Source organism: Lygodium microphyllum, chromosome 7 (genome assembly GCF_053477565.2).
Source record: "Lygodium microphyllum isolate KBCC chromosome 7, Lygodium_microphyllum_v1.1.10, whole genome shotgun sequence".
NCBI lineage: Eukaryota > Viridiplantae > Streptophyta > Polypodiopsida > Schizaeales > Lygodiaceae > Lygodium > Lygodium microphyllum.
Genome location: NC_141141.1, coordinates 118,623,160 through 118,695,248, shown reverse-complemented (window position 1 = coordinate 118,695,248; position 72,089 = coordinate 118,623,160). Strand labels below are relative to the sequence as shown.

The 72,089-nt window shown below is 40.4% G+C and overlaps 1 protein-coding gene across 2 annotated transcripts; it reads left to right on the top strand.

Annotated features, from left to right (window-relative positions):
• Positions 1–12,945: 12,945 nt before the first annotated feature.
• Positions 12,946–40,900, top strand: LOC148033874 (uncharacterized). Of its 2 annotated transcripts, none has more exons than XM_087681881.1 (6): positions 12,946–13,537; positions 13,638–13,852; positions 13,940–14,078; positions 14,283–14,368; positions 39,923–40,014; positions 40,094–40,900. In XM_087681881.1, exons 1-6 carry the CDS (start codon positions 13,154–13,156, stop codon positions 40,366–40,368), a joined length of 1,191 nt encoding a protein of 396 aa, XP_087538007.1. In that variant the 5' UTR covers positions 12,946–13,153; the 3' UTR covers positions 40,369–40,900. The 2 variants fall into 2 exon arrangements, with proteins under 2 accessions (XP_087538007.1, XP_087538006.1); XM_087681880.1 differs by having other exon boundaries at positions 12,948–13,537; positions 13,940–14,198; positions 40,094–40,893.
• The last annotated feature ends 31,189 nt before the right edge of the window (positions 40,901–72,089 follow it).

Below are 72,089 nucleotides of genomic sequence, written 5' to 3'. Positions count from 1 at the left end.
CTACATGTTTGTTGTTTAAGGACTCAAGAGCCACAGATCTGAAATAATGCTAATTTTCTTCTATTTTTAATGATAATAAATAAGAAAAATAGGGAAAACTACTTTTTAAAAGGGAAAAAAATAGGGAATAGATGAGAAAATTTATGGAAAATTATCGATGTGTCTGTGAGTGTATAATGAGGATAAAGCATGAGGGTTTGCCTTAGGTTATTCCCATTTATGTGTTTTTGTGAGTATTTTTAGCTTATTTCATGCGAATTACACATGAAATCACCTATGCAATGAGGCAAAACCTTAAAACGGTAAGGGAGGAGGAAAGTTTGAGTGCTAAAATATAATATAAAATCTAATGTATTTGTTGCATTATTCATATAGGATGACGTTTAGTTAAATAAAGGGAAGCACAACACGAGTGTAAGGCTTGCTGTCTTCTCTCATCGCAGCAATTACGCGTTAGTGTATGGAAACATGAAAAGAATGGATTTGCACAATGCACGATGCTATTTTTCAATTGTTTGAGCACTTAATCATAGACACATTTGCATCAAGCATCATTAAATGGTATCAATTACAAGCTCCTAGATGCATAGCACTTGGTTTCTCTAGGACTTGACCCAGGTAGAGAGAGTGAGCAACCTGGCTGTAGGTCTAGATGGTGGGTCAAAAGGGGATGGATAAGTGAGGATAAGTACATTCCTGGAATGTTAAATATATTGGCACTAAGAGGGAAGTTTGTTTTGAATGTGTCTATGTGTGGAAGCAGCGCATCGAGGGGCCAATCCCCAAGATGTAGGAGAGCTACAGTAGTAGAGCCACGGCAATTAGCCAGTGGGGTGCCCTGTGTCTGTGATATGTGGCATTTATTGCCGATATATGTATAATCTCCTTTGAGGAGATGAGGAAAGGGAATATCCGTTGGATTACAGACTATAAGCACACAGTGATTAGTGTTTAGGATAGTGTATCCCTTGACAGACACTCCTGGCCCGTGAGGCCATGTGGTGGGGTTGTCTGTTGAGTGCATGAGGTCCATCTAGTGCCTTAACCAGTGCCGGCCCATTTTAGGTCCCATCACAGTCCATTTGCATTTGTGAAACCATGTAACTCTAATGGTACACCTACACCATAAAATAAGACACAGTTCAATGTGGACTTAACATAGTGCAAAGTCTGTCAGGTTTGGCTTGATAATTGTCAAATAGATAAGGTTGTCTATAATCTTTTGATGTATAGTGACATCCTCAATCAAGTCACCCTCATGTGCACTAAGCTTAGCATTAACATCCAAAGGTATAGAAATAGGCTTGCAATAAACCATATCATACTTTTTTAAAATATCCAATGCATACTGTCTCTGTGACAATTATATACCCTCTTGAGTCCTGATTACCTCTATGCCAAGAAAGTAATGCAACTCTTCTAAATTCTCCATCTCAAATTCAGCCTTGCAAAGACCCTTTACATTAAGAGTCTCTGTCTTAGTATAACCCACAATGATAAAATCATCCACATATATAGTAATGGCCACAATATATATATCATTCTCCCATATATAGAATGAGTGATCAGCCTATGCTTTGTCAAATCCAATGCTGACAATGTATTCTACAATCCTATCATGCCATTTCCTAGGTGCTTACTTTAGCCCATGCAAGGTCTTACAAGGCCTACATACATAATTTAGATGATTCTCATTCACATAACCAGGTGGCTACTTCACATAAACTTTCTTTTGTAACTCTCCCTACAAGAAGGTATTCTTAATATCCATTTGATGTATGATCCAACCTTTTAATGTAGCAACTACTATGATAGCCCTTATAGTGGCCATTTTAGCCATTGGAGCAAAGGTTTCATCATAATCAATACCATGAGTCTATGCATACCCTTTGGGAACTAGTCGTGTCTTATAGTGCTCAATACATTTATTAGATTTATGCTTGAATATGTAAACCCATTTGCAACCAATAGATTTCTTGCCTTCAAGTAAGGGCACTAACTTCCATGTGTCATTATCCATAAGTGCAACCATTTCTTCATCCATAGTACGATCCCAATACTCATTACTCACTACATCCTCAAAACAAGTGGGTTTCACATCCTGCACAACCTTAGCCATGTATGCATAGTGATGAGCTACATAGCTATCATATGCCAATCGTTGTGTTGGCTTTCTCACTCCACCTACATGGACCTAGATCACTACTACCATGTGCTTTAGCATACGCTTGTGCCTCCTACACACCAGATGTTTTAATAGATGGAATCTCAAAATCCTCATCCAAGGTCCACTTAGAGCCATCTGAATCAACATCAACATGAGAGAAACTCGATGATACATCTATCACAATAGGTGAATCCCAACTTTCTCTTAACATTTTCTTAACATATGTGATATACTTGGTGGTGTACTTGTGACCTCAATCTACCACTCCAAGATCTATCCATAGAACCATGATTAAAAAACTCTTGTGGTCTGCTCAATGTCTATGATTGCTAACCTATTTTCTACACGGCCATACTATCATGCTCATCAACCCCAACTGCATTCTACACATTACTATACCAACTACTCATTTCATCAAAAACAACATTCTTGCTACCTCTCAACTCACATGTAATAGGGTTACAACATCTTTATCCCTTTTGCTCAAGAAAATATCCAACAATATACATTTTTCTGCTTTGGGATCCAATTTATTGTGCAACTCATCATGAATATGCACATAAGCAATACATCTAAATACTTTCAAATGGGATAGATTTGGCTTTCTATCCATAAACTTCTCTTCAAGTGTCATACCATGTATAACAGGAGTGGGTATCGTGTTTATAATATATACATAAGTGGAAACTGCTTCAACCCAATAGTAATGAAGTAAGTTCCTTTCTAACATTAATGCATGAGCCACCTCTGCAATATGCATGTTTTTCCACTCAACAACTCCATTTTGTTCGGAGCATATCTATATGTATATTATCTCTGTATACCATTTTTCTACAAAAAATCAAAAAACTCATTTGAGAGATATTCTCCCCCTCCATCCAATCTTAGGTATTTAATATGCAACCTTGTCTTCTTCTCAACCAAAGCCTAAAATCTTTTAAAGTGAGTGAGCACCTTACTTTTCTCATGCATAAAGTAAACCCATACTTTGGAAGTATGATCATCAATGAATGAAACATTATACTTGAAACCACTCAAAGTTGCAGTATTTGTAAGATCCCACACATAGGAATGTATCAATTCAAGTGGCTTCTTGCATACATGCTTTTCATGTGGAAACATGTGCCTTGCTTACTTTCCAAGTTGACATGCTTCGCATACTTTGTGCATCCCATCAACTTTGAATTTAGCCAAGCCATCCACAATTTGTTTTCACTATATATCTTTCAGGCAATGCACATTCACATGACCAATTCTCTTATACCAAATTTCAACATCAACCACAATACCCGAACCCTGTGCAAACATGGCAACATCCATTTTAGGCAAAGACTTACATTAAGAGTAAATAATTTTCCAGCATATTTCCTTTTTGTAATAAACCCGAAATCATTTTTTAGATCTTTCACATAATAGTCATCTTATGTGAATTGAACCTACAATCCCAGTTCTACTATCTAACCAATAGAAACTAAAATTTTTATAATATTTAGTACATGCAACACGTCGGCCAAGTACTTAGTTTTGCCATCTTGCATACTCAAAAGAACATTTTCAACATGAGTAATAGGGTGAGTTGTATCATCTCCTGTCTCCACATAGCCCAAAGACTCTGGATTGTGCATCTCTCTAAACCACTCTCCATGAGAAGTCATGTGATCAGAGGCACATGAATCTACATACCATACATCATTCTTTGATGAACCATTAGCAATTAGTATTCATAATGTGTTGCATGACAAACAACTATTCACTTCTGTCATCATTTTTCAACTACTTTTTTCTATTTCTAATATTAGCCTTCTTTTGGAAGAAATTTTTAAAAATGTGACCTTTTTGAACACAATGCCAGCACTCTCTATTATCACAAGAATTCTCTTGACTATTAGAATCTACAACTTGTCCTCTTTAACTCCCCCTTCCTTAAGACTGTCATTCTCTATTTTGATGTGCATTATAACCTTGACCACAACCACCACATTGGCCTCTGCCATGACCTCTACCTCTATTAGTAGAGTAAAATACATGTTCAGACTTGTTTTTACTTTGAGAAGAAAAGGAATCCAAGCCAAGGTTCTTCTCCTCAAGTATACCACACTTAGTTCAAAGAGGGCAAGAGATAAGGGAGAGTGTAACTCAACCCCTCTACCCATAAGATAAAAGCTCAAATCTAGCCCCCCTAAAACAATGTTAATCTTGATATTTGTCCTATTGAAAGTGGAGGGTCACGTACTAAGCAAGTCTATCTAGTGTTAAGAAAGCTACATGACTTATCAAGTCCACCCAACCCCAATCATTGAGACCAAAGTCTCTCACTTTTCCCCATGGTATTTATTTTAGTTATCTAATTAGCAGAGCATGCTACCACACTATTAGAATATATAAAAATAGCTTCCTTTTATTATCCCATTAAATAGGATTAGTTAACACAGCCTTTAGTGCATGATAAATACTTCAAAAAAAATACTTGATTTCATAAAATATGTGCAAAACCATTGGTCTGTAGAGTGATACAAAATCCATCTCTCCGCAAAGAAGTGAATTGTCTAGACATCCCAACGTCACAAGGTTGGGTTGTATGTGAGTGCACTCCTTTTGCACATAGAATAGGGAATTTATTAGCTTAAAATCCCACTAAGCTCCATAAGCCTCTAGAGCTATCCTATGTAATAGGGGCACTTTTCACTTGGCCCTTTTACCGTCTTAAGCGCTCGAGTGATCCATAAACACAAAAATGTATATCTCTCGAGAGAGAGTAGGACTCCCATCTATAGGTGAGTTTTTCAGCATTCCATAGAATGTTAATGAGTGTTGGGATAGACATGCCAATGTCTAGAACCACCATAATCTATAATCCATTTGGATGTTATAAGCACAAAATCATAAGATTCTATATTCCATTACATATCCAAAACCAAAAGCATTCATAACCAATGACCATATAATAATGTTTTAACATACTTTTACACATGACATGCATAAAAACTATCCCTTTTTTATCCCCTGATATCTTCCTAAAAGGAAAATTAACATTCTAAGTTGGTTTTAGCATTTCTCAACTTTAAGTAATGTATGCCAGGTGGCACCTACATGAGGGGATGAGAACCTTCAATGGTTCTCCTTTGTGTGCATGTTGATAAGATGAGCACCTTGAATGGTTCTCCATTAGCAAAGGGCACGTTTCTAAGAGTGAATTACTTTTTGTCTTGGGTGGAAGGTTGATGGGGATGCCTATCTTTTCCAGAGACTTGCACATGCAAAAACGCAAGTGAAGCCATACGTGGGTGATACCACAATATTCATATCTCAACTGCTAATGTCTATGTGATTTGATTATTTAATGGAATTCCAATGATTATTTGATTTATTATGGCTAGTTTCATTTGTTCAGTTGATTATTTTTCTAGCATGATTTTTTGCATTTTTGACACTGATGTGTAGAGCAAGACGAATTGGATACACATGGCAAGTGCAATTTATTCCATAGGATTCTTCATTTAATTATTTAAATAGACACACCACCATTTATTCTAAGGCATGCATACATCCTCTTTGTAAGTATTTATTAATACTTGAGATTTTAGGAGATATATTGAAGATGTTCTAGAAATATTTTATGACTCTTAGTAGTTGTTGTGAGTTGTACAACTAATTGCAACCATTTATTCATTGAACTCAAACTCTTTTATAAAGAGAGTGATTGTAAAGGGCCTATCTTTGAGCAAAGCAAGATTCATTTTAATATTATAAATACATCATGGAGGAGATGGCCACTCCATGTGCGGGGGGAGATTGCATCCAATAGTGTGTTGCTCAATTTCACTTTACTCTTCTTTAAGTCTATTTTGAGTTTTATTGGTCGTGCTTTTATTTTTATGAGTAAAAGAGAGCGAGGGAGAACTTCTTCTGCTCGCTACGCACAAGTCTTATATATGATCTGTGCAACAATGGTATCAGAGCTTAGCTTACATCTGGGGTTTCCAATCACCTATCCCCTTGTACAAAGGCTAGCTCTCTAGAGCAATTAGGCTCTATAGTTCAACCTCATGGCTAGATTCCTAGGGCTTCGAAACCCCAAACCCCTTATCTTTGCCCAAAAATTTCACAATCCTATCCAACATTAAAAAATCACAACCCCTACCATGGAGCCATCATTTTGGGAGTTTTGTGGCCAAAAGAAGGATTAGAAGAGCTTAATTAAGCTTTAAGAAGCTCAAAGCTTCCTTATCAATTTCATGGGGAGGAGGGGGGGAATTTTTGGCTGCCATGAGTAGGTCAATGACATTCTTTTGTCCCACAAATCAAGTTTTTTTCAAATTAACACATTTAAGCCTTGATTAATCATCTCCTACTTAATAAACTCCTTCCTCTCCTACACCAAGTCACTTGCGGACTTCATTGAGCTATCTAATTTACCATTGACTTCCAGTCTTCAAGAGGGGATTCCCACACAGTCACTCTAGGACTGTGAAACTTCATCAAAATACCATAAAAATTTTAAGTCTCTCTTGCCTATTATGTCTCCTAAATTCGTCAAGAAGCCAATCTTTGTTTTGGTGTCTACACACCAAAATTTTCTTGCCATGAGGGAAGTGTCTTTTTAATTATAAGACATCTTTATTATTTAGATATCTTGAAGACCTTGAAGTAATGCTTGATTATGATGAAGCCATGCTCATGGGAGAAAACTTTAATGACATTGACGAACTTGTTGGTAAAATTTCTATCCATGCTTTATTGAAAATGAGATACTATCATATTAGAGAATTTGGGGATTTTTCAAGTCCTATTTTTAAATAAATAATAAATGTTTGACAATGTGGCTAAATCTTGATCCATTTTTGAAAAGTGGGATTTGGAAAGGTAGATTATATAGTATTTAGGGTAGACTCCACCTTTAAGTAAGGTAACAAGATTCAACCATGTGATCAAATAATAAAGTATTGGGAGTTTCTAAAGTGCATGGAAATTTTCAAAATCCCTAATATAGTGTTAGATATAAAATCCATAATAATGAAGTGACTATATTGCATGATGATGGCAACATGCATGACTTTATTTCAAAAAAGATTGTTTGAAAATTGTAACTTGAAACTATTTCATCCACTTATAAAATTAAGGATGTATTTTTAGGGCAATAATAAGTACATGGAATAGAAATTTGCATTAGACCTTATAGAGAAAAATAAAAAATTTTAGTAGCACCATTACAATCTGTCGATGTAATTTTAGGTATGCCTTGGTGGCATCAATTTAATCCTAACATTGGTTATAACACACTTTTGATGCATATTCAACATGAAGGTAAAATTCATTTTCTTAAATTTATCGTATGTGCATAGACTACAAAGCTCTAAATAAAATTAATGTTAAAAATAAATATCCAATTCCTCGTGTGGATAATCTATTAGACAAATTGCAAGGCGCTACTGTGTTTAGCAAGATTGTGACCTTAAGTCCAGTTATCATCAAGTCCACATGGCTATTCCTGATATTTATAAAACTACCTTTAGGACCCAATTTGGCCATTATAAATTTTTAGTAATGCCCTTTGGTCTTACTAATTCACTTGCCACTTTTAGTAGAATGATGCATCAAATATTTCTAAATTTTCAGTATTGTGTTATTGTCTTTTTCAATGATATCCTTGTTTTGGTTAAATTGAAAGAGAACATGAAAACCATTTATCTTTAGTCTTTAGTTTACTAAAACAACATCCTCTTTTTACTAACCTAGAAAATAGTACTTTCCTTCAGATAGAAATTGAATATTAAGGTCATATTGTGTCTGCTAAAGGAATAAAAGTTAACCCACGCAAAATTGAGGCTATTAATACATGGCCTACATAAAAAAATGTGCATGAAGTCTACTCATTTTTAGGCCTAGTTAGTTTTTATTGTAAATTTGTTAGAAACTTTTCATTGCTTGCTTTGCCATTAACTTTGTTATTAAAGAAAAAATTTGTATTTTGTTGGGGCAACAACCAACAACAATCCCTTAATTTACTAAAGCATACATTAAGTCACGCACCTATTTTACAACTCCGTGATTTTAGTAGATTGTTCTTTCTAGTCGTTATTGATGCTAGTGGTTCTAGCATTGGTGTTGTATTGATGCAAGATGGCTATTCAATTGCGTACTTTAGTCCCACTTTAGTTGTAAATTGAAACCCTTTGAACTTAAGTTTAGTACATATGACAATGAGCTTTTAGTTATAATATATGCATTATGAAATGAAAACCTTATTTAATCGGCTCAGAATTTATGATTAAGATAGACCAACAAAGTATTAAACACCTTCTCTCTCAACCGCAAATTTTTGATAGACATATTCAATGGGTATCTTTCATTCATTCTTTCCATCCTTTAATCCAGTATCAACCTGATAAAGAAAATGTTATAGCTGATGCATTAAGTTGTAGACTGTCTATAAATAATATTTCTATGCTTTCTACATTTTTATTAAATGCTATGAAAAATACTTATTTGCATGACTTGGATTTCCAAGATGCTTGGTTGAATTTGTCTCAAAACCAATGGATTCATGTTAATAAATTTTCTATCTTTGATGGATTCCTCTTTTATGAGATACGTTTGTGTGTTACTCACCCCTTTTATCATTTTGTTCTCCAAGAAGCTTACAATTCACCTTGTATGGGTCACTGTGGCATCATTTCTACTCTTTGTAATTTACAAGAAGATTTTTATTGGCCTCACATGAATCAAAATGTTTCCACCTTTGTTTTTGAATGTCTTGTTTGCCAAAGAATTAAAAGACATCATGATAAGAAGCATGGCTTGTTAATGCCTTTACATATTCCTAACTCACCTTGGGAACAAATCTCAATGGATTTTATTATTGGTTTGCTAATGAATTCTTTGTAAAATAGTATGTTTTAGACTATTATGAATGGATTTAGAAAGAAAGCATATTTTATTCCATCCAAGAAAACTCTAATTGCTTCATAGGTTGCTAATCTTTTTCTTAAGCATATATTTGTACATCATGGCCTGCCGAACATTATTGTATCTGCTCATGATTCCCGTTTTTGCAATAATTTTTGGATAACTCTATTATCTAATCTTGATACCAAATTTGATTTTAGTTCAGCCTTTCACTTGAAACTGATGACAAAACTAAAGCCACTAATAGTACCATTCTTGATTTAATTTGTGTCTATACTATCTCTTCATCCTGCACATGGAATCAATCTTTACATCTTTTGCAATGTGCTTACATATAATACACCTCACTCTGTTATCTCTTCATCAAGCACATGGGATCAATCTTTATATCTTTTGCAATTTGCTTACATGTAATACACCTCACTTTGCTACAACCAAAGCACATTTTGAAATTATTTATGGTTGCAAAATGCCAATACCAACAATTCATTTAAGTCAAAAAGTGCCTTTTGTTGTGATGATCACATACTCATTCCACTATTTTTTGACACATTAAACAATTGATTGCCAAGGCCCAGTAATCTTATGTTAAGTAAGCTAATAAGAAAATACGAAGCTATGATTTTTAAAGAAAGTGATCATGTTTGGTTGCGCATTGGGAAACATAGATTGCATAGTGTTGAGAAGAATCCTAATGTTAAACTTGCACCTAGATTTTATAGCCCATTCAAAATTCTTCATTGTATCAATACTAATGCTTTTAAATTAGAATTGCATGCACATTGGAAAATTCATAATACCTTTCATGTTAGTCTTCTCCATCCATTTAAAGGCTCATTACCTGTCCATCTTGTGTATGATTCTAAATTGTTGCTTTTAAAATAATCATGAGCTTTTAATTCTTGAATCTATTGTTAATACTAATTATATGATCACCGGCACTAGCAATGCTTATCCTTGCTATCTTGTAAAATTTCAAAACCATCCTATTGAGAAAGCTCAATGGATGATTACATGTGATATGCATGGCTCTCCACATTTATTGACTCCAGATCCAGTCAATAGTAATTAAGGCCAATTGCTATTCCACTTCGGGGGTATGTTGCCAGGTGGTATCTACACGAGGGGACGAGTGCCTTTAATGGTTCTCCTTTGTGTGCATGTTGACATGTTAAGTGCCTTGAATGGTTCTCCATTAGCATGGGGCACGTTCTGAAGTGCAAATTACTTTTCATCTTGGGCGTAAGGTTGATAGGGACGCTTATCCTTTTTCCAGGGGTGAGACTTGCAGGTGTAAACACGAGTGAAGCCATATGTGGGTGATGCCACAATATTCATATCTCAAGTGCTAATGTCTACGTGATTTGATTATTTAATGGAATTCCAATGATTATTTGATTTATTATGGCTAGTTGCATTTGTTTTATTAATTATTTTTCTAACATGATTTTTTGAATATTTGATAGAGCTGATGTGCAGAGCAAGATGAATTGGATACATGCAACAAGTGCAATTTATTCCATAGACTTCTTCATCGAATTATTTAAATAGACACACTTCATTTATTCTAAGGCGTGCACACATTCACTTTGTAAATATTTATTAATACTTGAGATTTTAGGAGATATATTGAAGATATTATAGAAATAATTTGTGGCTCTCAACAGCTATGAGTTGTGCAACTGATTGCAGCCATTTATTTCGTGAACTCAAAGTCTTTTATAAAAAGAGTGATTATAAAGGGCTTATCTTGGGCAAAGCAAGATTCATTTTAATATTATAAAAATGTCATGGAAGAGATGTCCATTCCATGTACAAGGAGAGATTGCACCCAATAGTGTGTTGCTCAATTTTGCTCTACTCCTCTTTAAGTCTATTTTGAGATTTATGAGTTGTGCTTTCATTTTTATGAGTAAAAAAGAGTGAGGGAGAACTTCTTCTGCTTGTTATGCAGAAGTCTCATATCCGATCAGTGCAACATTAGAGCTAGTTTAAAGAAGTTATTTTTATACTTTGATATAGCCAAATTGCTTAAGTTTGAATCACTTGCAAAAATGTGTCTTCACATTTAAAGTTACTGAATCGATAAGTTGGAATTGGTTCATGATGGATGCATTCACATTGACAGAGATTGTACTAGCTGAAATTTGAACTAGTTCATAGGGAACCACTTTCACAGTATTGCAAAGCTTGAATTGGTTATAGAAATTATTTTCACATTCGTAAAGAGAAGAACTAATTATTTTACAAAACCGATTCACATCCTTAATGTTTAGATTGAAAAGAGATAAACTAGTCTTTTTGGAGGCACAAAGGGATGCTTTTATGTAGTTTTTGGAGGTAGTCTTTGTTGTGAAAAATTAGCCATAAAAATTAGACAAAAATAACATGTTCTAAGGAGTTTTTGGGCACTTTTCTGGCAATAAAAATTGCACACATGGCAACACTTTGAACATGTATTCAACCACATTTATATACTTGGTTTGGGTCACTTGAGCTCTATTTGGACTATCTATTAATAATTGTTGATGTGCATCGGATGCATCTTACTTGGACATGTTTTGTGGTGTAAACTTGGATACTCCATTGTATTTGTAGTGGAATATATTGATGAGATCATGTTCTCTGGATTGAGCATATTTATGTATGTACTTTGGAATCTTTATACCTTTACTTTTGAGGCATTACATTACATTCTCCTTTTTTGGGTTGAAAAACTAAACAACAAATTATGGGTGAGAAATTGACCAAGGATAAACTATAATATATGCTCATATAGGATGAAAAATTTATTGATGGGCATAGTCTATGATGGGAGAAGACCATCCAATATAGAGGACTGAGTACCTATCAAAATCAAAATACAACCATGATAAGAAAAGTATGGAAAGCTAGAGTAAAAGAGAGCTAATGGAAAGAACCTACATGCTTGAGTGAAGTAGTAGTAGAAGCAGAAAAGTGATTTGCAAGAGTAACAAGAGCCGTTATGCCCAACAATGGAGGTGGCAGGCACGAGCATAATGTTGGAGCAATGTAAGTAGAAAACTGACATTCTTGCTCACAATGGAGCATACACACTTTTTCTCCACGTCTCTCACATTCTTGCTTATTGCTTGGAGTATATACTCTCTCCATTTGCTGCGTGGAAAAAGAGGGACAATATATGTTTTGAGAAGTTTTCTTAGGTTCTTGGTGATTGGGAGGTCAAAGAGTTCTTATAGGATATTTATTTCCATAAAACTTTAGAAATTAGGTCCTTCTTGTTTGCATCTTGTTTCTTTCTATTAAATTTTCTCATTTGTTTGGTTCTCCTTTTCTCATGCTATGCCATGTAGGCCTAGGAGCAATATCCTTGCTCTGGGACAATCGGACATGAGTTGTTTTTAATAGACAGGAATATCATTGTCTTATTTGTTTGGTCCTCCTTTTCTCATGTTATGCCATGTAAGCCTAGGCCACGTAAATATCGTTTTCTTATTTGTTTGGTCCTCCTTTTCTCATGTTATGCCACGTAAGCCTAGGCCGGGGAGCAATATCCTTGCTCTGGGACAACCAAACCTAGCTTGTTTTTAAATTTTAATAGATAGAAATAGAAAAGATTCTCATGTTTTTGTGCCCCTTTTCTCATGTTATGCCATGTAGGCCCGGGAGCAAAGTCCATGCTCCAAGACAACTGAACCTAACCTGTTTTTAATAGATAGAAAATCTTTACTATTAGTTAAGGGGAGGTTGGGGGCGAGTGCCATGTGGCAGCCCCCAACCTCCCCACAAAGAAATGCAAGGGTGGGTGCCACGGGTCCAGCACCCGCCCTCGCCGTGAAAATCGCGCCCGTTAGGCGCGGAGCGCCTAATATAAGATTAAAGAGACGAAGATGGCTCCAGGAGGAGTAGGGTTGGTTAAAAATTGACAGAGGTGATCAAAGAGCTGTCTGGCTGAAATGATCAATGCCGTACGATCAATGAATGGGGGCCATGATTGATTAAAAGATTCCGCAGCAGGTGTCTTCTCTGCCGAGTCCTGCTCTTCGTGCTCTGACATTTTCATCTTTTGCTGCTTGTGAAATGCATGTTTGGTGAGAAATGGGAACTCTACCACCTGCGTATCTCGATGCAACTACATACGTGATACAATCCCTGGAGCCTCAGGTCATGGAGGAACAGGAGAAGGAAGAGGTTACGGAGGGAGAAGAGAAGGAGGACGAGAAACTCTCGGAGAAGAAGAAGAAGAAGAAGAAGAAGAAGAAGAAGAGGAAGAATAACAACAACTGGAAGATGAGCAAGAAAGACCCGCAGAACGCAGCAAGGGAGGAGCACGGGGATGGGTGCGCATCGTCGCCTGCACATGGTTCCAACCATAACAATTTGCAACTCCAGACCAAGAAGAAAGAGAAGCAATTCAACTGCAACTTAGACCGCTTCCTGGAGTCCACTTGCCCTGCTGTTCAGGCACAAACTCTCCCTAGGGTACATACACACGCGTGCACGCGACCTGTGCTGTAGCCATTAATTGCAAATTGCAGAGTGCCTTCCCTGTTGCTGTAGCTCACAGTTGACCTTGTTCCAGAGCTGTGCTTGGGAGTCCTGTCGGACACGGCAGCTGAACCGCAATGCTGATCCATTGCCGTTCTTTACACTAGAGGATTTATGGGACAGTTTCACGGAATGGAGCGCGTATGGTGTCGGTGTTCCTATTTCTCTCAAAGGCCATGAGGCCGTTGTACAGTACTATGTGCCATCCCTCTCTGCTCTTCAACTGTATACTCGCTCCAGAAGGTGCAGGTGAGCTTCCAGGACACGTATGCTTTTCGTATGTTTCCATTTGGAATTGAATATGTTTTGTTGGTTTGTTTGGGAGGGGGCCTGCAGCTCAGAGTGTGACAATGACATGGTGCCAGACTGTGCCGATTGCCAGTGTGGAAGTTCTTGTACTAACCATGATGTTACATCTCAAGCTATGGAAACCTGCTGCTGTAGCAAATTTCAGAAAATTCATGAGAGTGATCAGGTAGAGTTTCAGGAGCAGCCAGAGGCTGATAACCAGTGCACGCATGAGTGGCATCCTCTTCTCCTTTTTGAGTACTTTGAATCGTCTCCACCTTATTCAAGGATTCCATTGTCAGACAAGGTTGTTCAGGATCTTAAAGTTTAGCTCAACAGGTATGAAAGTCAACACTCAGAGTAATAATTATTTGCTATTTTGTGTTTGCAGATAGCACATCTTGCAGAAGAGTTTCCAGAATTGAGATCCTTGAGGAGTGTTGACCTTCTACCTGCTAGTTGGGTGTCAATTGCTTGGTAAATATGTGCAAAAGTCAATATTTATGCTAATTGAAGTTACAAGTTCATATTTTCTCTGATTGATGTATAGTCTCTCTCTTCCCCCTTCCTTTATTGACACTTGTACACATTTTTGGTGGAACCCAATATTTCATGTATGTTGTTTTACAAGGGGTGATGGTATCAAAAAGGTCCAGCACCACAAAAAAGGTATCAGCAACTTTGGGAAAACACAGACTAGAACACCTGGTTGACCTTCTACCTGCTAGTTGGGTGTCAATTGCTTAGTAAATATGTGCAAATTGCAAGTCAATATTTATGCTAATTCAAGTTACAAGTTCACATTGGCTCTGTTTGCTGTGTACTCTCTCTGTCTCTTCCCCTTCCTTTATTGACACTTTACACGTTTTTGGTGGAACCAATATTTCATGTATGTTGTTTTACAAGGGGTGATGCTATCAAATAGGTCAGCACCACCAAAAGGGTATCAGCAACTTTGGGAAAACACAGACTAGAACACATGGTTGTGTGATGTCCATATTGTTCATAGGACCAAAGTTTGGTTCCTGCAAAAAAGTTTAAGCCACAGAGAATGGCTGTCCCAACCCCTTGGGATGTGGAAAGACCATCCCTGACCCAAAAAGTTTGGGGGAGGGGGGCATCAAGATGAGGTCTTCCATTATCCCGTCCCTCACTTGGGGAAGGATGTGCTTCAAGATAGGGGGTCTTCCCATATCCTGTCCCTTACAACAATCTCCTGTAAAGAAATGCTAGGGCAAACAAAGAGAAATGCAAAATGTATGGCAGTGGCTGAATACAGCCTGTTGGATGCTCATATGTAAATGAATGAGTGTGATACAATTGGGGCCTCAAACCTCCGTGTCTCTGAGAGAGTGTCACACTCGAGACAGATCCTGAAACACATGAGCAGCAGTCTACTGATTAAGATGATTGTGGTAGCAGTGGAGGGAGCAAGTGTAGTCCTCAGGGCTGCAGGATATTTGAGTTGACTCCAGCCATAAAAAATGCAGGTATGCTGGCTGAGATGGCAGCTCCATGAACAGCAAGATGAGTAGGAATGATGTTGAGAGAGCCTGTCCATGACCAACACAGGCTGGAGATGATGCAACACAGATGGTAGCAGGTCATTTGGTGATGGCAGCAGCTGGATGTCCCCCAAATGATAAAAATGCAGATGTGAAAGGGTTGGCGACTGCTACAGACAGCGGGGCAAAGGCTGAAAACTGATGGCAACAGCTGGGAAGACTTCTGAGATGACTGGTGTCTGGAGGCTGGGCAACGGCTGGAGCAGGCCTTTGATGGGCTAGTGAATGACCTCTTGAGACGCGTGGAGATGGCTGGTTGAGGATTTTTGGTGTTTTGCCCTACTCTTCAAAATTATATTCTTTTGTTTTGGTAATTTGCGTTTTGCCTTTTGGGGCATTTTTAAGGAGAATAAAATAGACATTAATGCACGCCTTAATTACAGTAACTCAACATCTCCCCATTCTAGTTGTCCCCTACCTTGTCCCCCTTGTGAGGGACATGTGCAAGGATGTGTTTATTTTGAGAGTCCTTTTTTAGATTTAGATTGTTTTGGTTCCCAAAAGAATTGAATATGTCTGTAATCTTTATTTCTTCTCCCCTCTTGTGCACTCACGTGCACGTGTGCTTGTATATGTAGTGCTCTTACGAACAAACATCAGCCTTGTTAGATGGCCCTAGAGCCCAAACTACTCCTAACAAGTTAATTTTCTCTCCCTCCAGCAGTTGTTCACCTCCAGCATGTCTCCCCACAGCATCAGCCAGCCCCAAACAACCTATATCCAACTTTCATGGCAAGTTTATTCTCTAATTACCAAGTGGCACAGCCTCTAAAATGAAACTTGATCTCTAGACTTAATTTCAAGCAACTATTCAATAGCTGGAAATCAAAATTCTTATTGGTTTTGTGCATTACTTGGCCTTTGCTCATCCACATATAATGTGCTAGGCCCTTTGAAGTTGATTGTTTAAACTTTCACTTGGCCTTAATCTAGCATTAAATGTGTAATTTTTACCTAGCCCAAATGACACCACAAGCCATTTGTAGGGCTCATTTAGTGCCCTAGGCCACAACGGACACCAAGCACCTGCAAGTCAATGTTTGCATAACTTATCCCAACTTTTGCCACATGTCCCCAAAATGCATAATTTAGCTTTTGTATTTGTGACCGTGTCTTAAGTTTTAATTGACTTACACTTCACATATGCACTACTTAATAATACCAAAGCTAAGCATAAAAAATACATGTCCCCGTGACATACATATTTTCTTTTCTTTTTTATTATGCAGTCTTGTCTAAGTTCACTTGTTTTGGTTATGTTCGTACATTGTGTGATTTGTTTGTGCAAACCCTAGCATATCTTCATAGGGAATGACTAAGATGAGACGGTTACGGGAGACAAGATAACGGATATCCCCCTCGCATTTTCGTGCCCTCTCCAATAAAATTTTGGGAAATGCAAGGTGTTGGGACAATCCTCCCTTATATGGTGTGCATGTCATGTGGTGCATGGGTAATTGAGTAGGTGGTTTTTTCCTTTTGCTTTGAGGAGCTTTGAGGAGGGAGAGGGGGGCAAAATAAGCTCCTGTAGGTGCACATCATATATGATGTGGATGGTTTTTTACTACAATATTAATTTCTTTGTGCATGTATATGTTGGGTGTATATATGCATATAAAATTGTGTGATTTATGACTAGTGAGATGGGGTGTTGATTATTCAATTGAATTGGTTAAATATGCCCGTCCAATTTCAAAATTCCAATATAGACAAAGTGAATCACAAAACCAAGAAGTGGAACTTGAAAATTATAGATTGTTCAAATAAGGGGTTAATTAGTCCAATAACTTACTATGGCCATCACCATTTATTGGAAAATAAAAAAGATGGCTCTATGCAAATTTTTATTGATTATAATAAGAATCAAATAAGATTTGTAATATTTTCATGCAATAAAAGTTAGTGGGTTAGTTTGAAAGTTAGTTAGTCAATTAATAAGTTAGTAAGATTACTAACTAAAGACTAACTAAGGTAAAAATTAACTAACGTTAATAACTAGCAAATTTTATTTAATTAAAAAATATTTTATTTAAAAAAATTGAGATGTAAATCTGATATTTTCCTTGGATTAACAAGGACTGTAGCCACCTCATAGAAGTTATAATGTGAATGAGACTTATGAGCTATATTAATCACTAGTATTAATGTGCATAGTTTGGATAGTCCAAAGATATTAGATTTTGGGCAAAACTACTATATTTTAGATATTATACTAAAAAGATATGGAGATTTCTAAAACCGAATGTCATCTAAAAGAAAAGACAAGTGATGTTTTAGTTAGTTTTGGAGATTTTATAAAAAGAAAAAAATAAAGAGAGGCATTTGTGAAATCTCATGTGCCGCGATCGCAGTCTATAGATAGAAAACAACACTTCGAACAAAGAAAAAGAGTGAACTGAGAGCTTTCTAAGCAAGTGTCTTGGGGTTTTATCCCTCTTTCGGACTCAATGGAACAATCAGATTTTTGATCTGAGCATCAAATCACTGATCTTTCCAAGATTCTCCTCCGCAAAGAGCTTTACTTCTTAGCCACAAGCCCTCTTTTCTAATTCACTATAAATATAAGGGGTGGGGAGGCACAAGAAGCATAAGGAGACCTCGAGAGACTGTGAGAGAGAGGTAGAGAGAAGGATAACCCTCCAAGAGATTGTGAGAGAAAGCTTGAGAGAGAGAGAGAGAGAGAGAGAGAGAGAGAGAGAGAGAGTTATCTCAATTCCCTTGTCTCAATCCTCAACTAAGCCATATTCTCTTATGCTCTCTCATCTCGAATCTATTCCACCTTTCCTATTTCTCGAACCACTCGTGGACTATGGCTCCAAAGTGATGAGGTGGAAAAACGATAGGGATCAACGCAACCGGTCAAGCAATAGGTATTGCCAATGATACGGGAGTACCCGAGGTTGCCGGAGTTGTCATTTTACCAATGGAGCATCGGGTGCGGCTAATGCAAGCGCGAGTAAAGACGAAATTCCTTATGTCGTCATGCTGTTAAACCAGGTTATTCATTATTAGATTATTAGTTTGCTATATAAAATAATTACATAAAATATTAGCTTCCATATTTTTCACTTACACGAATTAATAACTTTATCTAGAAAGCATACTAGTACAAGCATAAACAATTAATCGTTATGAATTGCAGCTAGATTAATGAAGATTCTAAGTCATAGAATCTTGTTAGAATTGATTGCCAAAGGTTATTGTACATATGTCTTTATGTGCATTCAATATAGTTATGGCTAAATGCGGCAAGGCTAAGAGTTGACTAACGCTTGTTATAGAAACTGATTATCTATATAAGAGTCCTATAAGTCATCTTGTTGAGTTATCAACACAATATATTTCTTTAAGGAATTTTGCTTATGTTGGGTAAGATAGCCCAAACAGGAAATTCATACCTTGCTTAATATGTTACAAGAGATGTACTCAACACTTCCTTATGGTGAGGAGAATCCTCATTAGAATGTAAGGTTACCTTAGGATAAGGTCTACCTTGGCCATGTGAAGTTGTGAATTGCATGATGGTGTGATTATTATTGCATCATTTGATATACATTTGAAAGGACTATTTGTGTTTGCTAGAATCTAGATCTCTAATTGAAATTGTTGTCAAACAAAATAAAAGGAAGGATCATGCTAGGCTACCCCCAAGCTAGCGGTGAGACCCTACTCCCAAGGGGGTCACTGTTATCGCTATGAGAGGCTTGGACCGGCTCTGTAGGCGAATGGTCTGCTAGTAGGGATAGTCTCAGGCAGTAGAAAATGTGGGTGCCAGAGGGGGCTTTGGCTGTAAATCTTCATTGTTCCTAGAATCTGACGAGCCCTTTCATGACCTAGGATGGGATCCTAGAACCCTAGATTCTAGTTACAAGGGTGGAATCTTGGTGGGCAGAATACCCTCGTGGAATTTTGTGTATCTTTTGCTGGGTTGGAAAGATATGGAATTTGTGGTGCCATGTGATTTGGACCAAGTTACTTCTGTTGGACAGAAGGGATATATAATTTCTCCTGTATGGGCAGGAGACAAAGATTAACGTGAAGATAAGTTAAGGAATTTGTTTGAACTTGTTTTGCTTGCTCTGTTTTCATGTCTGTGCTGTAAGTTATGTGAACGAACCCTGTTCCCTAAAAGGCTTAATTAATGAAGCTAACTTTAAGTGTTACACATAAATGTGATAGGATCTAATTAGAAAACTAAAGCTATTGGGGGAAGCAGGTGGGTGAAACCCTCGACGGGTCCGTCCTACAGCAGGGTGGTTCCAAATAACTGGGAGGCTTCTTATAAGGTTTTACCGTCTTTGACCTTAGAAATTGTTAGGATAGAACCCCGATTCATGCCGTTTTAGGGGACTGGAATGAGACTATGCCATATGGGCAGAGAGGTCGAGCAGCGCATTCCTCTCCTTTCCCATTCTCTTTGAACCAAGTGCGGTATGGATTTGCTTCGGCTTGGGCATGTCTGCGTAAAGTAGGATTCCAAAACTTGACGCTAGAATGTTGTCAAGAGACCTTGAACCCTAGGAGCCCAGATTTCAGGTCGATCCTAGTGGGTTTGGTCACGAACGTTCCGTTGTGAGGCGGACTTGGAAAAACCTAGGTGACAAACCTTGGAACATTCCATGGGAGTGCCAGGCGGCGACGCTTAGATTTGTTTCTTGATAGATTGCCAAAAGCGTGCCTGGACAGTCGATGGGCGAGCACCTTACAAGATTATTGTAAAGAATAAGATCTTAAACCAAGGATTGAGGATCTAGTTGATCAATTGGCTCAACTCTTTACAAAAATAGGCTTGCCATCAAGTTAGAATCAAGGTTGAAGATGTTTCAGAGACAATATTTAAGACTAGGTATAGGCACCAAGAATTTTTGGTAATTTCTTTCGGTCTTACCAATGTACTAATCATTTTCATGAAGCTCATGAATAGTGTTTGCGACCTTACTTGGATCACTTTTTTGTAGTCTTTCTTGATAATATCCTGGTCTCTAGTTAAAGTAAGGAAGAACATGTAGAATATCTTAGAAAGGTACTCTAGTTGTTAAGAGAAAATTTCCTTTTTATCAAATCATCCAAATGTAAATTTTTTGTCAAGGAGGTCAAATATTTAAGGTATATTATGAGGGGGAGGAAATTGGGCAAGATAGAGGGACAGATCATGAGGAGGTGCTCAAGTCTATATAGACCATCTCCACTTTTATGTAAGAGCTGAGGATCTTCACAGGTTTATTTGGATTTAATTGATGATTCTTTTGAGACTATGCCAAGATAGCTATTACCATGAACGACCTGTTAAAAGGGAAGGAAAAGATAGTATGGCCACCTCCATGGAATCTAAAAGAGCTATGAATCTTCCTAGGCTTATTTGGATTTTATTGATGATTTATTTGAGACCATGTCAAGATAGCTATCACCATGATTGGCAGGTTAAAAGAGAAAGGAAAAACCTTTCTTAGTGTAGTTCATGCTTGTTTTGTGTTGATTTTAGAAAGTTGGTTATGGTGTAGGTGTATAGGAGCTAGGGATTTGGTTTAGGGGTTGGTGATTCTATTGTGGGCATGGTCATGGAGTCTTGTTGAGGGCACGAGCACCTATTATACTACTGTTGGGCCTTGTTAAGGACATGAGCATCTATGCGCGTTATTGTTGGGACTTGCGTTTCTAACGGTAGTGTTTCATGGCATTTGGGAGGCAGTGTTTTGTGGCATTCGAAAGAGATCTATGCAAGATGGATCTTGTCGGAGGGGTTCTATTGCCAAGAAACCCATTTCATAAGGTAAGGAAACTCATTTCATACCTAGGCATTTCATAAACATATGAAACACCTATTTTAAACTTTCACAAGTGCCACATCCTAAATGTCTTGGGACTTTGGTAATCGTGGTTTATCATGGATTTACTTAACATGTTGACATGGATATTGGCATTGATTGTCAGAGTTTTGTTTTGAGTTGTTATCCATGATGATTGGAATATACTGATTGCTCCTTTTACATCTAAAGTTGATATTGGGCATGGATAGTGAACCATAATGCATGGAAATATTGATTCTATGTTTAATGCTCATTGGCATTGTATAGAATAACGAATTATGCTAATGTTTTCTACATCACATGAGCCATACGATATGTGTATAAAATTTTCATACCTTTTTTATATCTTGAATGAAACTTGTTTCTAATATTTTATGAAACTCGTATGAAACCTATTTCATACCTGCCATTTTAGAAACCCTTGGCAACTATGTGAGGGCCTAAGTATTGGGTGTGTGGTAGCGAACATCTTGTCTAGTTTGGATTTTCCTCGTAGTACAAGAGGAGAATCTAACAAGATCCAAGGTTTGGGCAAATTAGTCTTCTTGCACTTCTGGGGATCATCATTGGATATGGAAGATATGTTTAGTTCTGGTGTTTTAGTCTTGGTTTGCGAGAGTAGCTGGACTTTGGAGACATGTTCTAGGGCATTGCAGCCTTGCTGAGCAAAAGTCTCGAGTTGGCTTGAAGATTGAGATTGGAGATGCAATGAGTAGGTAGCTCCATTGTTTTATTTGCTTTTCTATTGCTGAATTTCAATCTTTAAGATTAATTACTTGCAAGTTAAAGTCTACTGCTCGTTAGATTATTGAAGACTGATTTTAGGTTCCTTCTATCACATAGGTTATCCAATTGGAGTCCTACTTCTTGCCTTATTGGTTCCACCTTGGTCCTACCCAGTTACATGGTTTACTTGCCTTTACCTCTTTCCCAAGAGTGTTCACTAGTGCATTTGCCCCAACCTTCACAAAGGGGCTACAACCTATTGTTAAAGTGATCTAATGGTTTAGACAAGGTTGCTTCTTCTTTATATATTGTAGCATTTGGAGAAGACCCGTGAGGAGGCATTTTTGGATGGCTTGCATCATTTTGATATTGAGGTTAGAGTTTCTAGAGAATGTTAAATTCTTATAAAAACTTCATTTGTTATGGTTTTTTAGTTTCTCTACGGAGTTTGTTGATCTCAGAGGTTCAAACAGCAAAGAGTGATAGAGTTCTCCATGAGAGAACTATATCTACTTATTGGAGGAGCGTGAGCGTAGTTGTAGAGGCTCTATCATACAAAATGCATCGTAGTAGGAGATTGAATCACATACAAGTGGTTTTGTAGTTTCTCTATGGAGTTTGTTGATCTCAAAGGTTCAAACAGCAAAGAGTGATAGAGTTCTCCATAGGAGAATTATGCCCACTCATTGGAGGAGCATGATATTGAGAAACCCTTCACCTGTAGTTTGCATTTCTGTATTTTGTATTTAGGGTTTGCAACCCCAAAAAGGGGCGTCATCCTAGACTGACTGTGTCTATTTATAGGCCACTCTCTCACACATTCTTTACGGATGATTCATTTAGTCCGTCACCTCTTCTCTCCAGCCTCTCCACTGCCCTCACACCCCTTCAAGAGGACATTGCGGTTTGTGGTTTGTGGCTGTCTTCATCATCTTCCTTGTGCTATGGCACCCTTGTTCCCTTATATTACATTCACTCCATGATCCAGATCTTCATCATTTTATTCATCAAAGTTTCTTTTCTCTTCTCTTCTCTTCTCCATGTTTGCCAAGTTCACTCCATGTTTCTCCTTGCAAACCCTACTGTCTCGTTGGTACGTCATCTTTTGACATGCTATCAGAGCTGGATCTGCTCAAACAACGGCAAAGATCCTCCACTCCAGTGAAGGCAAAGACCGTTGGCGGGTTCGGCATCCACTTCTCTTATTCTTCCACTGCATCAAAATCTCGTTTTTGCAGATTTCAGGTGTTTTCAGCTTGTTGCCTACACCCCTTTCGTGGAGGACATTGCAGTCTCAGTTGTCCCTTGCTGTCATCTATAGTCTGGTGCCTATTTCCAGCCTTCCATCCACAATTTGCAGCTGTTTACAGCAGATCAACTGTTGCTGATCACTCTCCATTCAGAAAACAATCTTGTTTTTGCAGATTTCAGGTATTTCAGCTTGCTGTCCGCACCCCGGGTGCGGAGGACATTGTGGTCCAAGCTGGCCATTGCTGTCTACAACATTTTGGCACCTATTTCCAGCCTATCACACACTGCTCGGAGCTGATTTTAGTATGTTGACTGCTACTACTGCGTTTTTAGTCTTTCTCTCTCTTGCAGCCTGCGTTTTTAGTATTTCTCTCTCCTCACCTGCGTTTTTCTACTGATTGCAACGTCTTACTGCTAGTAGCATCCTCCTCCCATTGACAGCTCACTTCCAGCCCTTCCATTGCTCTCCCACCCCTTGCAGCGGACATTGCGGTTTGTGCTTCACATTGCCCTCCTACCCCTTGCAACGGACATTGCGGTTTGTGGTTCGTGGCTGACCTCTTCCACCTCTTGCTTCTTCAGCATGGCACACTGGTATTCGTGGCTTCTTTACCAACATATGACTAGACTATTGGGTGCTCCTATTGCGGCACGAATGGTCATCCCACTGAAGATTTCCGACTTCAACCATTGCTCCCTACCCCCTCGGAGTATATGCGTCTTCCACTAGACACTCCTTGTGCCACCTCTACTTTTCGGGCCATAGAGATTGTTTTGTGTTGGCTATCGGAGTATTATGTTTAAGGCAATAAGCCGCACCTAATGCGGACTAAGTCCTTTGGAGCACATGGAGGCTCTAAGACCTTACAGGTGATAAGCCCTCTTGGAGACCACCCCATAGTGTAGAGGTTTTCCCCACCCACTTTCGGGTACAGTGGCTTCCACGGCCCACATCTCCTCCATAGTCCACTCTCCTTAGAGCCCGTGACTATTCCCCACCCTTGCCTCATCCTGAGCCTCCTTCCCCACCCTCTTCCACTTGGGTTCGAGAGGCCACTTTTGGGTGCTCTTCGGCTTCTTTTGAGCCCCAGATACCTTCTTCGGCACAACTGGCATCACTTTTTTCGTCATTAGATGCTTTGCAGTCCGTGAGCCATGAGTGATTGGATTCCCTTTTTCTCTCAGACTGGGATTCAGAGGGGAATTTTCTTACTTCACCCTTAGAGGGGGACTTCCAGTTCTTCTTTGGCTTTAGAGGGGGCTCCTACTTCTACTTCTTCCTTTTCAGAGAGGGATCCTATGTGCCATGAGGTTCTTCACATACCACCATCTTTCAATTTCGAGGAGTGGCTCTCCTTTGAGCAGTCATTTCCTCTACTCATACCTAGGATCTAGAGGATCTACCTAGATCGGGGCCCTTGGTTCTTCAGCACAGTGACTTGGTGGCTAGGCCTTTGTATTCCTTCCAGCATGGAGTCACGGAGCTAGTGGCTTCTCTCCCGAGGTGGAGTTTTAGATTCTACAGCTCATCCAGTCTCCTGACTATCTTCAAAGGTCTCCTTTCAGGTGCTATTCTCAGATTACATGATGGATCTTCTTCATCCCTTTGTCAGCATGGAGCCACCTCCTGAGATTGAGTACGTGCATATCCTTATGGTTCTTGACACTACACAAAGTCCGACATTCCTCCTATGCATTGCGTGATTTCATCATCTTTGTACTAGGGCTCTTGGACAAGTGAACAATTTCCCCACGAGGGACACTGTCCAAGTGACACTTGTTGCATGAGTATTCTTTAACATGTAGCATTGCATATCCACCTCACTCTTCTTTTGTTCCCCTTTTTGGGCCTGAGAGGGGGTGTTGAGAAACCCATCACTCGTAGTTTGCGTTTCTGTGTTTTGCGTTTAGGGTTTGCAACCCCAAAAAGGGGGGCCATCCTAGACTGACTGTGCCTATTTATAGGCCACTCTCTCACACATTCTTTACGGCTGATTCATTCAGTCCGTCACCTCTTCTCTCCAGCCTCTCCCTTGCCCTCACACCCCTTCTTGAGGACATTGCGGTTCGTGGTTCGTGGCTCTCTTCATCTTCCTTGTGCTATGGCACCCTTGTTCCCTTATATCACATTCACTCCATGATTTGGATCTTCATCATTCCATTCATCAAAGTTTATTCTCTCTTCTCTTCTCTTCTCCATGTTTGCCGAGTTCACTTCGTGTTCCTCCCCGCAAACCCTACTGTCTCGCTGGCACGTTATCTTTTGACACGTGAGCCTAGTTGTAGCGGTTCTATCATACAATGTGTGTTGTAGGAGGAGATTGATTCACTTATAGGAGGTGATTCACTATCCTATTTGGAGTCATACTAGGGGTATTTCTTAGATCTCATGGGAGATTATTGCTAGCAGAGTGCATTTCATAGGTGATAGAGTATGTGTTTATGTATATTTTGTTTTTTTGCTAGTGGCATGTATGCTAGCAGATGCAGTTTTGGTGCTTGTTTAGAGGCTGATTGACTAGTCCAGCAGCCTTCAAAAAGCAATTGTCAGCATTAATTGAATAATTAAAATTTAAAACATAAATATTAGTTATCCATTTGACCATGCTGATTAATTGGTTGGTGTCATCCGCATTTGATGTGCTAACCCCTTTTGGAACTTTAAGTTGTTCCCAAGATTAATTGGCCTTAGACTAGTATAAATTAATTAATTAATGACTAGTCCTAATGTTATTGTGGGGACTTTTAAAGGCCCAATTAATGCTCTAGGTCCAAATTGACATGAGGCATCCATAAGTACTTGTCCCATATAACTTATTACAACTTTTGCCAATGTTATCGACTACATACTTAGGATGCTTAGGTTGTTAGTGTCTTAAAGAGATTTTGCTTGCATTTTGCTTTTTTTGTAGCCGTTTTTATCCAAATTGTTGACATTTTGATAGTATAGCTAATGATTATTGTTTGCAATCGTTTTTCAAATAGTTTTTGCAGGTTTGCCCTTTGGCAATTTGCAGTTTTAGCTTGATTTGCACATCCTCAGAAGAGGAAACACTTATATTGGTTGTCATGCTTTTGACACTACACTCTTCACTTTCAGTCCTCTCTTTGCGTTTTGAATTACATTGCTTGAACTCTTGATGTGGTATTGGGCTATGTCTCCACAAGTGTTTCTCTCTCTCCAACCTCTTTACTTCTTTCATCTTCTTTGCATTTTCATGGCATCTCCATGTTGCTCTACTAATGACAAGCTAAAGGATCTTGACTATCTTACTTGGGCCTGTGGTACGCTTTTTGAGGAGCAATCTTACCTCCTTGGATATCCTCTCCTATTCCAAGTGATTGGGATGAAGGCAATTATAAGGAAGCAATGCTTACTTCGGAGATAAATGATTTATCTGCCTACTTTGCTCTTCTTCAATGCATCTCTAAAGAAGTTCTTTTGGTGGTTACCTTTTGTAGAATGTCTTTAGAAGTGTGGGAGAAGTTACAACTTATGTACAAGGCTCCATCTACCATGCAAGCTGTGACCCATGATTCAATCATTCATTTTTTGGGTGACGTAGATACAGGATCAATTTTGACTCACGAAGTGTGCCCCCTTCTAAAAGCACACATCTTGGATTGTTCTCTACAAGCCTCTTTCAGACTTTGGTGTGGCCAATGCCTTATGAGCCTAGACATTGGCAACACTAGTTAGCTTTGATTGTATGACCTCCATGCTACTTGAACATGAGGCTTCTTTGTGTTTATGGGGATAGCTACCATCTTGATGTGATGCAAGTAGGAAGCATTTGAGAGGGGTGAAACGTAGAAGAAAAAGAAAGCATAGTGTTACCATTATGGTGAGAAGGGACATCTCCAGCTTGGATGCAAGGAATTAGTGGCGTAACTGAAGGAACGGGAGGAGGAGGAGTAGTAGAAGGGCAAGGACTCTTTGGTTAGTCATCATCCTCATCATCTTTAGATTTAGATTTTGACTCCATTCCTTTGGTGAAGGCAAAGGCCAAGGCTACAAAGGGCTCCCCTTATATAGTGAATGCAAACCTTGTTAAGGCCTCCTCTTCCACCTTATAGCTTGATTGTTTGTATCCCTCACGACTCTCTTGTGCTAGAGAGGAAGTAAGAGGGTGTTGGGGCACCTTAGTCTCATTGATATTCATGTTCTAAGCCTTCATCCCAAACACTCATTCTTACCTCACTCATTTAAGAGTTGAGAAGCACATTTATCAAAGTGTTTTTCCTACACATTTTCTTCTTCCTTGTGTCTGATAAACTTTGTAACATTTGTGTCCGTCTCAGTTTTGAGACCAGTCTAAATATTCAACTTTTAATATGGTCCATATAGTGTCACCACATTCCAAAATTAACCTCAAGACCATGTATGCTGCTCAAGCCATGCCAATGCGAATGGTTGACTACCACAATAATAGTTCTCTTAACATCATTTGCACTCTCACTTGTGTCAGCTTCACTTTACCCATATGTATTTCCCAACTTTTTTGGGCTTGATGGAGTTATCACGAAAACACTTGACAGCATATGGGAAGCCACACTTTGGGTCCACTAGGTGGTTGTGATGAGGGGGAGGAGGAAAAATGAGGCGTGGATTGTTTGCGTGTATGAAGGGAAAGTGACATTGAATTGGTCTATGTGTTTGTGAGGAGGATGTGCTTGCTTGAGGATATTGATCGACGGGAGACAAACCATGAGATAGCAGTGGATCTGAAGGAGCATGTGATCAAACTTGTGATTCTTGAGACGTACCTGAACGACAAGACAATCTTCCATTTGAATCCATTGGGAAGTTTTGTGGGGGAAGATTGATTTGAAGGTGGTGGAGTAATGAGAAAAGAGGATTGATCATTTTGCATGGCGATCGTGATTGGGAAGATGGATGCTTGTCAAAGCTAAAAGATAGGAACATGTGGTTATTAAGCCAGTTTTTACGATATTTGAGGTATAAAGCAGTTACGATAGGAAAAAAAATCCATTGGCAATGATGGTAATTATTTAGACAGTTTGCAATGTGAATTCTTGGGAAGGAGGATGCAAAAACACGAGTTTGGGTGAGTCGGTCGTATTTTGATGAAAGAAGAATTGTGCTTACAACTGTAAGCCAATATGATTGTCATCAAAGAAAGCATTGTTGCTGCCAATGTATTCGTTTCCATCTTGTAGTTCACTTTCAGATTGTACATATTGATGGTAAAAAGAATGTTGTGGTTGATGCAATCATGTAAGCCACAAATTTAAGCCGTCAGCATGGTTTATCACATTGAGTTGGATGCCATGAAAGAGCAATATGTTTCTAATTTGGACTTTGCTAATGTTTTTGATTAGCTTTGTAATGGCGAAAGGCATGAACACTTTGTGCTAAGGGATGGATTTTTAATGATATATGGACGACGGTGTCACAAAGCAATTGAGGCCTAGAGTGATCTCTGAAAGTCATACTTCTCCGTATGCAGGACAGAGAGGTATTGATGTCATGGTCAAGGTAGTGGAGGATTTCTTTTATTGGTCAACTTTGAGACATGATGTAGAACAATTTGTCAGGATATGTATTGTTAGAAGGCAAAAGATGCCGGGTTATTACAGCCCTTGCTTTTTCCAGATAGGCCTTGGTAGAGCATTGGAATGGACTTTATTTTTAAGCTTCATAGTACAACTATAAGGAATGATGGGATATGGACTATCATTTGCAGGTTTAGCGCATACAAGCCCATTTTATTTCGGTGAGGAAAAAAATAAAAGTTGATCATATGGCATGAGTGTTTTTGCAACACATCTTTAAGTATCATGGTATATTAGAGTCGATCATTAATGATCAAGACCCTTGGATGACCAGTTTATTTTGGAAGGGGTTTGAGAATATGGATATCACGTTGAAATTCTCATCATCCTTGCATCCACAGACCGATGGTCAATCTGAGCAAGCAAATTCCACAGTGTTAGATCTTTTGAGGTGCTATGTTTCAAACTGCAAGACAGTGGGAGCAGTATTTGCCTTTTGTTGAGTTTGCTTACAAGAACACAGTGCATAGTTCTACAGGCAAAGCTCCATTTGAGGTGGTTGAGGGTGAGAATAAGATACCATCTATTTTGTAAACTAAGGATAAGATCTTTGAGACTGATTGCTATGTGAAAAACTTGGATGCAACCTATACAAAGATAAAGTATGCACTTTGGTTCCATGGACAATAGCATATGTTATGATGCCATTGATGCTTTAGCCATGGTTTATACTTGGTTATGCTATGCTATGGTTTGGTTTTGCCAAATGAGTTGAGCTCATGAGAAATAGATATGTTATATGATAATTTGGCATTGTTTTTGAGATTCTTTGTGAGTCTTATGTTATGTTATGATTGACTCGTAATTTTTAGCATGTGTTGGGCATATGGAATGGTTGAGCGATAGTGTGCAATGTTGTGTCGACTATAATACCTTGTGGAAATTTCAGTTCATTATTTTGCTTTTGATGCTTTTGGTAGTGCAATCAAGAATGGTTGCCAAGATTTTAAGGGGGAGGGTTGTCATGAGGACATGTATTTTTGAAACCTCACTTAACATGTGGATTGATTTTTAATCACATGGCTAAGTAAATGTTGCACATGTGAGGTGTAATTAGGGTTAGAGTAAATTTATGAGCCCGAGACCCGAGGAATCACGGAATGTCAAAGGCAAAAGTTGCTATAAGTTATACCACACAAGTACTTGGTGGTAGTTGGTGCTAGTTGTTGACTTAGGTTATTCATTTGGCCATAAGTGTCAGTTGGTGACACTAAAGAAGTGATGTGTAATGGTACCTAATACCAATTTGATTGCAAAGGTAGCGTAGACACTTTGGAATAGAAGTTGCCAAGCCAATTTAATTATTGGCTAGTCAGATTATTATTCCAAGCATCGAAATAATTATTCGATTAATTTTTAGTATTTAAAGATTGAAAATTAATATTTAATTATGAATAATGCTAGAAAGACCATTTGCGAAGGTTGCCATTTGTCAAAAATGCTCATGGAAGACCGAAAAACGTCTTTAGAGCTTGGAGAGACATTTTTAGTGCATTTAGCTTGCAAGAGAGAGGAAGGAGATGTTGTTGGTCTGATTTGCAGCCATTGGAGGACCTTTTGAGACAGCCAGGGGCAGGAGAAGACCAATCTGCAGTAGGCAGTAGCATCTACAGCCTATGGAGACAGGTCAACAGCAGCAAATGACCGATTTTCTTTAGTTCTTCGTGAAGAAAGTTTGAATTTTCTCTCTCAGCATTCTCTCTCATCTTCTAGCCTTTCTACAGCCTTGCTCCAAAGATTACAGCTTTGAGATTACTAGAGGTTGAGAAATTTCAGATTTCTCTATTGTAAACCCTAATTTGCAGAGCAGAAATTAGGGTTTAGCAGTAGCTTCGGGAAGCGTTGTCGTGATGTTATGAGGACACAATGTGAAAAAGTATGGAATGCATCATCATTCGACTTCTTTATTGATCTAGAGAGTCAATGTGATCTGAGCCATTAGTACTAGTGTGAGTTGCATGGATTATCCGAAAATACTAGATTTTTGGATAATTTTAGTATATTTTTGATATTATTTATTGTAAAAATTTAAAAAAGTTAAAAAAAAAAGCTTCTAGATTAGAATGGCATGTAAAAAGCTAGTTGCTTTTTTAGCCAATTAAGGGATTTTCACAAGGACATATTGACGAAATCGCGCGCGTTGCGTTCGTTGTAAACAGGTTGAAAATTGCAGATTGAATTGAAAGAAGGAGTGATTTGGAAGATCTGTGATTAGGTGTTCTGAGGTTTTACCCCCCTTTCGGAGGCAACGGAGGCATCAGATTTGGGTTCTGAGTAGCAGAGAAGGAGCTGTAATTTTTATATACGTTTTGTTCTACGAAGAAGCTCCAGGAGATCTAATGCTTGGAGATTGCTTCTGAGTAGTGCGAAGATTCCAGGTTATTTTAATACATATTGATTCAATTCATTGTGATTTGTCTTTGTAGTGTTTACTACTAGGGTATTCTCTATCTTCTCTTCCTTCTCCTATCCCTACTTCCTTCTACTTCTGATCCCCGGTGGATTCGACTTTTCGACAAAAACCCCTCCGACATTGGTGAACCCAACGTGAAAGGTCGTCAGAGGAAGGAAAGACAAGATGGGAGAATCTTCAAATACATTTTCCAGTGATGTTTTGCAACAGTTGGTGTAAAATATGAATATGCTTATGCAGGTACAACAAGTGATGCAAGCTTCTGCTCAAATAGAAAGTGTTGTGATGAATGCTTTGCAAGCAGTTGAGCGTGAGGTAAAGTTATTCAATGGCAAGAATGTATCTGCATATGTACATACCTATACTCAGAAGATGAAATTCTTTGGGGTGGCTCAATTTGCATGGAGCCGGTATTTTGTACGTGTTACTGTTCATGAACTGAAAGCACGGATTACTGAATTATACTTGCAGGATGCAGACTAGGTAGTCTTCAAGAAGGCACTCAGGGAAGAATTTTACATTGAGGATACCAGTTTGATTACGCGTTTCAAGAGTGGGTTTTACAACCCAATAAGGGTCTTGTGGTTACGGAATTGTTAAGAGAATTTGAAAGTCGATTTGAGCAGTTGGATCTTGCAGAACAACAAGCTCTTGCAAGTCAGAAATTTGAATTGTTTCTACAGGCAGCTTATCCTGAGCTTCAAGAGAAGTTTGATGATTTGCTGGAGGATCAGACTACAGAGACAGGTTTGAAAACAGAGTGGAAACGTGTCAAGGAAGCTATTACTGCACTTGTGAATAAGCATAGAAGAAGAGAAAGATTGCATGTCTCTAGCTTGCCCACTGTTACGGGCAAGACAGTTGATGTATCTTGTAAGCCACCTACTTCTGTGGTTAACTCTATGGCTGTACCTGCTATTGTTCCCTCTGTTAGGGAAAATGTCTTAGATGAATTGGTCAAAGGCATGCGGGATCTTCAATTGAAGGTTGCAAAATTAGACGAAAAAGGACAAGAGAAAAGGGGATGGAGCAGCCCCTAAGCCTGGAAAAAGATGTATGTGGTGTGACAGTTTGCAATATGAGAGAAAGGATTGTGCTGCCTATTAGAAGGCCTTGGCACGACAGCTTATCTTTTGGAAAGATGGCAAGATCCATGCACAAGAAACGGGATTGTCTCTTGCTTTGAATTTTGGAAAGGGAAGTATGCAGAAGTTGTTGGAAGACTTGGTTGTCCGAAATGCTTATGCGGCGGTATATACTTCTACTTTTGGTTTACAATTGGATAGAATGCATGGCCAAGTGATGGTTGGTCCAAAGGCTGAAATATGGACATATGCTTTACATGCAACTGAAAAGAGAAAGGTCACTGATAGTGAAATGTCTCATGTAGGGCAAGACATTCGTGGCATAACTGGTTGGGAATCACCAATAAATGCATATTCAGTGTATGCGTATTTAGCAAAGGTACAAAACACGGATGTACTTGTGGAAGAAAAACGAAAAAGAGATGAAGATATTGCAGGGACATCTAAAAGAATGACAAGAAGTGTGGATCAGCCTAAAGCTGTAAATTAGCCACCTCTCGAGCATGTTATAAAAGAGGTCAGTCAGGAGCAAAAACAGGATAACAAACAAGAGAGTAAAAAGAAGAGCAAGCAGCCGGGATATAAGTTGCAATCTGACATTGAGATAGCCACAGATCTTAAGAAGGTTCTTGAAGAACGGATCTTAAATAGTCGGGTGGAATTTACCTTGGGAGAGGTGCTTGGCATTGCCAAGCGAGAATTTCATGATGAGATCATTGACATAATTAAAAGGAAGCTTCAGTTTCTTGGTGATACCACTAGTGCATTGTTGCAATTTGAAGAGGAAACTGATTTGTTGGGTATTCGGGCTGAATATGAGCATGAAGTAAGTAGAGGATTGTCTATGCAAGATGCTACTAATCAATGGACAGCATGTGGAAAAGAGAAGAAAGTGGTTGAAAATGCATTGTCTTGTAGCAATATGCATGGTGGAGTAAGGCAAATGCAACAATATGGAGAAGAGACTCTAGGATTTATTCCTCGAAGTCACTACACAAGAAATCATTGGGCTAGAGCTACCACAGAAACGGTAGTGAAAATAGGGGAACGTGAAACTCCTTGTGTTGCTTTACTTGACCATGGGTCTGAGATAAATGTCATTGAGCGGGGATTATACAAAAATGGTGCATGGCTTGTAGACACTGATCATGGTTGGCGAATGAGGGTTGCAAATAATTCTTCAAGGGAGCTCTATGTTGCATGTCCTAATGTAAAAGTGACGATTGGTGATGTACAAGAAGAGCAACGCTTCTTTGTGCAAGATAATTCCTTATATGCAGTGATTTTGGGACAGCCCTATATTATAGGCATGCGTATGGAAACAAAGGTGCTTGATGATGGTTCTGCTTATGTAAGAGTCAGAAGCAAGGATGGGAGAAAAGTAGTCCAATTTCTTACTGTTTGTGTTAATTATCCTAGAAATCGGGATACGCTTCGAGAGTCTCCTTTGGTTTCAAATGCAAGGGAATTCAAAGACTTGGATTTTCATTAAGCACTGCTGTAATGTAGAGCTACAGTAGTGCTGTTCAGTGGGTGTACTCACCTCTTGATGAAATGAAGCATGTATTTACTATTGGTAATTCTCAATTTACAGCAAACAGTTCATGTTGGTTTAAGCCTATGGAAGCTATGTGTAGGGTTGAACGCATATCTATGAAATGGGCTACTAAGAAACTGAGAGCATTGGGGTTGTTAGCTGAAAATGATGGTATTTGAGGCATCTTTTATGGGCTGAGTATTACTGACACTATGGCTGAAATTTCAGTAACTATACATGCAGAAAATGAGGCTGAAAACAGAGTGTTGTCAGTATGTTCTTTGGATATGTATGATGTTATAGCATTGTTTGCTCAGCAGGAAGGATTACAATGGGGTGAAGCACTTGTGGAGACAAAGTATAAGACATTTGACAAAAATGTGAAACCAATTGCTTTGCTACTTCCACCAGAGAGTGAGGGTATGTATGAAAAAGTGTCATGGCAGCCAAGCTTACGGGATCCTAAAGATATAGGTCATCAGTTTACATCTGAAACATTACAGGAATTGAAAGTTAGCGTAAAATGGTTTCTTTTGCCTGCTGAGAGAGACTGTTTTATGCGGATGTTGGCTAGACATGGGAAGGCATTTGCATTTCAGCCAAGTGAAATAGGTTGTGTGGATCCAAATGTTGTCTCTCCTATGGTCATATTTACTGTGCCACATGTACCATGGAACTTAAGGCCTATTCCAATGCCTAAAGCTTACTTGCCAAAGCTGATGGATTTGCTAAATGAAAAGATTTGCATGAAGATCTTGGAGTCTTTTTCAGCCTCGTACTCAAATCGTTGGTTTACTGTGCCCAAAAAGAGTGGGGCTTTGAGATTTATTCAAGACATGTAACCGGTCAATAAAGTGACCATAAGAAATGTGGGTGCAATAGAGTACTCAGGGATTTTATATCACAATTGACAATGCCCTTCTTGGATGATGTTCCAATCAAAGGGTGTGCAGTGGATGAAAAGAATGAAGAGATGGATGCTCATGGGTGTAGATAGTTTGTTGCAGACCATATTGTGGATTGTGAGAGGATTTTGACGCGTCTAGAAGAGGTGCATTTAACTCTTTTTGGACAAAAGTCTGTCTTTGGAGTTGAAGAGGTTTTGATTGTTGGGCATATATGTGGGCTTTATGGGCGAAGGCCATCACCAACAAAAATAGACGGGATTAATAGAATGCAAGATGTATGCACGAATGTATCAGAGGTGCGTAAATTCTTGGGTGCATGTGTGTTCTATTTGATATGAATTCCTCACTTTGCACATGTAGCCGATGCTCTTTATCAGCTTTTAAGGAAATGCCAAAAATTTCATTGGGAAAGGAAGCATCAGAAAGCAATGAAGAAATTGAAGCAACTCTTAAAATTTGCTCCTACATTGAGAAAGACTGACTATTCACATGGAAAGCCTATCATTATTACTGTTGATACAAGCCCAAATCGGGATTGGATGGGCAATTGGGCAAGATAATTAGGAAGGACAAAGATATGTAATTCGCTTTGGTGGTAAAGTATTGACTGAATGACAGAGAAGATATCCACAGGTTAAAAGAGAATTATGGGGAATTGTGACAGCCCTTAAATGTGATAAGGAGTATTTTATGGGTGCTCATGTAGTGGAGACCGATTGTTTGCCGGTATTGGGTATGATTACTAGTTGTGCTACTCCAGACATTGCTATGCTCTGGTGGATTGCATACATAAAATCTTTGAACCCTGAATTTCAGCATATTGCAGGAAGAGATAACCCAGTGGCAGACATGTTATCTCGAGCACGTTATGAGAATGAAGATGGGATGATGGATGAGGAGTAAGAAGATGACTTTCTTATGGCTGAAAATGATGTTGCAAGAGTGAATTTAGTAATACAAGGTGTTGCTACAGCATTAACAGAAGCTTGGACAACAAAGAGAAGACACTTTAGATGTTTTGTGTCTTGTGTAGAAGTGTTTCTGGAAGACAAATATACAGGAGAGTGGCTGAGAATTTGTCAATATCTCAATACATTAACAAAGAGAGATGAATGGTCAGATGAGGAGTTTAAGAAAATCAAGAGGAAAGCGTATGGTTTTTAAAAAAAAGATGGATACTTATGGAAACATGCTAAAAAGAAACAGGGTATGCCATTGCGAGTTTTGGGTGACAGAGCTTCACAAGTAAAAGTAATGCAAGAATTTCATGAAAGCTTGTGGACTGGTCATAGAGGTGTTTGGGGTACTTTTACAAAGATCAAAGAAAGATATTGGTGGTAAGGTATGTATAAGGATGTTGCTTACTTTGTGGAAACGTGTACGACATGTCAAATGTATTTATCTATGAAACATCGGGATGAATTGCAACCCACATATCCATTGTCTCTTCATTTTAAGTGGGTGGTAGATTTGGTCACAATGCCTACAGGTCTTTGGCAAATGAGGTATCTTGTGCTTGCTCGTGAAGACTTGACTAATTAAGTGGAAGGGAAAGCTTTACGTACTAAGATAACAAATGTTGTGTGTACTTTTCTCTTAGAAGAGATCTTTTGTCGGTATGGCTGTGGGGGAAAAATTACAGCAGATAGGGGTGAGTTGGATGCAGATGAAGCTCATGATTTCTTTACACGGTTGGGGATAAAGCTTGCTTTAACTTCAACCTATAACCCTGAAGGAAATGGAAAAAGTGAAAGAGGTCATCCACCTATTGTGAAGGCATTGGCAAAAGCATGTGGAGAGAAGGTAAAAGAGTGGCCACGATTGCTCCCTTATGCTTTGTGGATTGACAGAACAACTCATAGTGCTGTTATAAGATATATGCCTGCAGAATTGATGTATGGTCAAAAACCTATCATGCCGATAGAAGAGAAGATAGTTACATGGAGTGTGTTATCTTGGGAGGAGGAGTTGAATTGAGAGGAGTTGTTGGCCTTACGCATTAGACAGTTGGAAAGAAAGTCGGAAGACATAGAGGTAGCAACTGCAAAGTTAAGGGCAGCAAGGATACAGAACAAGAAACGGTTTGACAAAAGACATAGATTGAGACCAAGAACCATACAAGATGGGGATTAGGTATTGGTTTATGATAGCAGTTTAGATAACCAGCATAGTGCCATGCATAAAGTTTCCAAAAGATGGTTTGGACTCTATGTGGTAAGACAGGTGTTTGATAATGTTACTTATGCATTAAATGAGCTGGATGGGATAGCCATTAAACTTTCGGTAGTAGGGAAAAGAATCAAATTATTCAAAAGGCGGGAATCTACTACCTATGAGTTGCTAGAATTGGAAGAAAATAGTGGTCCTGATACAGGGGCTAGCCAGGAAGATATGGAAGATGAAGAAGTAAAGGATATGGTTGCAGAGGATGAGGAGGACTCAAAACCCGGTGACAGCTAGGATTTTGGCACATACTGAAGGGTGTGCAGGTTTAGAGGGGGTGGATGTCGTGATGTTATGAGGACACAGTGTGAAAAAGTATGGAATGCATCATCATCTGACTTCTTTATTGATCTAGAGAGTCAATGTGATCTGAGCCATTGTTACTAGTGTGAGTTGCATGGATTATCCGAAAATACTAGATTTTTGGATAATTTTAGCCTATTTTTGATATTATTTATTGTAAAAATCCGAAAAAGTTAGAAAAAAGCTTCTAGATTAGGATGGCATGCAAAAAGCTAGTTACTTTTTCAGCCAATTAGGGGATTTTCACAAGAAAGACAGATTGACGAAATCGCGCGCGCCGTGATTGCTGTAAACAGGTTGAAAACTGTAGATTGAACTGAAAGAAGGAGGAGTGATCTGGAAGAAAATAGTGGTCCTGATACAGGGACTAGCCAGGAAGATATGGAAGATGAAGAAGTAAAGGATATGGTTGCAGAGGATGAGGAGGACTCAAAACTTGGTGACAGCTAGGATTTTGGCACATACTGAAGGATGTGCAGGTTTAGAGGGGGTGGATGTCGTGATGTTATGATGATACAGTGTGAAAAAGTATGGAATGCATCATCATCCGACTTCTTTATTGATCTAGAGAGTCAATGTGATCTGAGCCATTGTTACTAGTGTGAGTTGCATGGATTATCTGAAAATACTAGATTTTTGGATAATTTTAGCCTATTTTTGATATTATTTATTGTAAAAATCCGAAAAAGTTAGAAAAAAGCTTCTAGATTAGGATGGCATGCAAAAAGCTAGTTGCTTTTTCAGCCAATTAGGGGATTTTCACAAGGAGGACAGATTGACGAAATCGCGCGCGCCGCGATTGCTGTAAACAGGTTGAAAACTGTAGATTGAACTGAAAGGAGGGAGTGATCTGAAAGATCCGTGATCAGGTGTCTTGGGGTGTAGATTGATGGATTACTTTTACATCTTGGTGTTTGGCAAGATCGGCTTTAGATTAATTCCCTTGGTGCTGGCTTGCAAGAGGGATCTCCTCCTTTCTTTGTGTGATCACTTGCTCGTTGCATGTTATCAGAAAAAGATACTGCCTTTTGAGTTCCAAACAAAGATCTTGGCCCCGGACACCTCTTCCTTGGAGCTCTTCCAGTTCTTTGCTTCCATGGCTCAGACTTTTCTGACAGTTTTTGACTGTCTTGTTTGAGGTCATACTAGGGTGGTGTTTCCTAGACTCTGGTTTCCTAGATATGGTGTTTAAGGCTTTAATGAGTGTTGTTTCACTTGAAGGCAAATACTATTGATGGATTTCTTTTACATCTTGGTGTTTAACAAGATCAGGTTTAGATTAATTCCCTTGGTGCTGGATTGCAAGAGGGATCTCCTCCTTTCTTTGTGTGATCACTTGCTTGTTGCATGTTATTAGCAAAAGATACTGCCTTTAGAGTTCCAAACAAAGATCTTGGCCCCGGACACCGCTTCCTTGGAGTTCTTCCAGTTCTTAGTATCAAAGGCTTTGTGGCTTACTCTTGGAGACTATACATATGCGACCAGACTATCATCACCATCATATGGGGATACTATGTGGTTGAGATTTAGAGGGGGTCCTCGCTATAGGTTCTTGTGTTCCAGTGATTTGTTTGCATTACTTCCCAAATTTTCTTCATTCTGATTACCTTTCAAAGATAGGAGCGCGTGTGATCATATCTTTGTGAGCCCCAATTTTCTGCTTTTGATTTAGGTACTGGGATTTCTTATTGGATTAGAGATCTTTCTTGTTGGAGCCCTTTGAGGTGGAGCAATAAACTATTACAAAGGCAACCTACATGACTCTTCAGCAGTAGTGGAGCATGTATCCTTGGTGAATCTCTATTGGAGATGGCATTCCCTACTGTTGCTCTTGGTTTGGCATGTCCAGTGCCTCATCTGGGTCTTGAGAAGGGTTTTATCGTTAGTAAGCACATCATCTCCTAGTTGTGAGTCCTAATGTTGAGTTACTGGGGGACATTATGGGCTTTCATTCTTCTAGTCATTTATGGTATGTTTGGTCATTTGAATCCATAGTTGCTAGTTGTATTATGGCCGGTATCTGTAGTCCACAATAAGGATTTGTTTAAATATACACCATAGTGCTATTGTATTTGTGTCTTATGGCTGCCACTGTTGTTTGGCATGCTGCCTTTGGCCTAGACACAATGTGGTGGGTCTATAGTGTCTCTCTCTCAGCCGTAAACTTGCATGTGCATCTTGCTCTTGCATTGGATATCACTGTTCTAGCATCTATACAATTCCATGGCTTCACACTTCCATGTCTTCTTTTCTGCATTTTTTCACTTCTTCCACTTGTGCACACTTTGACAATTCTTGGTGCTTTTATATTGTTGATGGCAGCTGCAGGTTGGGCAGGACATTAACCTAGCTGTATTTTTTGTTGCAAGATTTTGTATATGGTGCATTTTGCCTAGCTGTATTTCTGATTGCAAGATTTCCTCTTTGCTGGGACTCATGAGGTCTATGCAGCAGTTGGGATAAGGACTAGATGCTGACTGTTAAATCCACACTCTAAATTTTGTTGAGAGACATGAACGCAGCATGTATTTGAACTTAAAGAGACAATGTTGTGGCCAATTTTATGTGCTTGAAGAGTCTTAATTGGTGGAGGATTCCCAGCCAAGCACAAAGTGAAACATGTGCTGCTGTTGCAGGTACCCCATCTACCGGATACCTATTGGTCCTACATTGCGAGATCTCGAGGCCTGTTTTCTCACCTTTCATAGCCTGTCGACGTCGTTGCAAGGTATGTCTCCATGAATTATGCTATAAATGTGTCTCAAAATCCACTGAATCTTAAAACATTCACATTGCTTTCTTGTCAGATGGTGAGTTATGGGGTATAGTGAAACCAGGTAGTTCTCCTAAAGCATGTACAATAGTGCTCTCGTCACCTTGTGAATACCCAGCAATATATCTCAAGCCTTTTGGTCTGGCACATTACAAGCTGCGTGGCTCAATTTGGACATCTGTTGGGAACCCAGAGCGAAGACATGCAGCATCAATGTACAGGTGTGCAGAGTATTGGCTCAGGCGCCTCCATGTTGGACATCCTGACTTTGATTTCTTTCAATCTCACAACCCTCTTTCTACCCCTTAATATTGGAAGAGGATTGAAGGTAGCTACTTAATAGGCAAGTCTGGAATGCCCGTAAGTAGTAGTTTCAATTGACATGGAGTTTGATCCTCTATTACAGACACAGTCATATTTGATACAAAAACAATTAGACATTATGTGAGCAGCTAAAAACGTCTATTTCTATTTTCCCACGTTTGAAAAATTTGCTGCTTGTTTCTTGAATTACATTCAGCTAACCAGGGTAAGGGGCCCATTTGATTGGCACCCCCCCATGCATGACATAACATGCTCCAAATCCAGAACACTTTTGCAAAAAGTTAGTTCATATATGTCAATTTAAAAGTAGGTAAAATTTTAAGCTACATAATTATTTCTTAGTTGACATGTATGAAGCACCTAAAACATTTGGACCCTTGAACACCAAATTGGTCACAATGTGCAACTTTTTGTGGGCTCGATGTTTTGCATCGCCTACTTCATTCTCAAAACCAACGTGCCCTAGTTATCAAGAAAATGCACAAAAAGGTTGAAGTGTTTTTGTCTTGGAAATTATAAAGCCTCCCCCTTCACCTCATGTTAGTGAATAACATTTCACATGTACTACATTGGCATCTTGCCAAGTAATTTATTCACTATATATGAGGGGCAACAAACATGTATACCACTACAATGTTTTGTATCTATACAAATTGATGTTGCAAATGCTGAGTTCTTGTTTATTTGTAGTTTGTGATGGTCCAGTTGGTGAATCCATTGATGTGGGCACTAGGATTCACATAGATACTTGCAACTGTTTCCAACTATAATCTTGACACAAAGTACAACCAAGTGCATTCCATGTTTCTTTTACTGCAAGGCCTCATCCCAATTTGGAGGGCTCGATCAATACAAGACATTGAAAGACAGTTCAAGAGTGCTTGGTGTGTAAAGTCAGTATTGCGTTCAATGACCTACTTTAAACAATAATACTCTATACCATAGCCAAGTCAGGCATGACATGTGGCCAACGAACTGTTGACACTCTTTGTCATGCAGGCCCATGTGTATTGACTACTTACCATCTGAACTAGGATTATGTTAGGCTCATTGAACTCCAATTTGGGCATTGTCTAGTAGTCAAGTCTTTTTTTGCTAACTCTTAGAAATTCATCACATGTTTTCTATTAGCATAGTGAAATTGCTTCTCTAAACAAGGGTTTTAGAACTTCTTAAATGATAATGTTTCATAATGGGGTAAGACACCCTTAGTGGGAATCTTCTTGCCTCCCATAATCTAGATAATCTAGGCACTTTGACAAGCTAGTTTTTCTATAGTCCACTATCTTTCTATACTAAAGTAAGACACATGCTCTTATCTTTAAAGGCATGGAAAAATAGATATATACTCTACTTTAAATTGAGGTGGCCAATGTAATGATGGGAGTTTATAAAAAACTCAATGAGAGTGCAAACATGACTAAATGGGACTGATTCTTATATTGCATGAGTCTACACAAAAAGTGTCCATTTAACCTGTTGTCTCTTGCACTAGTTATACTAACAAAATAGGAGGTGTTTTGTGCAAGCTATCCTCTCATGGAAAGATTTTCCTTATTAATATTGATTTGAAGATCTTTAAGTGTTATAGTTATTCCTAACATTGTACCTTTGTCTTTATGCTTTCTTTGGTTTGTGTCCTCTCACTTTGTACTAATAAGACCAACAATTTCCTTAGCTTATATTTTGATCACATCGATCACACATGCTATTGGAATGAGTCATCATGATATTGTATGCCTATAATCTAGGAGTATGGTCTCACTTACAATTGAATATTGGATGGTTTGTGGCTTGTGATATGTATTATGCAAACTATAAAGTAGCATTTATGAGTACAGGCTAACTTATATCGTTTTTGTTATGATAATTATGTCATACACTATGGAATAGCTTCTTAGTGCTTATGTTAACCTTTGGGACCACATGTCTCTACCTCTCTCATAGTGACTCCCATATACTGCTAAAGGCTAACTTTGGTTCCTAATTTCTAAGCCCTTGAATGGCTCTAGGACAAAGACTCATGCTCTACTAGTAGTATAAGTTGTGATACATATAAGAGTAAGTGAGTTGATAGAAGTGCCTTGTAAATTGTTGCATGGGACTACATGTTTGCCTTATATTGAATGCCATAGAGTATTGTGTAAGCAATATTTGAGTTGACCATCATGTTAAAATTGAAACACCATGCACTTCTGTTTAGAAAAATTTTAGTAAGTGCATCATAGCCTTGTGGACAAACTTTGGTTCTAATAACAAGGTCTCTATGACTCATCGTTTACTTATGTACTGTGTCACATTGGGTGCTTTTTGATAATAAGTGTTTTAGCTTTTAAGTAATCTTTATGTCTTTGGGCTTTGAAAATATATTTGATACCCGTTGAGTTTTTGAAATGTCTAGGTATGCTTGGGACATTTGGGTTTGAGATGTCATCCTTGTAATTTGTAAATTTCTCTCTTAGATTTAAGTGTGAGTAGTTACCTTGGATCCTCTTCGATAAGTAGTATTTAGGATTAAAAAAATATGGTACATATTGCTTTCTTTAATTTATTGGATGTTTGCATGGTAATAGTAAAAATTATTGAACTAATTGAGTTGCATATTGTTGAGTTGAACTAGAGCAATTAGTGATTGATTCATGTGCATAGTTCTCTCATCCTAGTTAAAAAGATTTGTAAAGCAAGATTCCATATGCTAAGGTTAGAATAGTGGGATAGAAGCTAGACTGATATTTGTGGAGAAATAACTCTCCTCTATGCACATGTATTATGGTGTTATTCTATAAATAAATGAGTCACTTTGTGATAGTTTCCTTTGTAGCAAATTGCAATATTTGGATTACATAGTGCATTGTGTATTCATGAAAAAATTAATATTTTTCCTTGGGATTTAGTGCTTCTAGTATCTTTGTAGGTGTGATTGGGATGTCGATTGAGTCTTGCATTGACACCGACAATACACATTAGGTGGTAAGGTTCTTACCTTAATATTTTGTAAGGATGCTAGGTAATAGTGGACCATCCCCCGCTCAAGCTTGGGAAAGCTACTCCCAGGGACTACCTTTAGTAGGTTACAACGATTTTGTATGCTTATATGTGTTTCAATGGCAATTTATCCTTTAAGAGCTTTGTGTGATTACAATTTTCAAATAATTTTTAGATTTATCATTTTTATCTATTTTAAAATTATCATTTGATGTGTTTGGTTTTGTTACTTAATTATATATTCAAAATGTAACGTATTCTTATTTTCAAATTTTAATGACATGTTTGATTGATCACTAGTTAATTGTATAATTTATCATGTTTAAAAATGTGGCAATATTTTTCTCATAATAATATAAATATATTATTTAAATTTTTGGTGCTTTCTCTTGGATTGATGATTAGATATAATATGATTGATTGAATTACTTATTTAAGGTATGTTATTAAAATTTCAATAATCTATATGATTCAAGTTTTTATTGAAGGGAAATGTTACTCAGGCACACACACACACACACACACACACACACACACACACACACACACACACACACACACACACACACACACACACACACACACACACACACACACACACACACACACACACACACACACACACACACACACACACACACACACACACACACACACACACACACACACACACACACACACACACACACACACACACACACACATACTTGTACACACTCATATACTTGTACTTTATTGGCATTCATAAATACATATTTTATAAACTATTGTGACTAGTAAATATGATTTTGGAGACACATGCAATAATCATGGTAGCATCGGTGGTATGGGATTGACTTGGATTTCTTAGGCTTAATGTAGTTTGTACTTTTTATACCCCCCTTTTCTTGTGAGATGATCTAGTACACACAAATAAGCGCACGTCTATAGACACACATGCCTTCACACAGACACTCACCCCCCATTCTATCAATTCACACATGTTACTAGGTGGTTATTATGATATAGTTGCTCACACTCTTGCATACTCTCCTTGGATACACATACATCCACCAACCTTCACTTTGCCACACACACATATATTCACATGTGCACACACATACATATACATTAACATTCGCACATATATACATTTATAACATTTGACTTTAATCTTTTTCTACACACTTCCACATATAGCACCTAGGACATGTGCATTAAGCTAAATATAGATAATCTTAACCTTTCTACAACTTTTTAGAAAATAGGGGAGATAACGTAGTGCACTAGGAAGGTATTTTTTCTAGGATGATTTTTAAGAAAATAGTTTTTAGTATTACTTGCCAATCTTAACCCTACCATATAGCATGTCATATGGCATTAGCTAACAATGGAGAATTTTGTCACAAAGACTTAGCTAATGATGATAAGTATTAATCTTGATATAGAATATCTAAAGAGCAGAGAAAATCTACTAACCATGAGGAGGTTCTTAACTAATGCTAGGCATTTTTCCAACCACTACTTTGGGAAGCATCTCTTCGAGATAAAGGGTGTGTATCATGCCCTAAGTTTTAGCCTTATTTCAAGGTAGAGGTAATTGAAAAGGATTCTATAAGAATCATTAGGGCCAAAACATGTAAAAAACAACACTTTAATTAATCATTGGATTAAGAAAAGGGCTAATGAGATTTTTCCATGTGTGCAAGAATATGGTATTCTTGTCTCCTATGCCTTGGAGATAGTAGAGACCATTTGTGGATTTCACATTTTCTCACGAAGTGCACCTATAAGAAATCATATATATAACTTGCATTCAAAGGGTATTAAAAAATTTCACCTCTTTACAACCTATAAGGCCATAAAATGACCCATTCTACTTTACTAAACCTACATATTTTTCTCAAATCATAATTAAAAAATCCATTCTGTAAATATAATCTTGTAAGTTTTACTAAATAATGAACTAATGTAGTATCTTACATGTTCTATAAGGTGTATCCCCAGGGCTCCTTTTTAGCTAAAATCTTTGAAATCTCACATCTTTTAATAGTTCCAAAATTAATACTACTGGTTTTGAGTGTGAATGGAAAATGGGAGCCCAAAATGTTTAGTATAAACCACTGGATTACTATGTTGCCATCTTGCAAGGGTTCTCACAAGGTGAAGAAAACGAAAGGAGAGGACATTAAGTATTAGTGGAAGAGACGTATCACTTAGAGTTAAATCGTAGCCTAGGGGCAATTTGCTCGGGTGCAACATGTTTACATAGCGAAGAAGATGTACTTGCTTCCACATGAACATTTTTAGCAAAGCCACTGTAGGTTTGGTTTTGAGTTGAATATTGCATGCAAATATATTATTTTGTTAAAGCAATAAGTAAATAGTGGATTATTGGTATTAGATATCTTTCTGTGTCCACAAGTTCGAAATGGCAACTCATGGAGAGCCTTAATGGTATGTTTTATGTAATTCACAAAGATTTTGTAGACATTATCTATGTTGATCAAATCATATGTTTTTTTAGTGAAGGTAGGAATTTTGTATATTATGCACAATATATGATTCCATTAAGAGAAGGTGCAAATGGTATATTGAGGATTTGACATTACCAAGCCTTGCATCCTTGAATTGGGAGACTTGTGAGATGAAATGACTATAGGCACTTCAACTCAGAATATCCAAAGACATTCAAAAGGCCATGGCTCTTGGATCGAGATATAGAAGAATACACTTGTTGTGGTTTGTAGCGTTGCATATCTTTATAGCTTGTTTTAAAATAGCAAAATTATAGAGGACGAAGGTTTCATGGCCAAGTAAAAAGTTTTCAAAGGAGGATTTGGACAACGTCTAGGACTATCCTAGAAATTTAGGAAATGTGACCATAAGGGTGATTTTATACGATGTAATGCATGTCTCAAGTCTTTAGCTATACATTGTATTATCTCTCGACAATCTCTTATTATTATGGGTTTTGATTGTAGGAGGTACAAACTTAGATATGGTACTTGGGTTCCTTTAGATTTTGATGTTGATTATATTTTAATAAAATTAGAGATACAAGTAATTGGACAAGACGAAAAGGAGGTTAATGTAACTTCTAACTAGAGTCTAAAGGATATAAGAGATACCTTGGTGTTTCTGGACAATAAAACTCTTGGGTATAAGTTCAAGATCAATGGCATAGTAATTGGAAAAAGAGTTGAATACTCTTTTTCTTGTATGAGATGTCTGTCTCTTAGCATTTTGAGTTTTGAACTATGAATATATAAATAAAGTTGAATTTTTTCTTTCTTACACAAATTATTGCCAAAGGTGTTCTTCAATAGACATAAGCATTGTAGAGAACTCTTGCGAGCAAGATCCAAAAATTTCATTATGTGGATTACAAAATTGAAGTGCAAATGTACAAAGGTTTAAATATAAGGCTGGTCAGCTTTTTGATCTTAGTTTCTCATTCCTTTGAGTTTTTCTCATTCTTTGGTTCATCTTCATTAGTTTAATTCATCATCACTAGTTTCCTTACCGTAGGTGGGTTTTTGGTGGTTGGTAGAATTTGAATTTCATGAGCACCCTCTTTGCTTGAGGCTTCAAAGGAGATAGATCAAATTTCAAAGGAGAAAGCTTTGGTATACCTTTCTTTATGGAGGAAACATAAGTCTTTTTGGTAGTTGACTTGGTTGTGCCTTTACCTTTCTTTAACGAGGAAACATAAAACTTTTTGGTGGTTGCCTTGGCAGTGCCCTTACCCATTAGAAGAAATATGGACTCTCTTTTTTGCCCCTTAAGGGGTTTCTCTCACCTCTCTCTCTCTCTCTGTGAAAAGAGATTCCAAAATAATATTAGAACAAGAGATCTTCTACAATCAAGCAAATATCGTACTTGCATTTTCAATAGATTTCACCTATTATTTTATTCTCAAACTGTAGGATAAGCTCACTTTTTCTCAAAATCCTCATAACTAAAAAAATGCAATTCTATTTTCTGTAAAAACAGAGCCAATCATTAATATACGACTCTTTAATGCCCTCATGACTTTTCAACATGAAAATATATGAGAATCATTATGATTCTTATTTTTTAAAAGGGTGGAAGTTAAAAAATGATATAAAATGACATACACATCATATTTTAAGATTATTTTTTACTCAGAGATACCTTTTTGACTCGAGAGTTTCCTTGTAAATTTTAATTGTTTTTGAACAAGTATATGCCTATTTCTAGGCATTTCTTCATTCCCTCTCAAAGTTCTAGTTTTGTTCGAAATTTTGTGTACTCTTCTCCTTCCCTCCAGAATATGGTTTTTTGCATATAAATTCTTTTGAAGCAATACTCAGTACTATCTACAACACTCTCTACCCTGTACAAGCAATCCCAGGAGTGGTTTTGATAGCATTTGCTGAAATAAAATAATGTCTATCTACAACATTCTCTACCCTGCTACAAGCAATCTCCCTCTTCAGTACTGTGCTATAAGATATCTTCCTCTTCAACACTCTATACTACAAGCAATCAAGTGATAATGGAGGTATCTTTATTTTTTAATCTTTGTGATAAGATATCTTTCACTTCAACACTCTATACTACAAGCAATCAAGTGATAATGAAGGTATCTTTATTTTTTAAATCTTTGTGATGTTATTATTCTTCATAGTTATTGTTTAAGCCTTAAGTGTCAATTGAGAGAGAGAGAGAGAGAGAGAGAGAGAGAGAGAGAGAGAGAGAGGGGAGGGGAGAAAGAGAGAGGAATGTGTGTGATGAACTAAGAAAATAAGTGATAGAGTGACAGAGAGTAAATTATGGTAGAAGATAAGATGATGTTATTGTTCTCCACTAGCCAAGCTTATGTATAAATGTGTTTAAATATCTTTGATCAATTCTTTCTTTCTTTTTTTCTTTCTTTATTTTTTTATTTTCTTTCTTTCTTTCTTTCTTGAGAGAGAGAGAATATTTTTGATAGAACAGAAGATAAGATTGGATGTTGATTAGAGGTAGATTAAAAGCTAAGATTACATGCATATTAGGGGTTGATTAGGGTCTATCATGACTAAAATCAAGAGAAAGAGACAAGATCCAACTGGGTAAAAAAGAACACAGATATAGTGAATCAAAGGGGTGTAATTGTGTGATTTGAGCCAATCTAGAATTAGCTGCATGCTACTGGATTAATGCTGACTTGCAGCTCCTAGATATTTAGACGTTCTTGCTATTGATTAGAAAATTGGCATCGACTCCTTAGCTTACTATTAATAAAAGGGGTGTAATTTTTTAATGTTAAAATTGGCATATATATATTTTTTACAGGATGCAAGTGTAGGACGTACCAAGAGAAAGAGAGAGATTCACTTTCAATTGGAGGATGAATATGCACAAATGTTCAAAAGAACTGTAGAAAGGGATGATGCAATAAGATATAGGATGCAACAAGAAAGAAATGCATGGAAAAAAACCGTGGACCTTTGGATTGATGGGTGCATTTATCCACCCGATCCAGTCACTCAAAGGCCACAACAATTTGAAGGGCTTACTTCATTTGTAAAGTTCGTTTGTGAAGGCAATGAAGGATTGTATGGATACACATGCAGACTTTTCACACAAGGATTATTAGGGGTTCATCAAGCCTTGACAAATATGTAGACAAGATTACAAGGGAATATGAAGTCTTTGATGGAAAAGGATAGATTATTAGCTGAGAAGGATAGGGAGAATTAGGGCCTACAAGAAGCAATGTCTGTCATTGAAGATGCTATGCAGGCTACACATGTGCAAAATATGGAGTTATAGTCTAAAGTTATGGACTTGGAGAAGGAGAATCAAAACATAAAGAGGAAGCTCACAAAAACTTTGGAGATTGGACCCACTTTAAAAACCAAAGAAGCACGTCGGCGCATTTGATTAGTTAAACCAATTCACCAATTAACCAAAGAAAGTGGACAATATCATAGATGGATATATCCTCAATCTGCTACAAGATAAATATGTTCTCTTATGCAGAGAATGATACTATTGCCAAAGTCCTAAGCAAGGATATGGTAAAAAATGCATTGGAAAATTGTAAATTCAAGGACATTGTAGATGTTGTCGCAAGTGAACATCTTAGGGATATGAGCAACTTGTTTACTGCTACAGATGCTCAGGGATTATGTGACAAGGTGGGAATGAGTTCTGAGTCATATAGTATGCTCTATCAACAATTGGATATAGGATTTAAGCAAGTCTTGAAAACTAAGTAAGTAATGCCTCTACCAAAACCATTTCACGTGAAGAAGGCTCAAAAACAACTAAATGAGAAAGTTTTAGAACTAATTCGTGAGCCAACGCATCTGAAAAATACACACATATTGAAGTATGGTTCCAAAGAAGTTGCATTTGTATTGAATGCATCCAACAACTTTGTATTGGATATATGTAGGGTTCAGATTGCTATGGTCAAGTTCTACAATATGTCTATGGAAGAATGTAGAGGCAAACTTAAGTTTGTCCTCAAACTTAATAAAAGTGAGATTATTAAGGGGCAAAAACTTGAACGTGTGAGTATAACACTTATGAATCAAGCATTGGATCCCAACATCGATGAAAACCATCCTTTATACTTCACTGTACAGTCAGAGAATGAGATATGGTGGCTTGTAGCATTTAAAGTACCAAAGAAGGACCATTTAAAGTACCAAAGGAGGACCATGAAGTACTTAAAGTTTTTTTAAACCTCACTAATATACCCAGTGTTATTCAATAGCAAAATAATGGAGCAATTTTACACATTGAGGGGTTTGGGGACTATCAAGTTGAATGGCGTCTTGCATGTGATTTAAAAACATTGAAGTGTATGTTTGGTTATCAAATGCAGTGAATGCAAAATTTCCATACATATACTACATGCAAACTAGGAAGAAAGAGAAAGATGGAAAGAAAGAATGGCTTGCCAAGGCAAGACAACAAGGTGCTCCAACAAGTGATAAAAAAGGCATGAGAAATGGAATGCTAGTTTCAATGAATCCAAACCAGCGCCCTATTTTGGAAATACCACTAACAAGGGTTCACTTTCGCACATTGCATTATTTGGTTAGAATAATTGAGAAGCTAGTATATGAATATATATGCTTTGCATACAAGATGCAGCCTGTGTTAGAAGTTGATGCTACATGCAAGAAGGTAGAACGAGTCCTCTCTAAAGTTGGATTGCACGGCGGCCAAGTAGAAATAAAAAAGGATGAGAAAAAATCGACAAAGAGTGGAAATATCCCTTGTAAACCATGCTTTGGTGGACCCAAGACTAGGAATTTCATATCTCCACCTCAAGATGAGGAAGGTAATATAATTGTAAAACAACTAGAGAAGTATGAAGCATGGAAAAAGTTACACTTTGCTATTGCGGATTGGAGCAATGGGGGACGAACGAGGATTGCAAAGGCACAAGTGTGGATACACCTAGATAGATTAGCAACTCTCTTACAAAAGTTGAGGTTTAGGGATGGTGATGCGAATACATTTAAAGAGATAGTTACTAAATTTCATAAGTCCATTGTGGAGGCATGGACTACAAACAGTATAACACACTACATGGTCAATATTGTCACCATTACAAAAAAAATCATCATTTCGAATTAGTTTGTGTTTCTAATCTCTCTTCTTGTGCAGCATATACTTGAAGCACATGGTCCATACTTTGCAGATCAAGGAAGTTTGGTAGTATGGTCAACTCAAGGTATGGAATGATCTCATTGGCAAGCTTGCTGTGCTTTTCAAAAGGCAACTGATCATGGAGGTGGCATCAATGATTCCAATTCTATGAGACAATTGTTACAATGGTGGTATAGGAGATTAGAGATACGATATGAGGAAAAAGAAAAAAAGTCCAAAACCTCTCAAGCAGAATTTATAAGTAGGGCAATATATGAAGTGAGAAAAGCAAGATATGAAAACAACACAGCTAGACAACGCCACGCCGAATGGTTGGCAACCCAAGAGAGAGATGGCAAGAAATAGAGACTAGATAAAGATAATACTTTTGATGCATTTAGAGTCCACGAGAGAGCATAGGTACCCAGGATATGACACATCAGTACTCCTATATTTAACATGAGATGTCTTGAAAATTTTGTTTAAAATCGAAGGTTTGTCATTATGTTTTTCAATGTCGATTTCGAACTATGTTTTTTAATTTTAAAAGTGATTTACACCATAGTAAGTTTAAAAGTTTCATACTTAAGTCAAGTCTCTCCTTTCATTTTTTCCCATTACTCTTCACTCTACCCTCCACCTTTCTATCCTTCATTATCACAACTATGACACATTTCAAGCTTCCTATCAAGAAGGCACCTACAAGAGCAAGAGCTCATGAATATAGTGCTGTGAGTGACAAAGGTCCCTTGGACTGACAACGCTGACCCTACTACAGCTAATAATGTTGGTGCTAATGTCTCCAACAATGGTAGTGTGGTCAATAATGATGGTTCGCCATTGTCCAAAAATGGTGGTCCATGTGCTCGAGTTGCTCCACCTCCCACTACTGCTCTAGCTGGTAATACATGGCCTCCAACACATAAGAAGTGAAGATGGAGACCAAGCAGAGCTGCGCTACGTGAGATAAGGAGATTCCAGAAGAGTGCCAACTTGATTATTCCTAAGGAACCATTCTCTAGGTTGGTGCGAGAAATACTGCAAGATCTACAATTTGGGCATAATCACAAGTTCTTTTCAAGGAACCAGGCAAGGAATGTGGGGCGATGGTCAAGCCAAGCCTTGCTTGCTCTCCATGAAGCAGCTGAAAGTTGCTTGATTGATCTAATGGGTGATTCTCAAGTTTTAGCCATTCGTGTCCGATGTATCACTATTAGGCCTATAGATATGGTTCTTGTTTGTTGGATCTGCAATAATAAGGATGCATTTAATCTTAATGTCAACAATATGCTTTGAGAAGCTACCTTGTAATTGGATCTATGTTTTTAGCTCAAGTTTGGTTGTAGACTGTAAGGAACTTAGTTTTGGTTTATCTTTCTAGTAGACCTTCAAGTATTTGATGGCAGTGGTCTACAAAATGGGGCTAAACTTTGCCTAGCTCTAGTTATACTTGGTGCAATGCACTATCTATCGTGTATTTCATGGTTTCGTAATGCTAAATCTGATATTTGATATTCTATTTCGCCATGATTTTCATTGTGCATATTTCCAAGTTTCTAATTTTGAAAGTAGTTTTGTTAAGGATAAATTCAATGTGCAATCACGCACACATTAGTGATCAGTTGTACATGGACCGATGCACTATATCTTTACTATAGTTAGCAATTTGGCAACACTATATTCGATATGCGATATTCCATTTGACCCATGACTTATTTTTTGTGAATTTTTAAGTTTCCAATATTTCACATAGTTTGGTTGACAACACATTTAATATGTAGTTGTGCACACTTGGTGTGGTGGTGAGTTTTTCTGTTTTTTTCATTGAAGTATAATCCAATTAATGCATTTTCAAAAAATGATTGAACTGTCAATTTTATAAATCGAAATCTGGTGAAACTTCACCCACATGCCGGGCATCATAAAAACCCATGGACATTAAAAATTGGCCCCATCAGAAGTCTCTGGGACACCTGTTCGGAGGCTCGCATCTAGGGCTCTGAATCTAGGACACCAAAGTTTCACCTCATTTTACACGTTTCACTTTTGAGTTTTGGGTTTTCTCTCCTAGAAGACATGGTACGCACCAAGCAAGTGGCTCAGAGACACCCCCTAGAAATCCTATGCAGAGGCCACCACCACCACCACCACCACCACCACCACCACCATCGCAAGCATCGATGGAAGCCAGGCACAATGGCTCTTCATGAGATCCGCCATTACTAGAAGACCATGCACCTCTTGATACCAAAGGCTCCATTCCAGAAGCTAGTGCGTGAATTTATGGATGGCATACTCATTAAGAATAGCAAGAGGTACTTCCCAAATGGAACACGCTTGCAACAACCCCCCAAGCCCTCCTTGCGCTATAGGAAGCTGCCAAAGCTTACGTCATCGACTTGTTTGGAGACTCTGTCTATGGAGCAATACATGTAAGGAGAGCCACCGTCACCGATAGGGATTTGTAGATAGTGAGGTTCTTCTCGTGATGGAAGGATAGTCCTCGGAGAGATCAACAACGATAGGGGTATACTACCAAAACATATATGGAATGTAGCTTCCAAAAAGATTTTATAAAACCTTGATTGTAATGGATCCCATGCAAAATGTTATGAATATGAATACAAATTTTTTGGCGTGTCTTATTTTTGTTTATTCACTTGTTATTTGTTTTATTTATGTCTTTGAGTTATCATTACATGTGTTCAAATGAATACATGTTGCGCACGAATACGATAAAGCACTACGTATTAAATTTAGGATACGAATCATGTTGTGTATAGATCTGATAAATAAATGTAATATTCAAGTAAAAAACAATAATAAACGATGCGTTTGACAAACTACATTGCACGCAAATCTAACAAATATAAGTTTTTATTACTTCAAGAGAAGATTACAAATGACATTACATTGGTGATGAGATATCATTTGGCACTAAGTACATCTACTCTCCTAGGCTTCTTTGAGTTAGACTCCCCATGGTTAGATCTATTCTTGATTATAGGCAACAACGTATTTTGCCCTAGTAGTTCCTGTCCAATGACATTGGGGTCTTCAACACTAGCAACCATCCCATGGGCCACCATGGAAAAAAGTAGCCCAGACCTGGTACTAGAGAATAAGTAGAGGAGCTTTGAATGTCGACGTAACACTAATTTCTCCAAGCTAGAGTTTGTTGGGATGGTCTTGAAGGGCCTGGCCTTCGTTAGTGCCCTCAACTTTAAGAAGTTCTTAGAAAAAGTTGGAGAGCATGTCTTATGGAATACAAAAATGTCTCTCACAAGCTAGTTGATATACTCCTTCAATGTCGAGTCTTGCACCCTTCCTTGGCTACCAGATCGGCCACCTTGTCTGAATGAAAATTCATCTATATAGATAATGTCATGCATCACACAAGTTCAGTGTTAGACTCACAGTGTCAGACTCACTATGCATGGAGTGTGGTAAAGACACATACATCGGATTTGCGTCAAAATTTACGGGTAGAGCCTCTAACGCATTGGAAGTATGCGCATAAAATTTTTCCAGGATCGCGCCCCTAGAGCTGCCGAGAGTATGCACATCAAATTTTACTCGGATTCGAGCCCCTAGAGTTTCCTTGGTCGGAAGCTCACGTCTTTGGGCCTGAATCTGAATCAGGCCCCCAAAGTTGCCTTGGCCTAAGGATGCCAACCTTCGGCCATGGCAATTGTGGAGGCTCAATCCCTACAAAATTTGATTAGATTTAGGCCCCCAGATGCGAGCCTTCGGCCAGGGCAACTCTGGGGGCCCAATCTCGATAGAATTTGATGTACATACTCCCGATGCCCATAAAATTTTGACGCAAATCCGATAACATTAATCTGATAACATTACCTTCTCCGCATCATCTATCTATTGCTCTAATGGAGCATCTGGGTCTGCTCTTGCAACTGGACCACCCTCGTCTCTCTCTTGGGAAGGTACTGTGTAGTCAGGTTGAGGTCCAAAAATGCTTTCTTGCGACCGCTCAAACTCCTCATTTGAGATCTCATACTATGGTGCCACATTCTCAATCTACTCTTGGATGCTCACAATGGCACAGATATCATCGACTCTCGTGCCATCATATCGAGCCACTTCATCAACATGTGCTGGTGCATCTTGTATATCAAAATCTATAAAAACATCAGGTGCATCACACACCATGATACAATATAGCTATTATTCCCTAGGCTCTAAAATTTCTAGTATATCTTGCATAAGTAAATATTCCAACCCCTCGATGGATCGAGTGTGATCTATTCACGCTCCCTCTCAAAATACTCTAGATGTGGTCGAGAGAGTGTATTGATGTCTTCCTCACTGTCCTCTTGCACCTCAGTGCACAAAACATATATGCCAAATGCTGCATCGTGCTCGATGAGATCCATTGTGGCGTGGTCCTGGGATGAGGTGTGCACTGCTTTGGCACAAAGATGCTGCCCCACATTAGAAAAAAAATGAACTCACAAATGGGCCCTTAAAAATAATATAGTTTAAGATGTGAGCCTTTTGGATTGTCCAATAGGAAGGCTAGATATTGACATCCATGGAGGGTGAATCTTCTCTCTCCAAATCTTGGGTTTTCTATTAAAAAAAGGGGTAGTGGGGGATTAAAAAAAGGGAGAATGAATAGTACCCAAAATTTGAGTTTCTCTCACCTCGTATGTTTTCCCCTTTTTTTGGATAATTTTCAATTTCAAAAATTTTCCCTCTCATGAAATCAGTTTGGCCTAAAAGTTGAGCAACATACCACTTTCCCTTTCTTCTCTATACTCATGAATTTTTGCCTCCATTGAAGCTCCTTGCTGAGAGTAATTAGGGTTTTGAGCGTTTTGCTTACCTCCGCACTTTCTTCTCCACGCAGCTCCAGATTTTGGGCAAAACACAGGTGCTCATCTCTCTTTGCATTTTCTCTTGTTTGCTATTTTTTCAATAGGGTTTGATGTCATTTCTTATCGTTGTTGCTGTTTTATTGCAGAGGTTGTTTGGGGCAGGAAATAGAGGTGCTCGTCTCTCTCTTCTTTCTTTCCCTCCTCTCTCTATGTGTTGTTTCTCTTTTATGTTGTGTTTTCAATAGAATTTGATGTTGGTTCTAATTGTTGTTTTCTTGCAAAGTTTATTTGGAGCAAGAGACAAAGGTGTTAATCTCTCTCTCTGTTTTTTTTTTTTGTTGATATCTTTTCAATACAACACAATGTTAGTTCTAACCCTTGTTGTTGTTTTATTGCAGAGATAATTTTGGGTGACATTGCATAAGTGCTTATCTCTGTGTGTGTGTGTGTGTGTGTGTGTGTATGTTTCCTCTTTTCTACTGTTTTTTCAGTATACCTTCATGTAAATACTAATTCTTGCAAAATTGTCTTTTGCAAAGATCAATTTGGGTAAATCTGAGTGGATAGGTGCTCATTTCTTTCTCTCTCCTGCATACTCACACAAACTCTCTCTTTCTTCCTCTCTGCATTATCCCTTTTCTATTATCTTTACAATAGGGTTTGATGCTAGTTCTAACTTAAGGATCAATTATTGTTGCAGCACTTAACACAAGGTAGAGCAGAGATTCTGTAGCTCAATTTACAAGTAAATCTACCATATTTTGTGGTGCCAAAAATTATTTATCTAATTAGTGACTTTTATATTTGATGGGATTGATGTTTTCTTATGTCCATGATTTGCAATGGGTTTTGATTAGTAATGACTCAATCTTATCTTCAGCAAATTAGCTTATAGGTAAATTGGCCTTGTTTGTATTGCTTCTATTCATGCAATTATTTAGATAATTTTTTAAAAAAGGGATTCATACAAGTATTTTTGTTAAAAGAGATTCATGTAGGTGTTTTTTTGTACATGCAGGTATTGTACAAGGTTTAGGTGAAGCATATAATACTCCCTCAACTATTTTGATGTGGTGAGTGATTCCTTTGTGTTGGATGATATAGATCTGCTGGAAGTTGATGGTTCAAAAATCCTCTACTTTATTGGTTCTATGTGTCCATTTGGATCTCCATGCCAATCGGCAATGATCCATGAAACTCTTGTATCATATCATCCATATAACACACAATTTGTTGAGTCTTAGAATATCTAAGGTGTCAATCCAATGTGCCTATTAAGATTTGCATGCCATGTGGCTGCTATCCTTGTAACAACTACTCTATAATACCCATATTTCATACAATGTATTGAGTCAAATTAGACTCCTCTTCATTATAATAAAATTTATTTTGGCGAAGTTCTCTGAGTATTCTTGTGCTAGTCTTTTCATTATATTTCATGTAAATGGTATGATTAAAGTGATGTCTTGAAATTAAATCTATACTTTGTGTTGGTGTATATATCCTCATGTGTTTCGATATCGATGTTTATGTCTGTTTACAAAAGTGTAAACATCTCTTAATGCCATGTTGACTTGTATAGCATATTGGTGATTATTGGACAGACTTAAAATGCTTATTATTTAGGGATTAATACATACTTCTTTACATCTAATGCATAGGTTATAATGCCTGAGAGAAGAACAAGCATTCTCTCGATAGAAGTACATAACAGAAAAGATGAAGAAGGGAATTGGATCACTGATACGTATCATTGCTTGTCTTGGGTACATATGTATCCAAGTATGAAGTGAGCTTTCAGGGTGAAAGCATATGCAATTGCAGATGTATCAAAGCACTAGAAGGGTAAAATTTTAGCTCTCAGAAAAAGGAGTGTTGATTCTCACCTTGTAATAGAGGCGTTTGTACAACATGTATTCATGCAAAAATAAATACACATTGCACCCATTGTGCCCTTTCAACGAAACATTGCAAATGGTAAGTATTTGCAACTCATTGAGAATGAGAACTTTCATGATACCTATATAACAACTTGTCTTGTATTTACAGAAGTATACCCTTCTTGGATTGTTGTGAGGGGCAAAATGTTGAGAGTTTCAATGGTTCTTTTAAGTGTTACCATCTCGAAATTGGTAGATTGCCCTTTGAGGGGCGTACAACTTAGCAACTCGCAAAGGACCTTGTTTTTTTCTATGACTCCAAGTACATATTACCCAAGGGGAGTTGAGAATATGGAACCCTTGAGTATATGCACATATCGAATCTCAATAGCATAGACATGCCATTATGTAGTAGTGACATTTTGCACATGTGTAGCACAAAAATTTCAGCAGACATATTGAATTCTATGAAGCCAAGCACCGGCCCAAAGAATGTATATCTAAGTTGGTTCATACCGATTGTAATTTTTGCACACATATTCAAGGAATGTAAGGGTTTGAGACATACCAGAAGCAAGTACGTCATAAAAATTACATCAGAGGATTATGTAACAAGGATTCTAGGCAACACTTGGACATAAAAAATAACTCACACTCCTGACACAGTGGAGAGTCAAGTCACAACAAGGGACATGACTTTCACGTAAAAAATTTCTCTCTTAGTTGACTATTATCTTACTTTGGGATGAATCGGCTAGCTTTCCTTTCCAATTACAGGTACTTTGTTGCATGACAATCTTTATGCCTAGTGTTCAAGTATCGTAGATGGAGGATGCTCAAGGGTAAATGGTTGTGCCTTGATCAAGACATGCGTGAAAGTGCAGCTGTGGATGTTACTATCATTTGTGAGGGTAGTGAGCCCCAAGTGTTGCAAATGGAGGATGATTGGCGCTTGAGTATAATGTGCCAGGAAATTACAATGTTAATGCAGAATCCACATGTTAGCTTCTATTTTAAACTAGATGGTAGAAAAATTCGAAGCCGAGCTGAGGATACTGTTACCAGCGGAAAGTGTGTGGCTCCACATATTTTAGAAATTGTAGAGTCTCCCTAAAAATCCCAACACCACAAGTTGTAATATCCAACACTTGTAAATTTTTGGATTTTTTTGGCCAATAGAATATTGTCGCGTACCAACTTGCAATATTTAAAAATTATGGTATTTATGCAAATCATACACTTGTTATACACTTTTCATATCAACACATTTACATATGCATGTACAATTTACAAAGATGTAAGTAAAGCCATAACTAAATATCGTATGCGAACAACCCTTAATGGTTTAAAACTTAAGGTTTTTAAGGTAGAACTAGTTTAGTTCTTGTTTCATTGTTTCATTTCACACTTTCTCTCTTCATATCTTTATATCCACCACATCCCTCCAACCTGCTACGATGGATGCTCACGCACACTTTGATGAGTGGATCCACGAGACTATCTTTGCCAACCAGGGTGACGAGATATTCTAGGTTTTCTCTAAGAACTTCAACCTTGAAAGCGTGCTCTCATCGCTAGATCCTCCCCTTCAAGTTTTGGAAGACTTTGTGAGCACCATTGCTACATGCACATACTCCATCGAGGGATTCGACATGACTTGGGTGCCTCTGGAACAACTCATGGTATTTTAGACAGGGAAGAATCACCAAAAAGTGGTGAGTAGGTGTTTGGCCCATGTGGATCCTTCTCATAGAGTATGCACTGTTCCCATGGAAAGTGCACCAGGTACATCACCTTTGGATCTCACGGAGTGTGATTGCGCATTGACAATTTACCTCCTTGCATTGGATACACCCCTAAAGGAGGAGAGTGATGAAGATACAACTCCACAAGTTATTTCTATCACTTATACGGGAGAAGAACCGATTGAAGAGCTCATAAATGTTGAAGAGGAACATCGAGTGGTGACAGAGCAAGGGTTGGCTCTCATGGTGCCATCTTCTTCAGAATAGCCACAAGTCGACAAAACCAACCTTGCCTTCTTGACACCCATTGAAGTAGATGGTTTACAATACTTACTTCTATCAAATGTACTCCAATACTTGGAAATGAAGGAAGAAGAGTTATTTTCTATCCTAGTCAGGGATTCAATGGAAGACCTGATCGATTATGATTACATGGATGTGCATCTAATAATGGCAGAGATTGGAAGATATGATGGCACAAGCTTAGATACTGTGAGTGTGATCATAGCAGCATAGGAGCATATAACCTCGGTTGAAGAAGATTACCTTGTGCCCGATATTGAATTTGAAGCACTATAGCATGATTTGTTCAGACCAAGGCCCCAGCTTCCTACCAAGGAGTTTGTAGATCCCTTTGCCCAAAGAGATGCCTCCCTGACACACGAGGAAATGAAGATACAAGATGATCTGGAGAAGGTGAGATTTCTAACTACCATATATTTTTATGCAATGAAACTTGATGGTAGGGTGCGTCGGGTCCCTCAGAGTCCACCGGTGAAATCTTGGCAAAAAATGATGCCTACAGCTGGCGTCTGACTTCGGACGGGACATTTACAGGCATAATTTTTGGCCAAGATTTTCTGGGGTCCCAGACGCTCAACTTCGGATAGGGCAGCTGCAGGCATTATTTTTAGCCAATACTTCCCAGACGCTAGACTTTGGATAGGGCAGCTGGCAGGCATCATTTTTGGCCAAGATTTCATCGGTGGACTCCGGGGACCTGACACACCCTACCATCAAGTTTCATCACTTTTTGATAACTCTAGGTTAGTTAATAAATATATTTGTTAACGCCAACACGACGAGAGCGAAAGAAAGCAGAGAAGACGTAGGGCGAAGGCGAAAAGAAGGTAGCCCGACGGAAGGAAAAGAAGGAGAAAAGAGCGGGAGGAGCTCGAACGGGCTCGAAGAGAGTCGGTAAGAGAAGAAGAGGAAAGAAGAAAAAGAGCTGAGGAGGAGAGAAGAAGAAGAATTGGAGCTGGCAACGCGTCGCTCCATCGAGGAACAGTGTAGGAAATACATAGAGGGAGCGAGCAGGGCATACCAATTTGAATCTGAAGCACCCGGCCCCAGCACGGGTGCACCGGAACCTGTGCCGCCGCCTCCTACAGAAGGGAAGGGAAAAGACCCGGTCAAGACCTGTCTCCCCTCTCCTCGCACCACACGCAAGCCACTCTCCTCAAGGCGACGCCCCTTGACATAGCCGCCCTGATGCACACCGCAAATGTAGATGAAAGCAATGTAGTTACCTGGCTACAATTCTTAGTGGAATGAGAGTTGGCAAGGGAAGCAGCCAAGGCCACCCCAGTCTCAGGGGCCAAAAGGGCAGTGACGATCGAGCTAGATCCTGGGCCAGAGGAGAAAAGCCCAAAAGTGCAAGGACAACCATTAAAGACCAAGGCAACCACAAAAAGGGAAAGGCGCATAAAAAGCGCACCCTAAAATCTTGTAAAAGAGTGCCGGGCTCTCACCCGTGCTACTTGTAAAGATAGAAGGGTAGTGGAAAGAAAGCAAGGAAGAGAAAAGAACAATGGAAAACAGGGCCTAGGCTATGACCGGCCATGTAAAAAAGGGAAAAGGGAATGATCGCCCAAAAGGGAAGTAGGGTTTTGTATATAAAGTTGAAAAGTGAATGAAGAGCTCATTCTTTGGTGTGGCAAAACTAGTTTCCTTCTTCCTCTCTTCTTCTCTTCTTCTTCTTGCTTGTGTGTGTGCTCTTGAGAGAGGGAGTGTGAGAATGTGAGGGAGTGAGCACGTGAGAGAGTGAGGAATCAAGAGGGTGAAGCTCTCCACCATCTCCTCCCCCCTTCTCCTCTTCTCCTTCCTTCTCTTCTCTTGCGCGCGCGGCTATGGAGGATGAGGCTTGGAGATGGAGGAGGCTTGAGGATGCTTGAGCTAGCATCAAGAATCGTGGAGCTACCGAAGTGTGAGAGAGAGGAGGGCACTCAATCAAGCATCAAGGTAAGTTCACTGCATTCGTAGGATCGACGGCGCGTCGGCTAGGTGAGAGATAGCCATGAGAGCTCGCTTGGAACACTTGAACAATAAGCGATCCGTGGGTCTTGGCGGTTGAGCGAAAGCTCCCACATTTTGGTTCCGTTGCCGGGACCGACCGATTCAAGCTCGAGCACTCGCGCGCCCCATATCGAGCATCGAAGTAGGGCATTCACCCTGAAACGGAGCTTGAGATAGGTAGGAAGTCTATTGTTTTTGATCTTCAGAACATGTAAGTGTTTTGGAACAATCTGGTTATGAATGACTTGAAAACATGGAGAAACTGGTTCAGTGTTTTGTTTTCGATTCAGGATGTGTTTAGGATAGATTAGCAATAGGAAATCACACACGAAAAGGCAAAGGGCTGCTGCTGTGAAACAAGGGAGAAATCACAGGAACAAAGGGAAAAAATGGAGTAGATGCAAGGTAACGGCATAAGAAATACTAGGGAAGGAACCTGGAGGGTGTAGGGCAGAACTAGTAGAGTATAAAACTCTGGGGGGCAGGAGGACCCCATTTCCAACCAACGGAGAGCGAAAGAGATAGAGAGTGAGAGAGTGAGCGAGCTGTCCAATAGACTGGAGCTAGGAGGACATCGCATTCGGCGACTTCAGGTAATCGATCTCGTCCGCCCCACTCCAACTCTGTCGTGGGGTAATCGCATGACCAATAGGATAATACACCTAGTGAAAATCGAGCAAATCGGTGTGCGCGACCCATCGGACCGGAGGAATCGGACGACCGGCCCAGTGTCCGATTCCCAGAATCGGACACTCGGACAATCGTCCGATCGGAACAACCCGTTCAATCACTAAACTCGGACCAACTGGTCCGATCGGACGTGCCACGTGGCACTCGGACCGACCAGTCCCTTTTGTTAAAATCGGACGCTCGGACCAACTCGTTCGACTCAACTACTCGGACCTCTCAGACGCCCTGACTCGGACCCACCCGGTCCGATCGGACGGAGTAATACACGTCACCAATCGGACCGATTCCTCGCACACTCGCCCGTTCGATTCTTGAGAATCGGACATGCGGACCCTAAGACCTCCACTTCGCCCTAACATACCTGGTCCGATCCCCACAATCGGACCACTGGTAAATCGGACCACTTGTAAATCGGACGTCCGATTCCCAGAGTCAAACCAAAACAAAACCTGACCCATCTAGGAGCACACTGGGCCACTCCCCCAGTGGCCCACCCCCACGTGCGCAACAGGAAGCAGCATAGGGCCCTGTGACCCATAAGGCGGCCAGGAATAGAGTAGCAAAGCCTGTCAGGCCCAACACGAATAAGAGTGAGCAAGACGCAGGGAAAGCACTCACAGCACTTTGATTGAATTTCCGCACTTGAAGAACACTTAGGAAAGTCGAAAGCCTGTTTGAGCACGAGTGCACGAGGATAACACAATTACGAGTGGCCCTAAGTTGAGCACTGCATTCAAAAATTAAAAAGAACTCACTCAGATAAATTGCCCAAAAAACCCACCGCTAGGAGAAAACCCAAGCGTGACACATGCACAGAGCGCAGGGCAGGATCAAGCAAGGAGCAACAACGACAAGGATTTGACTGACAACCAAGCGTGAGGATTTCACCATGACAGAGGGAGTTTCAGATCATCGGTTTGCGGGGGAGCTAGACGTTAGCATGTTTCCGAAAGCCATACAGCAAATGGTGAGCAATTACGATGCGCACGCCCGGTACGAACACCATGGCAGGACAGCGGAGGCCATTATTACAGACCTAGAGGAGGAGAGGAGGCTAGCCCGCAAGGCATTGCAGGGCATAGCAGACTATAATAGGGACCAACAAGCCAGGAGCCTAAGGCAAAGCATGGAGCTGCATGAGGTGCAGCGAGTGTTGAACTTGGCTGGCCGAAACCGAACAGACCAGGAAAGAGCACTTGAGGGAGACCTGACGCTGGGCGAGCTCCTCATGAAACGGCTACTCGATAACACCAAGGCGGAACAAAATGCCGTTGCCCTAGCAACCTCGCTACTTGCAGGACTAGGGGCAACCCAAGGTTCAAAGAGCCAAGCCAAAATACCTATTGTCGCTAAGCAACTCGACAAGTACCAACCACCGGACGACCCGTACAGCTTTGTCGAGCAGTTCGAGCAGGTTTGCGAAGCCAATGGCCTCAACGACCAGACCCAGCGTTCGCAAGCATTCGGACTTTGCTTAAGCAATAAGGGTAGGACGTGGTATACAAGTCTAGATGATGTAGAACGAGCCAACTTCAATAACCTCAAGGACCTCTTCGTCAAGAGGTTTGCCAAACTCGGATACTCCGACAACCTGCTAGTGCGTCTGATGAACGTCAAGCAGAAGGAGAAGGAGGGCATCCGTGACTACGTGACCCACGTTAGAAGCCTCCTTAAGAGAATTCCCTTGGGCGAAAGACCGACAGGGTAGTGTCAACCGTGTTCATCAGCGGGATTCGGGATGAAGAATTGTACAAAGCACTAGCGGGCAACTCAAGCTTGCAAAGGGACGTGGCGGCTAGGGTTTTTGAGGAGGCCATTAGGGTCGATGACCAGCTGAGGGAGCGGAGCTCCAGGAGCTTGAACCTGGAAGAAATCAACCCACAGAGTTTAGAACGAACGCCAACCTCTAGTGAGCGATCCAACATGTCATCCCACGATAAGGGGAAGGCCGCCGAGGCAGACCATGGCTTGGCCGAGGTCAAGACAGAACTGGCCAAAATACAGGACATGTTAAGGCGACCTACGCGTCCGCACACCCAGTGCGTGTACTGCGGAGGAAACCACATGCCAGCAGAATGTCAGGACCCTAGGTCGAGACCCTGCACCAACTGCGGAAGGTTCGGCCATGATGCCGCACACTACAGACTACCACGAAGACTACCGTACACGCAGCCCTACCGCCAGCTCTATTCGGCTAATAGGCCACAGCCATTCTACGGAAGAGGAGCTCCTTTTGCCCTACCAGCACCTAACGAAATGAAGCCAGCGGTCTCTAGGCTGGACATAAACCCTACTGGTATCCCTAGGCCGCCTAGTCCCTATGTGACCCACCCACCGAGCGATGCTCCTGTGCATTACGTAGAGGAGCCCAGTAACGAAGAAACCTACATATACCCGTACATCTCGCATGACGACGAGGGCAATGCAATCCTCATGGATTATTGACTAGTACTGGTGATGGCACTAGGACGAGGACGGGGTAGAGGCCTGGGAGGGCAGCCACCGGATCCAATCACTTGTTGGACATGTGGACATCCCGGTCACGTCTCATCACGGTGCCTAGAAAGAGAGCAGCAAAATAGGGACAAAGCCGACCAAAGGTGTGCAGAGTGCGGAATCACTCATCTTTTCATAGATTGCCCAAAGCGGAAGTCGCCTTCTGGTACGGCTAATTTGCCGTCCATCCCACTGGGACTGTTTGGTGTTGAAAACCCCGATGGGGAGGCCACACCTATCCCCCTATGAGTGATGACCCGAGCACAGACGAGCAGGCCGGCGTCTCCTTGCTAGGACCTAGCAACCTCGACGCTGCCTTTGTAGGAAAGAAAAGCCGTAGGCGGAAAAAGAAGAGTCCAGAGGCTAAGGTCGCACTAAAAACCGACAGCATCACGACCTTGCCCCACGACAAGAAAGTCTCAGACACAGAGGCAGAAACTTCAGCCCCTAGAATTGCGCAACCGGAGAGCGCTAAGGTGGGGGAATACCCACACCCCAGGCGGCAATTGGAAGCCATACAAAAAGTAAAGGAATGGGTGAGGGAGGCTCAACAGCACCTCAAGGACGTCGAGCCCATCACGGAGGATGAGATTGAGGACCTCTCCAGCATGAGTGCGCCGTCATCGCTACCCCACCCTAAGTTTGCCGAGGCGGCTACGCCACAAGCAGTACCGACAAGGACAAGGCCAGGCCTAGACGTAACAGAACCATAGGACAGCCCTGGCCATTGGCTCGGACAGTCTGAACATGGGGCAGGACAGGTGTTTAGCAATCTCCTAACCACACTAGTGACCACCCCTGTAATGGTTGCGCCGGGAGAGCTGCTTAGGCAGCACTTTACCCTGTGGTAGGACCTCAAACAGTGGATCGACAGACCACACGAGCAAGCCCCAGGAAATGCTCAAGACCAGTATGCGGAAACGCACTTGCCAAGTTTGACGCTACACTCAAGCCCTAAGTCCTTGCACATCAACGCCTTCTGGGAGGGCTCAGAAATGCACGCAGTCCTGCCAGTCCTAGCCCTAGGGGACACAACGAGAAGGGGGATCGTGGACACAGGAGCGGGGGTCAGTGTGCTCAACTATGCAGTGCTACAGAAGTGGGAAAACCCGCCCGTCAAAACCGCCCGGTTTAACGTCACACTAGCAAATGGCATGCGAGTAAGACCATTCGGGGTCTTGAAGAATTGGCCAGTGAAGATTGCAGGAATCGAGTTCTCTGTCGACTTCATCGTCATGAAGGGAGTGGACTATGACATCTTATTGGGTCGACCCTGGATGCGCAATGCCAGAGTTATCGAAGATTGGGGTAACAACCTGATCTTCTTGGGCAACCGAGCTGATGCTGTAAGAATAGAGATGGACACTTGGAAGACCTCACCAGTCGACCTGGATACCATCTCCACTCTACTCAAAGGAACCAACCAGAACAAGGAACCCCGCGGGTCCTTGACAAAGTATATCCGTTGCCCGAAAGGACGAGCGGGATTGGATGCACGTTCTCGCTACGCTTGATTTGCCGTTCTCAGATCATGAAGCGTACGAGCAGGCTGTCAAAACAGTTGGCAAGCCAAGAGAAACATAGCCCACACCTGTCTACATGATGGCAGCAAGCCTCCATGACGGACCTAAACCTGTCGCCTTCCAAGTACCAACCAATAGGAGAGAATTTCAGGGAATACTAGGGCATCTAACGGACCGACTGGAGCGCAACGTAGCCGCCAACCTCAAGCCGCTCCAAGACCTCTTGGAACGACCCGAATGGAAGTGGACCAGAGTGCACGAACTAAATCTCAGATACAACTGGGCATTGGTCCCCGACCAATAGAATGAGGCAGAACAGGCCTTGGAGAACGATGAGCAGTCCAGCAAGGCGGATTCCGGCGACGAATACGAAGATTGCCAACCCTTCGATGAAGAAAGTGAGGGTGAGAAGGACACGGTAGAATATGATACCGAAGGGCGAGAGATTGAGAAAATCCGAGCGGATGCAAAACCACAGCCGAGGCCGGCCCTTTGGATGGACCAAGGGGTCATGTGTGCGAAATGCGATCGTGCGTGGCTGGAACAAATGGGGGCTGTGGACTTTAAGCAGGCCGACCTGACCCAACCAAAAGCGGCAGCCCTGCTTAGAACCGAGTCGCCCTCGGAACTGCGGCCGCCAGGAGAGACCACCTCCCCTAGTGAAAATGAGGAATTCGACTCTGAATCTGAAGTTACTTCGGAGGAAGACCCAGAAATCCCTAGGCCACCCACGGCCAGACGCACCAGGGGAGATCTACCCATCCACCTGAGGCACCGACGACTACGACACAATAAAACAGAGCACCCCAATGATGTGCGATCAGAAGAACAACGAAAGCCGCGAGACCTCCCTAAGCGCTTTTCGAAATTCAAAAAAGGGGATAGGGTGGTGGTTCTGCTAAGTGCCAAACACCAAGGGAAAATCCGCGAACCCATCGAAGGGCCAGCCAAGGTCAAGGAGATAAACCTAGCCCTGGAATGGGAAACACCCCGACCGGTGTTCATTGCCGAGGACCTGACCACAGAGGAAGAATCCAACCTCATCACTCTTTTGCGGGAGTACAGGGATGTGTTTGCTTGGTCCCTAGATGAGCTACGAGGGGTAGATCCAAGTGTCGTGACTCACAACATACCCATGACGACGGATGCAATGCCGGTCAAGCAGTGACCATACCCCATGAATCCCAAGCACGCCCATGCTGTCAAGGAGGAAATTGACAAGTTGATGCGAGCCGGGTTCATTTACAAAATTGAGCACACGGACTGGGTATCACCCATAGTCATTGTGATGAAGAAAAATGGCAAGATTTGAGTGTGCGTCAATTACAAGAAAGTAAATGCAGCGACAAAGAGAGACAACTACCCCTTACCATACACCGAGCACATGCTTGAGAGGGTGGCAGGTGAGGAAGCCTACAGTTTCTTGGATGGATTCTCGGGATACAATTAGGTGCAAGTGCACCCTACAGATAGGCACAAGACCACCTTCACCACTGAGTGGGGCGTCTTTGCCTATGTAGTCATGCCATTCGGACTAACCAATGCCCCCGCCACCTTTCAATGCCTCATGTGCACCATATTCAAGGACATGCTTCGCAAGGAGTTGGAGGTCTTTGTCGATGACCTATGTGTCCATTCGGCTTGGAACCAACATCTCGAAAAACTCTGCGCGGTCTTTGAACGGTGCCGTTTATATCGTCTCTCTCTCAACCCCCTGAAATGTCAGTTTTGGGTAAAGCACGGTTGCATCCTGGGACATGTGGTGTCCAAGAACGGCATTGCCACGGACTTCTCAAAGGTCAAGGTTATCGTGGACCTCCCACCCCCAAGTAATTATAGGGGGGTTCAATGCTTCTTAGGTCACACAGGATACTACCGGTGGTTTGTACTAAACTACGCGCTGATCGTTAGGCCATTGTACAAGCTGCTAATTGCCTTCGAGTGGACCGAAGCCTGCCAGTGAGCCTACGAGGAACTGAAAAAAGCCCTAATAACAACACCTATCCTACGACCCCCAGATTGGACCATGTCGTTCCACGTACACATCGACGCTTCTAAGTTCGCCGTGGGGGCGGTGCTGTGCCAACCTGGTGAGCATAACTTAGATTACCTAGTAAGTTTTGCAAGTAGACAGCTCACTGAAATAGAGATGAACTATTCAACAATAGAAAGGGAGGGATTAGCTATGGTGTTCGCCGTGAAGAAGTTCCGGCATTACTTGCTTGCCACCCCCTTCACCTTCTTTGTCGACCATCAAGCTCTGCTCTACCTAGTCAACAAACCTTGCGCTACAGGACGTATAGCATGATGGCTTCTCCTGCTCCTAGAATTCGACTTCTCAATGGTAGTACGGAAGGGAAATCAACACTGCATGGCTGACTATCTGTCCCGAGTACCCACAGGAGAAGCTGTTGGACAAGGCATAGTGGACGAATTACCAGACAACCACTTATTCCGCATATCCAACAAAAAAGACCTATTCAGGGCTGACCTGACACCATATTGGGCAGACGACATAGTCCAAGTACTTGAGCATGGGCTGCCCGAACGACCAATGGAACGGGCATGGCTTAGGCGATTAATCCTAAAAATCCAGCCTTATCAGTTGATTGCAGGCCAGCTCTAGGGGCTGGGGCAAGACGGTCTGCTACGTAGATGCGTATGTGAGCATGAGATGCACGATGTGCTCTCAAAGGCGCACGACATTGCAGGAGGACACTTTAGCGGGGATACGACAGCACGGAAGGTGTTGCAGTCCCAGCTATGGTGGCCCACGCTCTTCCGGGATGCCTCACAATTTGTCAAACACTGCGATGAGTGCCAACGGACGAGGGTTCCAGTCCGTAAAGATCAGATGGAGTTAACCCCGGTCATCGCTCGCCAACCTTTCGAAAAGTGGGGTATTGACTTCATAGGACCCATCAGCCCTGCGGCACAATATTCACAGGCCAGATATATAGTGGTAGCCACGGACTACCTCACCAAATGGGCAGAGACGAGGGCCACACGAAAAAACGACGCTAGGACAACTGCCAAGTTTTTATGGGAACAAGTGATCTCGCGTTTTGGGTGCCCCATCGAATTGGTCAGTGACCAGGGAACGCATTTCATCAACGAAGTGATAGCCCATCTCCTATCCACATTCCTCATCATCCATCGCAAATTCTCACCATACTACCCTCAGGCTAACGGCCAGGCTGAGTCAACCAACAAAATTCTCATCACTGTCCTGACCAAAGTTGTCTCAACCTCACGAAGTGACTGGGATAACAAGTTGATGGCAGCCATGTGGGCCTACCAAACAGCCTATAAGACGGCCGTCGGACAAACGCCTTTCAGGCTGACCTATGGGACTGAAGCTATTCTCCCACTAGAATTCTTTGTCCCTAGCTTGCGGATCGCACTACAAGAACGATGGGAGGGGAGGGAGGCATGGATGCAATGCTTAGTCGAGCTAGAACGCCTATCAGAGGTACGTCTGCTAGCCACCCACGCGCTTATTTGTGAGAAAGCTAGACGCAAAACCTGGTTTGACAAGCACGTCAAGCAATGAGAGTTTGAATCGGGCAACCTAGTGCTCCTCTATTCAGTTAAAGGACACAAACAGAAGATGAAATTCAGATGTCTTGGGCCCTTTAAGGTCCGCGCAATCAGCCGTACTGGTAATGTCGAGCTGGAAACACTGGATGGAGAGGGAATCGGCTTCTTTAACGGTAGTCGAATCAAAAAGTACTATCCGCCCATGCACCCACTACATGAACAACCAATGATGGAAACACACGTTAAAGTACGAGTAGCCACACTTACGGAAATCGGAGAAAATGAGGACGAGCTTGTAGAACCCGCCTACCTCCGCATCACGGTCACGGCCAAGCAAACGTGCTCCTTCAACACCCTGATCGACGAGGGGGCGGATTTTAACATCTTGACGCATGAGCATTGGACCCAACTTGGTGCACCAACACTTCATCCCATAACAGCCAGATTGAACCCATATGGGGCCCAATCCTACCCGCTCCTCGGCACACGCAGGGTTGCCGTTTCTATCGAGACTAAAACCATTCCCGTGCTGTTCTATGTCCTACCCGATGCCAGGGAGGCAGGCACAAAGTCACTGCTTGGGCGAACTTTTAAAAAGCAGACCCGCTGCAATGTTGATTATGAGTTACAACGCATCCACCTAACAATCGGGAATGTGGCTATTGTCCCGATTTTCAACGAGCGCCTCGTAACCCAGCGTTGCTCAATGGACCACCATTAGAAATAGTTGCACACAGGACTAAGAAAGAGGGCCGTGCATATTTACTACACCCAGATCCCCATGCACCGCAACCCGCCAAACCTAGGGCAAAACCCCAACAGACTCGCTTGCACTGGGTGTCGAAGAAGCCTCGGGATTAGTCTAGAACTAGACGCGCGGACCCGCGAAACACTTACAAACCTAAACCTAGAAGACCAAAACGCCATCATCACAAGCGCCGCGTGGTTAAGAAAATATGGGTCCCCAAAACCCTGTTGCGTGCACAAGGCTACTATGAAGGGAATGCCTTGCTGTGGGTTTCCAAGGTCCCAACTGACACGGGCCCTGCTCCTACGTCAATCGCAAAGCCCGGTCCTCTGACACTTCAAGACCACGAACCACAGAGTCCACCCCAGTCATCCGACTCCCTTAAGAGTCATCCCACAGGCGTCATACATGCCCCAAGGCCCAAGCACCGGCCACTACTGCCGGCGGTATCACCCAACCACCCTGGCCCGCAACCCAGCAGCCCTGTCGACCACCCTAGCACAGTCCCTAAGATCAACCCCGACCCATCCATTCAACCGTTGGCCGAGCTGCTGACTCAAACAGGCCCCCAACAGCAGCTCTGTGTCAACAGAACCTCTAGCCCCAGCAAACCTCAACCACCCGACGGCCTTAAGCCTTCCTATGAACGGAAGTCATTCCTAACGCTGGCCGCGGACCTCGCCGAGGACACAGGGGATGACGTTGTGGACTGCATCAAACAACTCGATGCCACTTTTGTGGCACTGGCCCTTAGCTATGACCGCCTAGACTTGGGACTATTAGCGGAACCCCTTGCAACGGACGTGCGCACTATGCCTTACTCTTGGGAAACTTTCGAATTCGCCTTCGCACAAGCTTCATGCTCTGCCGTTGAGCTACTTGCTCGCGAGGTCTTCGAAGAGCAAGCCATTAAGCAACGACTCATCCCATCGTTTGACCCGCGCACGACGTCTGGCCTCACTAACCAAGAAACAGCAAGGTTGTCCCATCTCGGGAACACCGAATCTCCCTTCTTGAAGCGATGGTACACTCTTCGATTAAAGTGGGCAACAGAAGGATGCCGCACAATGACCAACGCCAAACAATGCCGAGCCATCAAGACGGCCGAGTATGATCCCACATACGTCGCGCCCACCTCGTATCGAGTTTTAACCACTCTTCGAGGTCGAACCATGGACGATCATATCTTAGGACACCCCTACCTCGATCGCATCCTGACAGAAGAAGAGCTCCACATCGCAAGTCAGATCAACTCCGGAGATTTCCTTACCGATGTTCTCACATACATCACCCACGTAGGCATCCGACCCTGTGACCTGGACCACGCTGCACACCTCGAATATAACCCCAACTTCTACGATTGGCTC

What these genes read in the sequence shown, in the direction of transcription:
- LOC148033874 (XM_087681880.1), top strand. Translation starts at nt 13,154, where the DNA reads ATGGGAACTCTACCACCTGCGTATCTCGATGCAACTACATACGTGATA. An exon ending in ACTCGCTCCAGAAGGTGCAG is followed by an intron (nt 13,853 to 13,939) that starts GTGAGCTTCCAG and finishes GGGGGCCTGCAG; the next exon opens with CTCAGAGTGTGACAATGACA. An exon ending in CCTGTCGACGTCGTTGCAAG is followed by an intron (nt 40,015 to 40,093) that starts GTATGTCTCCAT and finishes CTTTCTTGTCAG; the next exon opens with ATGGTGAGTTATGGGGTATA.